A 61,988-nucleotide genomic window follows, 5' to 3' on the forward strand; every position below is an offset into this window, starting at 1 on the left:
AATCTCGAGCTCCAAATCTCTTCCAATCATCTTTTTAAAAGACCCTCATCTTCAACAACCCTAGTTTCCTTGAAACAACGCCTCAAAAACATGATTGAACTTCAGCCAAACGCTTATTTCAATATTTTTAGGGTATATTTGAGAGTGCAATAGATACAAACAATTTAAAAAATTAAATAAAAATTAATTTTTTTTAGAAGTGCAGTTCAACGCATTTACAAATACACTTTTAAATTACATTTATTAACATTGTTTATGTGCTTTAAATTACAGTTAACTTGAAAAAAATATAAAAAATGATGTTTTTTCAAGTTTACTGCATTTTGAAACACGACATAAGCACATAGATAGACATGCATTTAAGAAGATTAATGGAGGTATTTTGTCCTCATCAATGTAAAGTTTTAAACTCTAGTTTCATTTCCAATGAAGACCGAGTAAGTACCATTATTGAATGTTAGTTTTTGGACAAAACGATAAAGGTGGAATTAAATCTTGGCCAAGCCAGAAGAAAAATTCAAGAAGTCATGGCATAACCTTGGTATTTACAAACTGCTTCTGGCCACCAAGTATAACATCAGACCAAACATACCAGAGTTGGGGAGCAGCATTTTTGTCCTGATCGAAGTTTAGCAACGAGTTTGTCTGCATGATTGCTACCAACCTTTTAGATCCAGGGGTAATCTTTAGAGCCAATCCCCATGGTTTAGAGGTGGAAACAGATGATTGATACTGAAAAGGTCGTCTGAAGATTTGAAATCCGGTCAAGCATATAATGCCCATATGAGAGCTGAGATGAAGAATACCTTGAATTTCTAAATGAGAACATGTTGCTGGAGTAATGTTTCCTGGCTTGAGGTCACGTTGAACCAGTGGCTCTGGCTTGGTCTGACGGAGAAAGAGCAAACCAGTGGCTATCTCAGCTGCAATTCGGAACCTTTTATTACATAGAGCACCATCAAGTTTCATAAACAATAGCTAGGAGTCTATCCAGTGTCCAAGTACTCCTAACGGATCAAGTTCCATGAAAAAGCCTCAGAAGTTCTTCTACATACAGTTGATCTACCATTCAAGAACAACCTGCCACGGACATGTAAACACCATCAGCAAGCTCATAGTCTCACAACCACCTTAGTTTCTTAACCAGGAGCCCCATCAGTAACTCCAACCAAGAAGCAAATAAACAATCAAAATCAAATAGGAAAAAGAAAAACTTGGAAAGATAAAAGACCACATAGTGTGCAGATGCGGCTAGGAAAGTGGAAAAAACCTCATCAACATCAACAAAAAAAAAAAAAAGTAAAGACAAATCAACTGTGGTTATGCAAAAGAAGTAAAAAACCCTTCCCTCAGAAACTTCCAAAAGCATAAACAAAGGGACGGAGATACATGGGAAAAAGAGCAGCTTACTAGAAACATAAAAAAGAAGACTAAATTACTTAAAAACTTGATAAAATAGTCAATTATAAAAGATAAAACTATGGTTTATAAAACTACTAAATACTAATTAATTATCATAAATACCTCTAGCTTTTGGGGTTCCATTTCCATATACCTCAACCATGTACTTTGCGATGGTTTCTTGAAGGCGAGCCAAAAATGAGAAATTGAATCGAAGCTGTTGATATAAAATCATGAGAAAAATCCAATGGTGGATAAGAATTCCAAGTCATCTGTCCATGTCAAAATGATTTCCTTCTCATACCAAACCCAACAATTTGGCGCCATTTTACAGCTGTCATAACTGAAATTTTCTTCTTGTCACAGGTTAAGTTTGATTCGAGGGGGAGGAAGGAATTGCACTGGACACAAGGTTGTTTTCAAATCAAATGAAGCTTAGACAATATGACCATTAGGATTTAGTTATAACTATACGCGCATTTTATTAGCGCAGGGTTTGTTAAGAAAAGATGCCACGTGTGGCCGGTAGCGAGAATAAAGGAAGTTATCTTCATATATAAGATCTGTAACAGAATTGGAGAAGGATAGTAATGAACGTAATGAATGAATGTTGAGCTGAATGCGTGGAATTCTGCTTCTATCTCTCTCTTCTTCTATTTGCTCACTAACTTGTAAACACCGTGAATGGAACTTGGCTACCAGCCATTTCCATCACTAAGGCACCTCTAGATGTTATCCAGATTGGTTCCCAGTCAATCAGACACGCACATTTCTCCTTTTATTTTCATTCTTAAAATCTCTTAGCAGTTAGGAGGAGGAGGAGCCAAGTCTACTGATGGTTTTGCTACTACCACTGCTGCTTCACTTGTTCGTGCAAAAGATGACAGTGGTTTTGTTAAATGGTATTTACTTGCGTTCCCTTAATTTGAGTTTGAAGATTTTCAAGAAATGTAGCTATGATTTGTTTGATTTTTTTTTTAAATCTGGGTTTTTCTATTTTTGTGTTCTTGAATTGATTTTGGGGTTTAAAATTATGGGTTCTTTGATTTTTTTGAAGAAATTGAGTAACGCGGTTGATTTTTGAACAAACTCTGTTTCTGGGTGTCTCTAGTTTTGTGTTCTTGACTTGATTATGGGGTTTTCAATCAAGGTTCTTTGAATTTTTTAAGAAAGAGGGAACCTGGTTGCAGAAATTAATTAAGGAATCAATGAAGTAATTCATTTGTTTTTTTTTTTGAATTGATTCATGCAGTGAAGAGTGCAAGAAGGATTTGCCAGTGGCTTTATAAGTTTCCAAGGCCGTAGTCTTGATGATAAAATCAAGATAAATTCTGGTTAGTTCAGTTCCATAATGTAGTCTTGATGCTAAGAGGCATTGATTTTGTTTTTTTATCTGATTAATCAACTGATTGTTTGTCATGATTTGGGGATTGTGAATTAGTGATTTGGTTTGTAGGAAGACAGCAATCTTGACAGAGCCGAAAGCGAAGAAAGAGAAGGGCAATGATCAAAATGCACTGAAACGACCTCCCATTACTTTCTTTCTCCTCATGTGATAATGCCCCTTTGTTGCTTGTTTGTGTGGTGTAATATAATGTGATGATAATGCGTGAATATGGGGAGTGGGGTTTGAATTGATGTGTGTTGTTCTTTAATTAGGGGTGATCTTAGGAAAGAGTATCAACCCACACTCTTAAGAATGTTAAGAAGATAAATGAAACGTAATAGTTTTGTCATTTTCAATTTTATTATGTTGTTCAAGTTGATATACTAATAATTATAAGGGGTGATCTTAGGAAAGTGTATAGTAATGCTAATGCTGCATTTGATGAAATTCAGGTTGCAAGGGAAGGTGGTGAGAGATGGAAATTAATGACTGGTGAAGTGAGTGTTGGTTTATCTCTCTTTTTTCTATAAATCATTGGTGGACATTTATAAGCTATTGAATGATGAGAGTGGTCTGTAACTGTTATGTTTTGATTTCGATTTGTTTCTGGAGAAGAAGCCTTATGTGGATAAGGCTGTTGAGCTTAAGGCAGGGTATGCTGAAAATAAGGATGTGAGTTCAGAATATCTCCTCAATGTATTGATTTAATGAGAATGTTGTTATGAGATTTAGAACCTTCAAGCTTAATCCTTTTATGAGTTTTGGGATTGTGCCTGAAATCTGATACATTTAAAATCTCCAGAAAGTTGTTTGCCCTGTTGTTTAAAATCCTTGAGAGAAACCCACTAGGCTGATTTTATTTGAGCTCCACTGAGGATATTACATCTGGCAATTTGATCTCTAAAATATCAAACTTCAATTGGTTATGTGACAGCTTGAGCTTTTGCAAATTAGACATGTTGGTGAAGAAACCACTAATGCTATCCATTAGAAAGTTATCAGATATGTCTCAAGAGCTCAAAGAATCTGGTCTTGTAAATTTTGGAAGGTTTTCTTTGAGTTTACAGTTAGCTAGATGAACACCTGAAAGTTCTTTATCTTTGATCCAATCAAGAACTGACCCTAAATTGAGGTTGTTGTAAGTCAGGTCTATTGATAATCGATGAGGAAGACCCCTACCTTGAATAACTGGCAAAGGATTTGAGAATTTATTTCTGGATAAGTTAAGGTGCCACAGGTTTTGTAAGTTTGAAATGGATGAAAGAATTTGACCTATAAGACTATTAGAACTCAAAGAAGTGCAAGAGATTCTTGATCTGCAGCTTCTCAGCCCTTCTCCTCTCTCTTTTTCAGTTGAGTTTTCGGCTTGCTTTTGTGAGACATCTCGTTGCTGATGTGGCTTTTTTTCCTCTGATTCGCAGGTTATTCATTCCTGGATCGGTGCACTGTAATGATTGCCCATAAAAAGCGCTTTAATTTGGCAAGTTGTTCAGATTATAATTTGTGTCCGGGGAATTGCTAATTGAGCGTCCTATTCATCTGGGACCGCTTTCCTAGGGCCTGGCCATTCCATCTTCTCTGTGGGTTGGTGGCTAGGTATGGTCTTCATGGAGCCAGGTTTGGTAAAGCCTTATTTTCAGTTTCATTTGATTTACTTTTTTATTTATTTCCCGCACCCCTTTACCACTCCATTTCACTTCGTTTTAGGATGGGCTACCATGTTTGCTTTGGCTATCATAGCTGCCCTGATTAGATTCTTTCCCTTTGTGTCAAGCTGTCTAATTTTTTTATTTAAGAGGGTAACGGATGGTTAGTTGTTTTTTCCCCCCTGAAAAGCGTGGTTGTGTGCTCTCTCGGTTTCTTTCTTGCATTTGTTTTTTGGTTGTTTTCTCTATGCTGTTCTTGGCTTCGGTTCTTTCTTTTCTTTTCTTTTTTTCTCTTGGCAACATCTGTTCATTGTTATTTTTTTATTTCAATTGTGAGGATGGCTGTGAAAATTGGTTTTGCTAATCTTTGTTGAATGTTTTTGGGCGGTGGCTGTATAGGTTATTTTGATCTATTTGCTCTGCATCCATTTTGGCTTTGGGTTATTTTTTTCTCTTGCAATCCCTATTTGGTGTTTTTTCTTTGGGTTTTTTTATTGTTTTGATAGGTTAACCAGAAGATTTGGCATCTTATGCGTTGGGTTTTTTCGGTTTTGGGTTTTATTTGCTACGTGGGGCCTCTTCTCCTGCGTTTCCAGCTTTGTTGGGTGAGTTTATGTAGTTTTATTTTGCTGGTAAGGCCAACCATTGAGGTCCTTTTCAGCTCTCTTTTTTTTCCTTTAAAGATTAGTGCATTCATGAGTTGTTTTGTGTTTTTTTATGATGTTGTTCCTTTGTGGATGTTCTAGACTTCAAGTTTGTTGCTCTTGGTTGTGGCTGGCTGGGTGCTCAACAAATTTCCTTCTTTGGTTGCTTTGTGTTCATAAGTAGCTTCATGTTGCGTGTTGATGCATGTTTAAAGATTCAATTTTTTTTTTACTTTAATTATGGCTACTTGAATGCTAATGAGATTTCCTAGAAAATTTTGGTTATGCTTTAAAGATGATTCACTAGATGTTTCAACACTTCCAAGGCTATATGTTGCATAAAGGATGATGCACAAAGGAGTTAAAAGAATTCATTGGTTTCTAAATGTTTGGGATTTGGTTTTTTGAAACATAATTGTGCTGACTTTTCTTTAGTATAGTGTTGTTTTCTTTTCTTTTGTTCTACTCTTCTTTCCTCTTCCCTTACCTTTGTTTTCTAATTTTTATTGTGGAACATCTATCACTTGCCTTACTGTTTTGCTGTCAACTCTGCTAGGATCACGCCCATTCTCTCCTCAGTCAGCTTCTTGGTCTTCTTTCAAGAATCTGACGGTACATATCACTTTTTTTCTTTCACTTGTATGTGTTCTTAGCTTCTCATAGCTGTTACTTTAAGCACCCCCCTCCTTTACTCAATCCTTAACCATCTTTCTTTTAAGTTTGCTTCTACCCAGTTGTCTTGCTCTCAACACCCGCGGTTTCTCGGGAAGCAGTTCCTTTTTTGTGTTTTTTTTTCTTGCTGCAGTTGTTTTCTCTTATACATTGTGCTCGCACTCTTATAACTTTTTCATAGCTGTTACTTTAAGTACCCCCTTAAATTACTCAATCCTTAACCATCTTTCTTTTAAGTTTGCTTCTACACAGTTGTTATGCTCCCAACCTCCATTTTTACTCTGGAAGCAGTTCCTTTTTTGTGTTTTTTTTTCTTGCTGCAGTTGTTTTCTCTTATACATTGTGCTTGCACTCTTTTACCCTTTTTGTTTTTTGTCCAACATTTCGTTTCATTTTGCTGGCTCAGCACCCTATTCATCACTAGATTTATGACTTTGCAAGGTGCTGTTCATGTTGGTCCTCTGTTAGCAATCTCGGCCCTATAATCAGGTTTTTTAAGAGGCCTTTATTCTTCTTGTTCTCAAGGACTGCGTCAAATATGTCAAATGTATGGAAGGTTAATATTCTAAAATATTTTTTTTAGTTTCTGTTAATCTACTCGACACGTGGATAATTGCCTACTTAGCTACAAAATGAAATAATCTTAATAAGTATCTATAAAGATATATAATGTACAAAAATTGAAGCTAGCTATAGAGAAAAAAGACTTATAGAATTATGTATATGTTGAATGCCACTTAGGATACATGTGGACCGTATTCAAATTCAAAGTTATACTAAAATTACTAAATTATACTCATCTGCAGAAAGATTGTTAAAGGAAAAAAAGATATATGCACAACATGATGGGAAATTAAGAGATTTATTGAATGTGTGTATTTTACTTTTGTTATATAATAATTAATTATTATATTAAAAAAAGATCTATAATGATTTTGTATCAAATAAACGAAAGAAAAAAAGATAAATGCACTGAGACAGTGATAGACAGAGTTTGTTGTAATTGGACAAGCACAAGTTAATTTTCTTTACTTCTACTGTTCTCCTCCTTTTTTAGTTTAAATTCCAAAACCACCAACACAAAAGGAAAGAAACATGAAGGAAGAGATAAAGAAGGGAGACAGAGTACCAGTAATTTCGATTCTTCCATTGATGTTGAGCCCACCAGAGCTTAATTTATACATCATACAATCCCACCAATGTGAAAGAAAGAAGAGAAGATACAGGAAACTTACTGATCACAATATATTCATCAGCTAAAGAACATAATTCCAGAACTTTTAATTATGATCTTTGGCCATTATATATATGAATACAACCTTATTAGCATATATCTGTTAGTGATCTCGTTTTATTTTTTATAGTTTTTGGTACTTCATTTTTATGTTAGCAATTTGTTCTGCAATTGTTCTGCAATTTTCTTGTATCGAAATACTTGTGGTTCTTTTTCAGGTAGTGTAGTTATAAAGCCTTAGTTCTTGAAATTGTGAATTGTGATCTAATCAGTTAGCCATCCCTGTTCCTAAGCAATAACCCCTCTCGTTGGAGTGATCGATATACTCTGTGAAGTGAATTTACAAGATCTGCCAATTCAAGTATCTTTGTGCATTTTGGTGATTTTGCTTGTTTTTTGGAACCATTATTTGCAGCATTTTTTCTTCAAAACTATTTTATGCTTTGAGCTCAACAAGAAGGTTTGAACCAAATTTATATTTTTATGCATGCAACTAACAGAAGTTGAACTGTTAAGATTTTGCATCCCTTTTACATTGGATTCTTGCGTTTAATATTTTATTTAAGATTTTGCATCCCTATTTTATTTTATTTCCTCAAAATCATCCCTTATCTAAGTTAACATTTGGAAAATATCCCTTAAAACCAAGCTAGTAAGGAAAATATCATTATCGAAGAAATTTCTAAAATATATTTTCAATAGTTTAACTACCTTCCAAGAATAATGTTCTTAATCACCACTAAAATTTATATTTTAAATCATTCCTATCACTACTTATCTAAGTTAACATTTGGCTTTCTAAAGAATTTTTTTTTTTACTTGTACTAGTTGGAGTTAGATAATATATTATCATTATATAATTTATTAATTTATATTTTATATAAATTGGAGCCAAGTTTTCCTTTTTTCTTTTTTAAATCTTTTTTAGATAAAGAAAATATCTTTAATAAATGGAAACAATCTTAATAAATATAGGTTAAATTATCTTGTAAGAATGATATTATAATAATGATTGAAAAAATGTAGGATGGCTATTGATTTTCTATTTTGATACATCATATTCCACGTAATCAAATTTAGGTTATAATAGAATGTTTAAAATTTAGGTTAAGATAGAAAAAAAAAAAACAAATCATTTATTTTATGAAATTTTATTACAATAATGAGTAATGGTTACAATAATAAGTATAAATTTTGATAACATAATAAAAGATTATTAATGGTTTTGATTATGATTGATAGTTAATTTTAAAAGAATAAAGTCTAATTATTGCTTTCATTGATTTGAATTCTTTGAATGGTTCTCTCTCCTCTGCATACTACAAAGTAACGGAATAATTAAAACCCCAACTTACCTGTACACGTGTCCATTATCTCTAATAATTGCTTTTGATTAATATGTCTAAAGAATGCTGGGATATGAGAAAATAACCCATTTTTAACAGAATGAAGTCTAATTCTTGCTGCTGCTGCTTTCATTATTTTGAATTCTTTAATTGGTTCTCTCTCCTCCCCGCATACCTACAAGGTAACGGAACAATAAAAATTAAAAACCCCAACCTCCCTGTACAAATCTACGCTCTATCTCGATTGTTGGGATATGAGAGATCTTGGGCCACTCAGAGCCATCCTCCCTTCTGCAATTTCCTGATAGATGCGGACACCTCCCCGAGATATGCAATTCCTTCAATTTGGAGAGGCGTTGAATGGCTGTTGAACTTGGCATATACTTGAGATTCTTGCAATTATAAATATACAGAGATCGAAGAGAAGAAAGGTTGGCCATCCATTCTGGCAATGCTTCCTCAAACTCATCCCCGTTGAAATCCCTTAAAAACAAGCTAGTAAGGGCAGTGAGGTGTTGAAGTTGGTGGGGTACACTCTTCAGTTTATCCCATCCAAATATCCATAGGGATTTGAGGGACCCACTCAAATTGAGGTGTTGGATTGAGTTTAAAACTCCTGCAGGAAAAGCCTCCATCTCCTCTGAGAAACCACCGATGCTCAAATCCTCCAGTTGGGTGAGGCCGCCCAAGCAATCATCCTCTGGGAAATCACTCAAACTGGGACACCCGGTGATTGCTAAAACAACAAGAGAATGCAATTGCCGTAAACCATGCCAATCAATACTGACGAGCTTATCACAACCTCTAATCACTAATGTTTGAAGCGAAGACAATTCTTGCAAATCACTGATATGGATAAGCTCGCTCCAGTCCTCTATCTGCAATCCCTCTAGAGATGCGCAACATTGCAGTCCGCTTGGAAGAGCTACCAATTTACATCCCCAAATAACCAATTCCTTCAAAGAATATTTCAATTCTTGAAAATCACCAGGAATTGACATCAACTCAGGGCAGCCACATATAATCAATTCCACCAGAGCTGTGCAGTGTTGTATGCTTGGAATGGATGCCAGCTTTGGACACCTCAGTATCCTTAAAACTCGAAGAGACGTGAAGCCATGAAACTCACCAGACAAATTTCTCAGTTCATCACATCCGTCAATTTCAAATTCTACAAGAGATGAAAGACGACATATCGGAATGCTTTTCAACTTTCGAAACTCCTCAATGCTCAACTTTTCAAGACGAGGAAATACTTCTGCGCTGTCACCGCTGCTATAGAACTCATTGCCTATACATTTCACATTAGGCATTCCACTCATCTCTAGAATCTTAAGGCGAGGAAGACATCCAAGTGTTGGGAGTTGCCTCAACTCTCTACACGTATCAATGCTCAACTCTTCAAGACAAGGAAATACTGCAACAACTTCTCCACCTGGTACCATCCATTCTTCAAGACCATCCATCCTGGATAGAGCGAGTTTTTTCAGTGCTGGAAACAGTACTGCTGCGTTGTCACCGCTGCTATAGAACTCATTGCCTATACATTTCACATTAGGCATTCCATTCATATATAGAATCTTAAGGCGAGGAAGACATCCAAGTGTTGGGAGTTGCCTCAACTTGCTGCAGCCATTCAATCTCAGCACCATCAGATTATTGAGTTGCAATATCCATGATGAGAAATTTTCACCTCCATAACCCTCAATTGTCAAGCTTCTTATCTCTGGGTGAGGCTGCAGGCCTTCCAGCACATCCTCGCTATTGACACTGCTGTTACCTTCATCATCACTCCATTCAAACACCAATTTGTGCATTCTTTTTTCACGCAGTTTTGCCTTCTCAGCTTCTTCTTTGTCTCTCACTTGCTCAAGCTTGCTTATCTGCAATTCTCCTCTTAGTTCATTCAAACATCCCAGCTCTTCAACCATATGATCTGGACCCACAGCAAATAAAGGCAGAGTTTGAAGGCGTGTTAAGAGTCTCACCTCATCTGGCACTAGCTTTAGATCATCAAAATGAAGATGTCTCAAGCTCACTAAATTCCTCATCTTCTTGGGAAGCTTTTCTAGTGACTTGCAATCAGTGAATCTTAATGTTTCCAAATGGTACAGCTTGGTGATGGGTTCCGGCAATGCTCTGATAGCAGTATCCGAGACATCAAGATATCTCAAATGTCTCAGCTTGCAAATCGAATCTGGTAACTCTGTGATACCAGACCCTTGCAATTTGAGAGTTCTCAAGCTTTTGAATTTCCAAGATCCATTCAATACATCAACCATTGAGAAAACAGTTCGCAATTTTCTAGCATCAACCGCTGTTAATGCTGCCTCATCATCCCCACGAGACATGCGATTTAGATGACGAACATGAGATGCACCATCAACAGCCGAATCCTCCTCCAGATTTAACACTTCTGATTTTGAGACCTGCACTGCAAGATCATGCACAAGATCATGCATCTTGCAGCTTGTTACGATCTCACACGCATTCCTTTCAACATCCTGGAAAAAGGAATTTGCAAGCAAGTCATTGAAACACTTCTCGCCTTCGTCTTCCATCCTCCCATTTGATGGCCTGAGAAAACCTTCAGCCATCCATAGTTGAACCAGCTCTTCCCTTTCAATTTCAAAATCTTTAGGGAAAATGGAACAGTATGCAAAACATTTTTTCAGTGTTGGCGATGACAGGTAATCAAAACTGAGTCTCAATACGCGCAAAGCTTTAACTCCATCCGGAGAATCCCAAATTCTACTGTTTAGAATTGACTTCCATTCCTGTGCCTGCTTTCCGTGAAGAGTTCCTCCCAAAACTTTAGCAAGTAATGGAATCCCTCCACATTTCTTTGCAATCTGTTCTCCAATATACTCCAAGTCTGAAGGTATTGTTTCTCCTCCACCCCTGCTCACCTTTTGCTTGATAATGGACCAACATTCATCATCTGTTAGTTCTCCTGGCTTGTGCTGACTCCGTGGAGAAGTCTTCATCATGCCTGCTACTGTCTCACTGCGGGTTGTAACAACAACGGCATTCCCATTCTTGCTGTTAATTTTTAACAGTTGCTCCTTCAAATCATCCCACTTAGCATGGTCTTCATTCCACACGTCGTCAAGAACAAGAAGAAGTGTTTTCTTTTCCAGCTTTTTCTTAAGGTTTTCCATAATTGCATCTAGATTGCTCAACCCACCAGTAGATTTATCAATCTTTTGCAACATCTCTCCTAATATCCTCCTTTTACTGAAATCATTAGAGACACAAACCCATAGAATCACATCAAAATGGTTTTTCTCCCTTGCTAATTGACAAACATTCTTTGCTATGGTAGTCTTTCCAAGACCTGCCATCCCAAAAATAGGGACAACAGACAGAACTTGTTGACCGATCGAGCCAATCAGCAATTCCATGATTTTAGAGACATCATTGTCTCTTCCTACTACAACTTCTGAGCTTTCAAGCAAGGAATCAGTCTCTCGGTCTATATCCCGGATAACTTCAGGAGCACTCTCTACATGTTGAGATGCAATTCCCAGCCCAAAGCGAGTTGCAAGTTTCTGAATCCCATCCAGTGATCCATTGATCTCCTTAACTTTTCGACCCATATTCAGACGGAATGCAACAGGGTTGTGCAGTGAAAAGCAGTCACGTACCTTTCCCTTCTTTTGGTCTTTACGGAGAATCTCATAAGCAAACTCGTCTAGAACATCTTCAGCATCGTAAGCTACATCTTGTAGCTTCTCCAGCCAAAGCTTCGCAGAATCGTCTGTTACGGGCCTTCTGGCTGCATCTTTTAGCACAGCTTTGATCATGGCCAAGGACTCTTCTAGCTTTTGCAGCTGTCCCTCTAATCCCCAAGCAAGTCTGATCCCTTCAGCAGCTATGGTACTGACCCTTGTCAAAGTCTCCTCCATGGCAAACGTAAGAAAAAGTTCTGCTGCCATATTCTCTTGTTTTCTTTGGGAAATCAAACAAGAAATTAAGATTGAGGAAAAGAGAGAGAAGAATGGTCTGAAAGTTGGGAACGTTTTGGAATGTTGAGATGCGTTCAACTTGAAAGCAGAGGGTCCCTCCCTCACTGTATTAATTGATTGATTGCAGCTGGCAGCATCTTCCACGAAGCACTACTGTCAAATTTAGTCATGCAAAGGCGAAGAACATGACCTTTCCTTCTTATCTTGAGTGTCCAAATCCATCTAAGCCAGACAACTTGAAAGCAGAGGGTCCCTCCCTCTCCCTATATTATTTTTAAAAATTTCGAATTTTTTTATTTAAAATTAAAATTTTTTATATTTTTATATGGTTTTAATATATTAATATTAAAAATAATTTTTAAAAAATAAAAAAATATTTTAAATCATATCCGGTACCGTACCATATTTCCATAATCTGTTATCCGGAAGGTTGTTTTCTAGGATTTAACTTTTTGAATTTCCCCTCTAAAATCTGGAATTTTCTGCTATTTTTTTTTAATTTCCTGTAAATATTGACGATGCAATGGATGCTATTTTTTCTGCTTTGTAATTTTGTTGATCCATTTATTAAAGAAATTATAATTGATTTAATAACTAAAAAGTCCAACCTTTAATAATTTAATGTTACAACTCTATCACCAAATTATGAAAAACAAATCCCCTAATTTCTCTTTTTTGCAATAACTCATCCTCATCTTCTCCCCTCCTAGCCTCCAAGCCATCGTATAAAAAGAAATTTCAGAAAGTCCAGTCAACCCTATGGAACCAAAAACATTCATATCATTTTCATTTTATTTTCACATAAAAAGATAAAATAAATTTGAAATAAATGATAATAAAAATAAATAGGTCTTTATTTACTTCTTTGCCAATAAAAAGTTAAAAAATAAAATGAAATATTTAAAATATTTTATCATAAATATAATATTTTATAAATAAAAATCAATTAATAAAATAATAACATGTTACATTTTTCAAAGATATGAGTACTCCTATAAATCTTTTGAAAAAAAAGAGGGTCTCACTTTAGATACGGAGAGGAATATAATTCTTTTGTGGATAAAATCTTTTCCTTAAAACAAGCTATTTAAGCAATAAATCCCTCTTAAAAGCTTTAAAAGCTCTATTTGAACAAGGCTTAATGTTTAATAAAAAAATTTAATAGCACTTTAAAAAAAATTAAAATATTCCTTAAAGTATTGGCCTCATTTTTTTGCTGGAAAATAATTTATTTTTAAAAAGTAAATTATTTTTTGATATTTGGCAGTGTAATGAAAAATAAATTAGAAAATATTTTTCAGTGTTTAATTATACAATGAAAAATAAGGTGAAAAATAACTCATTAATGTTTTATTTTTTTTCAAGTTTATTAAAATAATGAGAAACAAATCTTACAAATTAAAAAAAGTTGAATGACAATGAAATTAAAAAAATATAATTTCATAAATTATCTCAGATAAAATAAATAATAATAAAAACAATAGATATCAAATCTAAAAAATAAAAAAATTAAAAAAAAAAGAAATTATAATTATAATAATTAACATTTCATAAATTATTTCAAATAAAATTAGTAATAATCAAAAGAATGAGGACCAAATTTGTTAGATAAAAAATTTCAATTAAAAAATAATAAGGGATAAGCAAATAACAATTATAAAAATAAGGACCAAAGTTAATATAAAAAATAAATTATAAGGGATGAAATTAAAAAACAAATATTAAAAACAAAATATATATAGCAATCAAAAGTTTGAAGATCAAATTTAATATAATCAGCAAATAATATGATATTTTTAAATTTTTCACAACTTCCAGAAAGTGTTTTCTGCCTAAAATAAAAGAAAAATACTTTCCTGAAATCAAGTCAAATTTTTATAATTGAAAAGTGTTTTCATTGACCAACTTTTTAAATAACAAACAAATACATAAATTTTTTTAAAATAATTTCTAAAAACAAACGCATCCTAAATCATCAAATTTCACCTGGTAACATGTGTCTAAATTCATATTATTGCAAATCATAAATCTTAGTTTAATTTTATAAATAAATTAAATCATTATAAATCAAAAAAAATTTAAAAATAAGATAATTGTTTTATATTTTATAAAAATTGTATTCTATCATATATTTTAATAAAATCACACTCTCAAATATACCCAATTAAAATTATAAATAATATTGAGGAGCAAGAAGATTAACTTCAAAGATAACTTCCTTCTCCCTTGGGAAAATAAGAATAATGAACAATATATCTTGCTGGAAAGGAATGATAATCAATTACCAAGTGTTTATTAGTCTGTGAGCCAATAGTAAATGACCGATTCAACCCTCACTGGTATATTTGCCATCTCTTCAGGCAGAAGGACCCTCACTGGCATGCGCTCCATCTACACATTTGTTTTGCTATGCTCCAACTGCTCTAATTACTTCAGGATGATTAATATAATTCATAGATATTAATTTGAAAAACAGAAATTTATGGAAAAACAATGTCTTTATTTTTGTATTAAAAATTGTTTTTAAAATCATTTGATTTTAAAAACCACGCACGCTTCTTCTAATAAAAAAAAGATGTATTTTTATCGAAATAAAAAATATATAAATAAAGAATGAAAGTTTTGATTAAAGAGATATATTTTTTTTCTTTTAATTTAAATAATTAAAAATTCTTGAACACTTATTTAAATCATCAAGGTTTTTATTTATTAAAACAACTATGTTGCTAATTAAAAAATATATATGCTTTTGTCAAAATAAATAATAAAAGAGAATTTTGAATTTTTTATGTAAAATTAATTTATCATTTTTTTTACAAATACTTATTTTAATTATCTTAAAATTAAATACCAATAAATTTCTAAAAAGGCATCGTGACGCAGTAACAGAGGAGGAAAAAGACATCGTCAAGCTGTGACTGCGTGGAAAGCTTGAAGATACAGAGGAAGTCGCAGTAAATAACCTGTTCTAATATTGCCTTGCCCTGTACCTGCCAATACATACACACATATACATACACTACTGTGTGGAAAAGCAAAGATTCTTCATTGCTTCCCTTAGTGGATGACATCTTTTCTCTTCCCTTCCGTTCCCTTCTCTTCTTTCTATAAAGCAAAGCAACCGCATTTGCCTCTCCAGAAAGAAAGAAATTTCCTCTAAGCTTCCCACTGTCAAAACCTCCTTCACATACCTTTGTTTTATAGTACCCTTCCTTCCCTTGCACCAAACCAACTTCTTTGTCAAAGAAAAAGAGAAGAACCCAAGAAGAAAAAAGAAAGCTTTTGATCAGAGGGGAGATGAGTTATTACGATCAGCACCAGCCGCCAGTTAGTGTTCCTCCACAGCAAGGTATGTATCATGTATGGCTTTTCTTGGATTAAGGAGTTTTGGAGTTTATGGTTTTTAATTTTGTTTAATGGATTTGTAGGGTATCCAAAGGATGCTTATCCACCACCTGGATACCCTGTTCAGGGATATCCACAAGGGTATCCTCCTCAAGGCTACCCTCCTCAAGGGTATGCTCCACAGTATGCTGCTCCTCCTCCTAGGCAAGAAACTGGTTTCCTTGAAGGATGGTATGTTTATGCCTCTCTTTATCTCTCTCCTAATCTTTTGATTAGGTGACTAGTCAAATCATTTTTCTTCTTCTTTTTCTGTTAATGGAAAGATGTTGTATTGCCTTTTGCTGTTCATCGTACTTGTTAAGTTCAGTTAAGGTTGTTTTATGCCCTGATAGTTTTTATCTGTCTAGAAATTTTTATTCATAGCAGCAGTAATTAAACGTCTTTCCACTTGTTGGCTAGTTGGTGGGTGTATGTGTATTGGAACAAAAGACTACTGCATAATTGACAAAAGACATACTTAATTAAGTTCACAAGGGCTCTTATTTGGTGATGGCAATATCTTCATTGGATCTGATGCCACTGTCATCAAGATTCTAATCTCATTTCAAATTGGGATATTTTTTAAAAAATAATATAAATTATATTTGGTGTTTCATGTAGATTGAATTGATTCATGACTTGATTTCAAAGTTTTAACATCAAATGGTCAAGTAGTGTTGTATAGTAAAAGTTTTAAATTTAAAAGAATTTCATCCGAGAAATTGAGAAGTGTGTTAAAGAATAAATTTTTGGACAGAACTGATCCTTGACAATAGCTCCCATTGTTGCAGACATCAACCGTAGGCTGTCTTCTTTGTCTAATGCCTTGGTATGTTTAGTAGTAGAACAGAACCAGCCCCTGAGTCTACGCAACCTGATTGCTGCTGATGCTTCTTAATAATGAACAATTTCCATTGATTAAAAAAACGTGTATATGTATTTTGTGGTGAGATATTCTAGGCAAGAGAATCGTCGACAATCGAAAAATTAGCAGGCAGCAACTATCTCGCGGTGGACCTTCTTTTGAAATGCTTTGCAGAATTTAAAATGTCAATCAGTGAAGGTTACGATTTTCTTGATTATGCGACGGTTCGGGTCTGATTAACTCATGTTGTTAAATTCATCCGAGTCAGAGGATTGCTTGTATAAGGATTCTCTAGGGAAGGTTATTGACAGATACTACTCCTGGATAATTGAACTGAAATTTGAGAATTTTCTTGAACCGTGTGGTTTTATAATCGAATTGAATTTTGACAAGAAACTTTCTTGTTTCATGTGCAGCTTAGCAGCACTCTGTTGTTGTTGCCTCTTGGATGCTTGCTTCTGATCAGGACTTAAAAGGAGTGTTGTGGTTATTTGTTCATTAATTCCTCTGGTTTAGGTCATGACATTGTCTATCCTTGTCGGTGATTGTTTCAAACTCACTTTGGAGCTGGCTACCGTGACATGTTCTTGGTTGATTTCGTGGAGTAACTATAACGTTGTGATTTGTCTTTTGGTAGAAAAACTTGTTATTTGATCAAATAGAAGACGGATCATCCTTAATTTGTACCCCATCCCACATTTGCTTCTGTCATTTCCATACTCGTCAACGCCGAGCCCAATCTAGCAAAAGATCTGCTGATAAGGATGCGCACTTCCTAAAATATCTCGTATACATAGGCGAGAACAGGGGAACGAGTGAGATTTATCCAGACAGGCGTGAGAGTAACAATACGGTTTATAATGCTACAACGGTGAATATAGCAAGTAAAATCATACAAAAAAAAGAGGTACAAAATAACTATAACAGATGTGCAAAGAGGCGTTAAGTGATTGATAGTCTTTTCCAGAACCAGAAGGTGAATTCATCAAACTCCAACCATTAATAAGAAATCTTAATATGAGTTGATTTAAAGCTTGTTTGATTGTGTTATGTGTTGTTTTTAAAATATTTGTTGTGTTAAAATGTATTAAAATAATATATATATTTTTAATTTTAAAAAAATTATTTTTAAGATAAGCATAAAATGATTTAAAATATAAAAAAATTATCAAAAAAAAATTAAATTAAAAAAAAAAACAAATTAACTTGTATTCCTAAACATTCTCTTAATCAAGAAAACATAAAAATAGTACTTCAACACCCACTATGTGTCCATGGCTTTTTTTTCCTTGTTGGCGTATGTTATTTTGACACAAATCTTTTTGGTTCAGTGGTTCAACCTCGAGTTAGTGGATATTATAGTTATTAAAGCTAATATAGATGTAACTACTAACTCCTTGACTTGGATTCGTAGCTCAGGATAGGTTTTATTTTGAATAATTTAAGAATCAATATATTTAAATATGTCTTGAGTCTTGACCATAGCTATTAAACTTAAACTTTAACTGGTTTTTATTTTAAATAATTTTGCATATCAGCTTGTTTAAACAAGTTCATACGTATCATGTTAATTCACATGGGCTCGTCAACGTAAGTGACTACTCTCTTTCCAGCGTGTTCTCTGAGAAGAAAGGAAAAGCCATGGCAATAATTGAAGCATGCTATAGGGAAAAAGACAGAAAATTGAGCAACTAAGTCAGGGAACTTGCACCAAGTCATAGGAAATAGATGAAAAGATGGAAAACAATTATGAAATATTGTAGGCAGTGGGCCATTATGTGGCAGTGTGCATTATTAATCACACTTTTTATAACCACTCATTCAGGAATTATTTTGAAAGACTTTTTTAAAGTATTTTTATTTAAAAATATTATTTTTTATTTTTTAAAAATCATTTTAAAAATCAATATATTAAAATAATTTAAATAAAAAAATTAATTTTTATAAAAACAATATTTTTGAAATGAAAAATAAATCCCTTACTAAGACAACCATTCATTTTTATAGCTAATGCGTTAACCCAGGGCGGGCCGGCCAGCCAGGCATCTTTGCACTCCCTTCTCTGTGACCGAGACACCTTCCCAGATCATTGTAATCCACACAACTCAGTCACTGCCTGAAACTCAAAAACGATTTTTATATTGGAGATGCTCTTGTTAGCTGTTTAATATAGGTTTTTTTTGTGTGTTTATTTCACTTATATGAACTTTATAATTTAGGATTAAAGTTTAAATTTAACTGGTTTAAATTATGGAGTTTTAAGATAATTGGTTCTAACACTAAATTTAATTATATAATTTTAAATTTATATTATAGAATTACAAGAATATTAATATAATAAAATCTTCTTTACATGAATAGTAATTAAACCAAAGAAATAACAAGATAATTAAAACAACTTATCCTTTTATGTGTGTGTATCAATGAAATATGCAAAACCAAAATTTCCAAACTTTTTAGTAAATATATCAACCTACATTCAACATCAATTTAGTATATTTCTTTCGATCGTTTATAAACTTTTATTTCATCACAGTGTTTATTCAATTATGCCAATCACATGATAATAATTTGTATTTACAATACATTTAATTCATGTTTAAATTTAATATTAAAAACACAATTATTTTATATAATTATATGTGTATGCGTGTCATGATCATATTTAATTTATATCATTATTTCAATTTACAACACGTTCAAATTATATTACTTTTCATTTCATGAATATACTTATATAATTTTTTACTTTCAAAATATTCATATTATTCTAATCAAATACTCATATTCATAAAATTTGTTATTTTAACTTTTTATATAATTATTTTCCTAGTCTAATCTTTTGTAGTCTGTACTTATATAATCACTAGGTTTCATTGTTTCGTTTTCTTTTTATATAACCCATATTATTACCCTTTACACTATTTTTTATTCTTTATCAAGAACATTTAAGGTTTGTACTTTACCTTGACTTATCATCTCCAATGAAAACTTGCATGACTTAGAATTTTGGTAAAGTTTTTTTTTTTAATTCAAAAACTCTATCTAAATATTGTTTTCACAAGATTTTAATATCATTATCATATAAGTAATTTGTGCAACGACCACAACTTTAAAACTCATTTTAGATAATAAATTAGAGATGAATTATTAAGATAATGATAAATTAAATTGTTTTCGGTACTTAAACGGCACATATTATGGAGATATCAATGTCATTTCAATGTGTATTAGCACGAGAAAAAAACAATAAAAACTCTAAACAATTCTCAAATGATAATTAAACTAGAAAAAAAAAATCATTATACCCCTAAAAGACAACAATTTGAGAGTTTTTTGAAGTGTAAAATTATCATTCCATTATTAAAATTCACAGTAAACAAAGACAAACTAACAGTAAAAACGCTACGAGTTTTAGCTTGTTTTTTAATTTCAGCAATGCCCTAGAGGGTACAAATTACACACACAAGTTGATCAGAATCATTCACCAAACTCCGCCAGCACAGTACACCATTAGATGCACACTGTTCATAGGCAATAGGAGACAAAGATGAAGCGGTTGTCAACTGTAGCACGTGAAAAGGAGTGCTTTTTGGTGGTGGGCATGTGAATGTGGTGTGTCAAAATTATAGAATAAGGGCGGCATTACGCGGCTTCTAAAGACACAAAGGACGACGCGGTTTCCTGTACCCGTCTTGTGCTTTAATTTGCCGCCACTTTCTTGACCAAAGGCCACCCATGTAGGCATCATAGACTATCAATCTCTTAATACCAGTAGAACTTTTGATCTCCCTTCGCTGACCATCGGCAAAATTCTCACCTGTTCTCCTTTTCTCATCAACTGTAGCACGTCTAACAGCACTTGTAATAATTGGTGCTTATTACAGCTGAATCACGGTTGAGACATTTATTTAGTAAGTTGGAATTCCCTAATTCATGGGTGGCTTAGCATCGGTGATGATAAAAAGTTTGAGATATATATATATAGCAAGTTTTGAGTTTGAGTTAGATTATGTTTTTTTTATAAGAATTTGAAATAATCAGGATTTTATTTATTTATCTGAACCATAAAATATATTTTGCAGATATAGGATTCCTCAAATAAGTAAAAAAATTATAGGTTGCTATTAAACTAAAGATAAGAAGGCATTATTTTAGAAATGGACTCCAAGGTTTAAAAATTGGTGGATGAAGTTTGGGTTATAAATCTGCAGGGAGTTGCCTTTATTTTGCAACTGCAATGACATTTGTGCAATAAATCTGCAGGAAGTTGTTTAAATTAGTCAGAAACATAAACAGAGAATCACTTGTTCCTGATTTATCACCATTCGGATGTTCTCATAATAAACACACGGCTGAGAAGCCGGGAGGCTGTAAGTTTCTGTCTCCTCAACTCAAACAATTCAACCTGGCTTGGTACATTTCTGTGCAAGGTTTGCATCCTGTTGGTCTTTAAGCTTGCTCTCTGAACTATACAATACAGGCAATCCATTAGAGATGCCCTTTTACATATACCATGCTGTCATTCCTTCAGGTTTAAGCAGGACATCTCCTCATCAATTGTCAGATTCAGATGTCTACCCGTCTACCTTCCATTTCACTCCTGAAAGGAGAAAATTCTCAAAAGATTCATGGGAAAAATTTACCAGAGAGTCCACGCAAAAAGCTGTTAAAAAACTTATTTCTTCCCCTGATTTCAGCAAATGGGCAGCAAGCTGCTTACGCAGAAAGAATAAAGGTACTCCAAATCCACATGCTTTTTTTTTGCTTACAAACACCTTTTCTTTAAAAAAAAACAATATTTGCAGGATAATACTATTAAAAAAAAAGAATCAATATAATAGCATAGCTATTACATGTCACTATTAAAAACACATATTTATAACTTGTTCTTATTTAAACTAGTTACATTCATACAAAATTATTAAACAAGCGGGAGAGAGGATAGGGAAAAAAAAATTCTACAAGACGCACTAAAACTCTAGTTATGATATTATTAGTATTTTAAAAAAAATTTCGATAAAATAAATTTAATAACATTAAAAAATATCATTATCAATTAATCGAGTGTCATACTTGTAGGTGTTGACTTATTTTTATTTAGCAGCAAGTATATCTCACTAGGTCATCATTTGTGACCTTTTATGTTAGGTGATCCAAACATTCAAACACACATAAATTTACGTGGTTCGGCAACTTGCCTACTCCACGGAGCTTTTGGTTTGTATTAATCAAGCTCAAAAGCAATACAAACAACAAAACAAGGAGGAGGAGAAAACTTCTCAACTCAACTCAACTCTCACCCTTAGCTCTCTCTCTGTGTTTCTCTCTATCTCGTGGTCTATCTCAGCTATCAATACATCTTCTATTTATAGCTGAGGAGGGAGATGATTGTTCAACAATGGTGGGCAAGTTAGGCACCTACCATTTGACTATAATTTCAACCATGGCTGCCACCAACCATGGCTGCCACCGTCCATGGCTGCCACCAAACATGGCTGCCACCGTCCATTTGTGTCCACACACATAACAATCTCCCACTTGGACACAAATGGTGTTAGGTCTGTCGTTTAATCTTCAAGACCCACTGAAGCTTTACACAGCTTTAGTTTATCGAGAGTAACTCCTTTGGTTAACATGTCGGCTGGATTCTTGCTTCCACAGATCTTTTCAAGTAACAGTTATTCATCGTCGAGCAATTGTCTGATGAAGTGATATTTGATTTGTATGTGCTTTGTTCTGGAGTGAAATGCTGGATTCTTGGTAAGGAAGATTGCACTCTGACTGTCACTATACAAAGTACCTTTTCCATGCATCTTGCCCAATTCTTGCAGGAAACTTTGTAGCCATACTATCTCTTTTGCAGATTCTGAAACTGCGACATATTCAGCTTCTGTCGTTGAAAGAGCAACTATCTTTTGCAAGGTAGAACTCTAAGAAGCAGCAGTGCCTCCTAGAGTGTATATATAACCTGTAGTACTCTTTCTGCTATCAACATCTCCTGCTAGATCAGCATCTACAAAGCCTTCAAGTTTCAAACCGCCAGCTGTGAAAATAAGACATGTCTCCGATGAGCCTTTTAAGTACCTCATGATCCATTTCACTGCCTCCCAATGCTGCTTTCCAGGATTGCTCATATATCGGCTTACAACTCCCATTGCATGGGCAATATCTGGTCTAGTACAGACCATGACATACATCAAGGAGCCGATAGCTGAGGCGTATGGGATTTGGTCCATGTATCCACGTTCTAGCTCAGTTTTTGGTGACTGGTCTCTACTGAGCTTGAAATGATTCCCCAGAGGTGTACATACTGGCTTATCATTATCCATACTAAACCTGCTGAGAACCTTCTTGACATACTCTGCCTGTGAAAGCTTTAGTATGCCTTTGTCTTTGTCTCTGATGATTCTCATGCCAAGTATTTGTTTAGCAGCTCCCAGATCCTTCATTTCAAACTGTTTTGACAACTGTTGCTTTAGCTTGTCAATCTCTTCCATGCTGGAACCTGCAATTAACATATCATCCACATATAGCAGTAGAATGATATAGGAGTTGTCAAAATGTTTCACATAGCAACAATGATCAGCCTGACATTTTGTGTATCCCGTACTACACATGAAGTTATCAAACTTCTTATACCACTGTCTTGGAGCTTGCTTCAAACCATATAGGCTCTTCTTTAGTTTGCAAACTTGACTCTCCTTTCCTGGTATTGCAAACCCCTCTGGTTGTTGCATGTAAATGTCTTCCTCCAATTCTCCATGAAGAAATGCTGTTTTTACATCTAATTGTTCAAGATGTAAATTTTCTGCAGCTACTATCCCCAGAACAACTCTGATTGTTGTAAGCTTCACAACTGGAGAAAATATCTCAGAATAGTCGATCCCCTTCTTTTGCTGAAACCCTTTTACAACAAGTCTTGCCTTGAACCGTTTGCTTCCATCATGCAAACCCACTTGTTTTGCAAAGCCTTCTTTCCTTCAGGCAGTTTGGTTAACTCCCAAGTCTTGTTCTTCAGCAATGACTCCATCTCATCCTTCATGGCTAACTCCCACTTGCTCGAGTTTCCATCTTGTAAGGATTCTTCATAATTTAATGGTTCACCACCATCGGTTAGCAAGATATAATTCAGTAGAAGTGTGAACAGTTGTGGAGGCTTTATAGTCCTTGAAGACCTGCGAACAGCTGGTTCACTTGGCTCTGCACTATCTTGTGTAGAAGTGGTGGGTACTGAAGTGCTTGAACTGTCTTGTATGGACTCTTGAGTGGTAACATCAGGAAGCCCTTCTAATTGTATGAATTCAGATTTCTGTGAACTCATATCTGAATCAGTTATCTCTAGTTCTGTACTTGATTTGTCTTTGTACAAAACTTTCTCGTTGAAGATCACGTTCCTGCTTCTGATAATCTTCCTGTTCTGATCATCCCAGAACCGAAATCCAAATTCTTCATCTCCATAGCCAATAAAGAAACATTTCTTTGATTTGGCATCCAGCTTGTTGCGCGCATCAGAGTCTACATGCACATAGGAAACACACCCAAAGACTTTTAGGTGAGCAAGCTGTACTTCTTTTCCTCTCCAGACTTCCTCGGGCAGTCTGAACTCCAAAGGTACTGATGGTCCACGGTTGATCAAGTAAACTGCAGTATGAACTGCATCAGCCCAGAATGTTTGAGGTAGCCCAGAATGCAACCTCATGCTTCTAGCTCGTTCATTGATGGTTCGGTTCATCCGTTCAGCAATACCATTCTGTTGTGGTGTGCCTGGAACTGTCTTTTCCATTCTGACACCGTTGACAGCGCAATACTCCTTGAAACCTCCATCAATGTATTCTCCTCCATTATCAGATCGTAAGCATTTCAGCTTCAGACCTGATTCAGTCTCAACCATAGCCTTCCATTTCTTGAATGTGTCAAACACATCAGATTTATTTTTCAGAAAGTAGACCCATACCTTTCTGCTAAAGTCATCAATAAAAGTGACATAGTACCAAGAACCGCCAAGAGATGCTACTGGAGCTGGTCCCCATAAATCTGTGTGCACTAGTTCTAGTTTTCTTGGTCTTAAGGTCCTGCCAACCTTTAAGAAACTGAGCTTCTTCTGTTTTCCGAGAACACAGCTTTCACAAATGTCTAGATCAATATTTTTTAACTCTGGCAGCTTTCCCTTTGACTGAAGTATCTTCATCCCCTTTTGACTCATATGGCCGAGTCTACAATGCCATAGCTGCGCCTGATTTTCTGCTTCAGTAGAGGCAATTATATCTGCTGATCTTGTGGTCATATACAGAGTGCCAGTTTTCTTTCCACGAGCCAAAACCATTGCTCCCTTTGATACCTTCCACGTTCCTCCAGAGAAAAGGATTGAATGGCCACTATCATCAAGTTGTCCGACCGAGATCAACTTTTTCTTTAGTTCAGGAACATGCCTTACATTTTGCAAGTTCCATATAGATCCATTCATTGTCTTGATTTGCACATCTCCTATACCCACAATATCCAATGGTTGTCCATCGGCCAGATAGACTACCCCATAATTTCCAGCAGTATAGTTTTGCATCATTTCATGGTGTGGTGCACAGTGAAATGAAGCTCCAGAATCAAGAACCCAATCATCAATAGGACTATGTACTGCAAGGATCAAAGCATCTTGTACCTCGTCTGTAGTGGCATTTACAGAATCAGCTTCAGGTTTCTTTGGTTTTGTGCAACTCCTCATAAAATGACCAGGTTTGCCACAATTCCAACATTCAACCTGCTTCCTGAGTCCAAACTTGCTTTTGCTTCTGTACCTGGATTTTGATCTTCCTCTGGATAAGCCTCTATCTTGTCTCCTTCCTTGAGTGTTGATGTTGAAAGCTGCACCTGAACTTGAGCTTTCGCCTGAGTCTTTTCTTCGTACTTCTTCAGCTAAAATCAGGTCTCGGATATCATCATACTTTAATTTGGATTTTCCAGCTGAGTTGCTTACGGCTGTTCTCATACCTTCCCAACTGCTTGGAAGTGAAGCTAGCAAAATAAGTGCTCGGATCTCATCATCAAACTCAATTTCAACAGATGACAATTGATTTGTGATGGTATTGAAATTATTAAGATGCTGTGTAACAGAGGTGCTTTCCGTCATCTTCAGGTTGAACAACTTCTTCATCAAGTGCACTTTGTTATTTGAGTTTGGATCAAACACCCTCTTTTTCAAGAACTTTCAAGAACAAGCTCTGATACCAGTTGTTAGGTGATCCAAACATTCAAACACACACAAATTTACGGGTTCGGCAACTTGCCTACTCCACGGAGCTTCTGGTTTGTATTAATCAAGCTCAAAAGCAATACAAACAACAAAACAAGGAGGAGGAGAAAACTTCTCAACTCAACTCAACTCTCACCCTTAGCTCTCTCTCTGTGTTTCTCTCTATCTCGTGGTCTATCTCGGCTATCAATACATCTTCTATTTATAGCTGAGGAGGGAGATGATTGTTCAACAATGGTGGGCAAGTTAGGCACCTACCATTTGACTATAATTTCAACCATGGCTGCCACCAACCATGGCTGCCACCAACCATGGTTGCCACCTACCATGGCTGCCACCGTCCATTTGTGTCCACACACATAACATTTTATGGTGTTAGATTTGCATTCTTGAGCTATTTTAATATGTTTTTTGAGTGTTTTTTTGTATTTTTTTCTTTTCAGCTTATTTAATAATTTTTTATGGATGTTGTTATTTTAAATAGTCACAAACTATAAATATTGTGTTTTTCATTTGTTATATGTACAAATTATGTTATTTTGTTATTTTTTTAGGTTTATTATTCCTCTAATATTTTTAATTTAATGTGTTAGTTTTTTTTTAATAAATAAATAAAACCCACCAGTACTTCACGGCAGCAGCAGCGCAAGTGGCTCCTTTGGTTCTGATGCTACAGAATTTGGATAAGAAAACCAACAATGATCTTCAAAATGTTGATATCCCCAAATATGGGAGGTGCTAGCTCCAATTTTATACAAACCTCGTAGGGTAGGGTAGGGTAGTCATTGGAATGTAGAAGCTGCCTCACTTGCTGCATCGCAGGCCTTTGTTTTTCCTGATGCAGTTACTACTTACTGGCTCGTCCAAGGAGTGCGTACCCCTGCCATTTAGAACACTTTGCCAGGTAACTTGTGATGGCGTGATTCATGCAGGGAACAACAAGTTATCAAGGATCGATGATACTTTTCTCATTCTACACTTACACTGCACGTTGTCCCTTTCACCTTTGCTGTTCCACAAAATTTCAAATTTGATTATTTAGTGTGATTCATTTCTTTGCAGGAAAGTTGTTTTTTTTTGAAAATAAATTCTAGAAGAAGTGAATTCCAAGAAAAATAAATTTCTTAAAAGTAAAGTATTTTTCGATGTTTGGCAGTGTTATAGAAAATGAACTGAAAAACACTTTCCAGTATTTGGTTATGTTATGGAAAATAAATTGGAAAATAATTTATTAATATTTTATTTTTTTCAAGTTTATTAAAATAATAAGGAATAAATCTTACAAATTAAAAAGTTGAATAATAATAAAATTAAAAAAAATAATTTCATAAATTATCTCAAATAAAATAAATAATAATCAAAACAATAAAGATCAAATCTTAAAAAAAAAGATGAAGAAATTAAAATAACAATAATTAACATTTCATAAAGTATTTCAAATAAAATAAATAATAATCAAAAGAATAAGGACCAAATTTGATAGAAAAAAATTTCAATAAAAAAATAATAGGAGAAAAGTAAATAACAATAATAAAAATAAGAACTAAAGTAAATATAAAAATTAAATTTTAAGAAATGAAATTGAAAAATAAATATTTAAAACAAAATATATATAGCAATCAAAAGTTTGAGGATCAAATTTGATATAATCAGCAAATAATGACATTTCTAAACTTTTCACAACTTTCGGAAAGTGTTTTCCTCCCAAATTTTTCAAGAAAATATTTTCCTGAAAATCAATCCAAATTTTCCTTTGATTGGAAAGTGTTTTCCGTTTACCAACTTTCCTAACAGCAAACAAACACAAGAAAGTTTGGAAAGTAATTTCCCAAAAACCACTTTCTGAAAAACAAACACAAGAAAGTTTGGAAAATGTTTTTCCGGAAATCACTTTCCGGAAAACAAACACAGTTAAAAGGAAAACACTTTCATGAAAATTAAGCCAAATTTTTTTTAACTAAAAAATATTTTCGTTGACCAGAAAGTGTTTTCCGTTGACAGAAAAGTATTTTTCATTGACTGGAAAGTGTTTTCCATTGACTGGAAAATGTTTTTTGTTGACCAAAAAGTATTTTCCGTTGACCAACTTTCCTAATGATAAACAAATATAGGAAAGTTTAGAAAGTAGTTTTCTGAAAACTATTTTTCAGAAAACAAATATAGCCTTAATTTCACCGGGAATGCTCCTCATTCTTCTCCTAGTTTTTTTCCCGTTCTCCCTATGCAGGAGATTGCTTGCCATTCTTTTCAAATCCATCCCATGCCTTTTCCACTCCTCTTTCCCACAATCTTCCTACTGATTCTTCTCAATGAGCTCACAGTAATCTTCAAGATTCTTCCCTGGCTACATCATTCCTTCTATCCTCCACTCAAAATCAACGACTATCTTCTATCCTTCAATGACTCAAGTTCCTATACAGCTTACTCAAACATCTCTTCCTATACATACTCCCAAACCATGTTCCCTGTAACCAAATGGGTCTACCTTGAACTTTATAATTCAATTTCTTACGAATTTAAATATTAAATTATATAAAAATTATCTTCGTATCACTTAATTGACTTAAATAATTTAAAAAAAATCTAGACAAACATTAAAAAGTATGGTTTGATTTTTTTTAATAAAAAATATAATATTGAGACGATGATATATTAGATTAATTTGAATTTCATAACTTAACAATCAAATCTATGATTTGATTAATATAATTTTTTTAAAAATATTTTTTTACTTAATTATATGATAATAAAACATCAAGCACAAATCAAATATCAAGATATTTGTTTGAAATTCTAATAATTTTATAAAAAATAAATCAAAATAATTTATGATGAAAAATTTAAAACTAAACAAATATTAAATAATAAAATTAAAAATAAAATGATGAGAAAAAAAGAGGAATAAAAAAAAAACCCACCTCCTTTGCTATTTTTACGTGCACCCCAAAATTCTTAGAGTTGTAAGGTAATGATCATGATTCATGGGTTCAAGTTGTGCTTGCAACTTAGTTCCTTGTCTTCCTTTCCTTTTATTTTTTCTCTAAGTTTTTACTCAATCGAAATCTTGACCATAACTATTAAATTCAAGTTGATTTTTATTTTCAGTAATTTTTAACATGAACTTGATTAAATTTGAGTAATCTAACGAGTTGATTCGTAATTTAATTTATTTTAAGAATATTAACCTAGCTATGTTGATAACAAGAATTTCTTAACGATAAATCCATTCAAATTAATCCTCCAGTTTTTGGATTTCCATATTAATCTTTCAATGTGAATCAAGTTTGACAATCATGTTCATTTGATTTCCTTCTTTTCATTAATTTTGAGAAAATTAAGATCCAAACCAAATACAGAGAATCACTTGTGTTCATCCGTTTTCAATGGTCTGTGCCCTTCTTGTCATATACTTTCCCTCGAATAAGGCATTATGCACTGAATTGTACATCTTGTATATCTTTGTTGCAGATATTATGTTTGGTTTGCTAATGTTAAATTTCTTTCTATTTAATTATAAAAATTTCATGATATGTATCTCGGGCTTGATGGGTTAACCTCATTTGATGGTTTAACTCAGTTAACCCATCAATTTGTTTTTTTATTTAGTTATCAAACTTTCATGACGCGAATTTTAGATTTGACAAGTTAACCTGGTTTGAAGGGTTAACCCTATTTAATTCAGATTTTTCAGTCGCATTCACATCCAAGGCTATTAAGTTTAGTGTTGCAACCAAACTCACTTAAACTTAGATCACACAAGTTTAATATTATTATTAATATTATTTTTAGATCAGGTATTGCAATTAAACTCAAGACTCTTAGATATAGTCTTACTTAAATATTTAATACTTTTAGATCTTAGTTTTTTTGTTTTGTTTTTTTATATAAAAAATTAATCCGCAACATCATATGGTTCATATAACTAGTATATAGCTAATTGGCGTGGAGATTTCACTGTAACTTCAGATACAGATTATTGTGGATTGCAATAATAAAATTTATAAGGCCATGTCATGTAATTAAAGGATTATGACGGTGTTTTAGTATATTCACATTGTAATTTTTATTTTTAATCGAAAAGCTGTTGATACGTGTTACACACGCCTCAATAAGTGAGTGGCACTCGTGCTATTAAAAAGGAGCATGAGATACTTCTTGGTGGCAAAATCTGGTTATCCATCGTATAACTAAATATATAGACATGCCTTCTTTCATATGGTGTAGTGCGTGTAGATATATCATGGTTAGATTACTATTGATGGTCGATTGTTTGTTTTTTTTTTTTTCTCTTAACAACTAAAATTCACAATTATACTCTGTTTACTTATTATTTGCTTGGATCTGACATGAATTATTAGACTCAAGCATCTTAGGTTTTGCAAACATGTTAGATCTAAGCTACTTGGATTTAACAATAATGAAAAATCCTAGAACTATGAGCTTGACAACAATACCTAAGAAAATTGAGCATAACATGATTTTTAGACTAAGTCAATTGAACATGACATGTTTTTCATATCTAAATTGCTTTAGTCTATTGCATGCTAGACCTATAAGCAATATACTAGTACTAGATACCATGTCCGCGCGATGCTGTAGGCTTGTGATATGCTTGTGTGTTAATGTGAGTTTGTTGAAAAATTATATAAAAAAATTATATGGAGAAAAACTGTTACAATCCACAATGTTTTTAAGAAAAAAACTACAAAACTAAATTTTTAACTAGCTTAATATTTTTAAAAATAAAATGAACAAAGAAAATTTTGGAAAAAATCATAAAAAAAACATATGGAAAAATATTATAGCAATCCATAGTGTTTTAAAGAAAAAAAACTATGAAGTTAAATTCTCAACCAACTCAATATAAAAAAATAAAATTAACAAAAATAAAAGAAAAAAACCATGAAGGGAAATACTGTAGTAATCTGTAGTGTTTCACGGGGAAATTTACAGTTGTAATTCTCAACCAGCTCAATATTAAAAATAATAAAATTGATAAAAATAATTTTAAAAAAAATCATAACAAAAAAAATCATGTGAAGAAACACTGTAGCAATCCATAATATTTTAAAGAAAAAAAACTATAAAAATGAATTCTCAATCAGTTCAAAATGAAAAAAATAAAATTGACAAAGACAACTCTGAAAAAATAAAAAACTTATAAAAAAGGAAAAAAAGCCATGTAAGAAAACATTGTAGTAATCCATAGTGTTTTCACGAAAAAAAACTACAAACTAAATTTTTAACCACCTCCATATTAAAAAATAAAATCAACAAAAACAATTATGAAAAAAACACAAAAAAATAAAAGAAGAAGAAGAAGAAGACAATTTTGATAAAAAGAAGCAAAAAAATTGAAAAAAAACATGTGGAAAAAATTAAAATTGAATTCTCAATCAGCTCAATATTAAAAAAATAAAATTAAAAAAGATAATTTGAAAAAAAAACATGTAGGAAAACATTGTAGCTAAACAAAAATCATATAGGAAAATATTGTAACAATTCATAATATTTTAAAGAAAAAAACTACAAAGCAAACTTTCCAATCAGCTCGATATGAAAAAAATAAAATTAACAAAGACTATTTTGCAAAGAAAAAAAAATCATGTAGGAAAATAATATAGTAATTTATAATGTTTTAAAGAAAAAATTACAAAACTAAATTTTCAACCAGTTTAATATTAAAAAAATTAGTAAAAATAATTTTAAAAAATATAAAAACAAAAAAGAATAAAGAAGAAGAAGAAAAACAAGAGAATCTTGAAAAAAAACCCAAAACAAATATGGGAAAAAAAAGAAAAAAAAGAACAACAACAAAAAAAAAGAACAAACAGAAGTAAAACAAAAAGAAAAAAGAAAAAACATGTGGCGTGGGAAAACTACAGTATTTTTCCCACGCCATTTAGAATATTAGTTAATAATAGTTAATATATAAGATGAAGGCACCATATTATCACCGGTTCTGAATCCTAAGTCCTCCAGTTAGAATAACAATCAATAATTGGGATCTTCTCGGATGATCACTGGGTCTCCTCTGAGCTGAAGTTGTTGGAAATAAAAACTTGTTCCGATAGGCCAGAAGTCATCGACTGGAAACCATACAAATACACACATGAACTATGGAGTTTTTTTATCAATACCCCATTATTTTTTTTCCCCAGGCCTTTAAACTTTGAGGCATGGAGTGTTTTAATCGACACCCTAATCTGTTAAATCCTGCTAATTTTAGCTGTCAAATATCAAATACAAGTCACGTATTTTTCTACAAAAATCTCCATAAAGTCATTAATAAAAATATCAAAGACAGATCTCTTATTTTTATCCAAGACATCAAATTACTGTTAATGTCATCATGAATGAAGGTTACCTAACTAATCAAGATCTCATAGTAGAGGGACCAAATAAAATGTCATCAACTCCCTTACATCAGGCCACACGTAAAGTATGGTAGAAGAAATTTTGGTCACTCAAAGGAAGCGGCGGTTGCGAGCTGGGGCACCGTCACATGTATCTGCTTTCGTTCAATTTCAGCCTGCCATGGTGGCCTCTCCTCCGTCCTCTCCTCTCTTGAACCCACCAATTTTTATTGTCCGCGTCTCAGTCTGTAGCTCCCATCTTCAAACATCAACGAAGAAATAAAAGGCAACGAAGATGGTAACTCCTTATTCAAGCCACTGCTTTTCTCTACAAAATCACCACTTGCTTCCATTTTTATCCGCAAAGCCGGTCTTTTTTTCCAGCAAGAATCTCCATGTAAAAAACCCACCAAGAAGGTTTTCTCCATTTTTAAGTAGTAGTAGTAATGAGGGAGGTTGGAGTAGCAAGTTAGCAAGTCGGCGAGAGGTGTTTGGGGAGACAGGGAGTGGGATTATCGAAGAGGGTTCTAATTCGGTGGAAGACAAGCAATTTGTCAAGTGGTTTCGTGAGGCCTGGCCTTACTTGTGGGCTCATAGAGGAAGTACTTTTGTTGTTATTATTTCTGGTGAAACTGTTTCTAGTCCTTTCTTGGATTCCATTTTGAAGGCAAGTACTTTTTTAACTATAATTTTGTTTATGGAGTATTTGTTTTGTGGAAATTTTCAAGTGGTTAGTGAAAGAAATTTGTAAATTGGATAATTGTAGGATATAGCATTTCTGCATCACCTGGGGATTAAGTTTGTGTTAGTCCCAGGAACTCATGTCCAAATTGACAGTCTTTTGTCTGAGAGAGGTAACTCTTTTCATGTTTTTTCGTAGGTAGTGTTTTTTCATCCCTTAGAAATTTGCTTAGGTTGCAGTTAGTTAATGGGGTGCATTTTTGCTTTTAAATTTGTAGGGCATGAGCCTAAGTATGTTGGTCAATACAGAATTACTGATTCTGAAGCTTTGGCTGCCTCAATGGAGGCTGCGGGGAAGATTCGTATCATGATAGAGACCAAACTTTCTCCTGGACCTTCCATATGCAATATTCGTCGACATGGTGACAGTAGTCGTTGGCATGATGTTGGTGTCAGTGTTGCTAGTGGTAATTTTCTTGCAGCCAAGGTAGGGTTTGAGTTATCGTATAAGATTTTCAGTTGCTCTTAAAATGTTTGTGTAATCTGAATTTGACAATCAATCTGTTATATTGATTCTTTGCAGAGACGAGGAGTTGTTGAAGGAGTTGATTTTGGAGCAACTGGTGAAGTCAAGAAAGTAGATGTTACTCGAATGCGTGAAAGGCTTGATGGTGGTTGTATAGTGGTGTTAAGCAACTTGGGATATTCAAGCTCTGGAGAAGTCTTAAATTGCAAGTATGCTGAAAATCTCCGTCTCTTTCTTATCATGTGAATGGACAACCGATTGAATGAAAATATGCGTCAAATTGTTCCATGGACACTTTGGATCTCTTTCTTTAATGAAACCTAACTCCTCTTCAGTCTATTAATACTAGAAATGCTCTGGTTGTAAATGGCAAAATTACAATTCAAGGGTATCCTTTTTCCTTAATCATTATAGTGATTTTAGTTGGATGTGCGGATATATGGGTATGAAACATATAACCAAGATTTCTTTTGTTTCCTTTTGGCTACAACTATTGTCTTTGCTGAAAGTCTGATTTATGATGGTTTATGGTTATATAAATCTCAGCACATACGAAGTTGCTACAGCTTGTGCCTTGGCTATTGGGGCAGATAAGCTTATTTGCATCATAGATGGTCCAATTCTGGATGAGAGCGGACACCTTATTCGCTTCTTGACTCTGGAAGAAGCAGACATGTTGATTCGTAAGCGGGCTAAGCAAAGTGAGATAGCTGCTCATTATGTCAAAGCTGTTGGTGAAGAAGATTGTGCTTTTCTCGAACACTATGATTCTGTTGGAATTGATGCATCCTCACAGAATGGGAAGTCTCTCAGTGGAAGGCATAACGCAACCTTTCACAATGGTGTTGGGTTTGACAATGGAAATGGACTATGGTCTGGGGAACAAGGTTTTGCTATTGGAGGTGAAGAGCGACAAAGTCGATTAAATGGTTATCTTTCAGAATTGGCTGCTGCAGCTTTTGTTTGCAAAGTAAGTTCATGCTTACTTTGTTTTAAATCAATGATGCCTGCCCCTTCTCATTTCTTTTTTTTTTATCACATTTGAATTCTTTATCAATTAGAAATCCAAAATGCAAGCTCTCTGCAAGCTTATTTTATGGTGCAGCCTTCTCTCCCTGCAAGCTCCCTTTTCTCCCTAAATTGCACTTGAGCTGATTTATGCACAGACATGTTGCCTGCAGTTTGGTTAGGGTAGCATGTTGCTGTCTTAGAAAAGGGTGGATCTCTTGTGATCCTTTTGTGTGAGATGTATAATGGACCAAAGAATTACAATATATGTGGTGGGATTCTCCCCTCCCCCCTCAATTTCAACATGTAAAAATAACAAACAAATAAGAGATTATGACATGTTTTCAGTTGCATTATCTGATGTAGAAGATTCTCTAAATGTTCCTACTTTTCAAGAAAAAAACATATATTCCTAGTATTGTCATTACTGATGGCAATGGTGTTACAAATGCTAAAGCTAAGCAGTTGCAATAATTCTGGTTACCATGGTTATGAGCAGGTGCAGTATCTTGCATGCTTGGTTATGAGTAAGTGCCATATCTTGCGTGCTCATTACATGTTAATTGTTATCATATGGTAACATGCGGGAATGGTTTAAATTCTATCTTACTAGAAGGCTATATTAATACCATCATTATGTTGGCGTACCTCAGTACGAGTCTGAAGTTTCTGTATGTAATGGTTCTCAGTTCCCAGAAAATGGCTCACAGTAGTAGTAGTTGTTGTTTTCTTCCCACTTCAATTGTTTATATTAAAAAATTATATGCTGCCAATTATGATTCATACTTAATTTGCAGGGTGGCGTTCAAAGAGTACATCTTTTAGATGGCACAATTGGTGGAGTTCTGCTGTTAGAACTGTTTAAAAGAGATGGAATGGGGACAATGGTGGCTAGGTGAGTGATTGTTTGCAATACTTTCTGAAGAATTTTATCTTCATCAGTTATATTCTATGTCTAGCGCTAATTTGTTTATTGGTCATGCTATATTACTCCAAGCATGCTCGTAACTGGTAGATGTTTTCTCAATGCACTTGCATGTTTAAAACTTGACGTTTCATTTTTACACTGTTTCTCTGAAGCATTTTGATGCCTTATATGCATGTCATTCTCTTTTGATGTTGCATCTTTGTAATTAAGAGCTGTCAATACTATTCTGCCATATTACCAAAAATGTTACATTAAGCACTGGTGGTGTCTTTGCAGTGCTTAGATTTTTGGACTGTGTGATTGAGTCTTACGACTATTTATTTTGTTGACATTGAATAACTAATCATAAAAACACCCTTGACTTTGGCATTTTGAAAACAATCCCTTATCTTCAAAATCCTTGACTTCACCCTCTCAACTTCTTTTTCGGAATAAAATCATCTGTTGGAGTTGATTCCGAAGAGAACAAAAAAGTAAAAAAGAAGAAAATAAGTTGAGGGAAAATTCAATATTTTGAAGGTACCATTTTAAATGGTTGAAGTTCAAGAAGATATTTCACATTTTACCGTATTTGAATCTTGATAAAATTTCAATGAAATGACCACTAAAAAGCTAATTGGGATAAAGAGAAAATCTCCAATTATGATTAGCAATATTGAGTATTTTGTTGCCTTTGGTTGGTTTATATTCACCCTTCGGCCTGAAACCCTTGTGGTTGCCATTATCCTCATCTACCTGTCCTATGTGAATCTGTTTTCTTTTTTCTCAATGGAGATGATGAACTGCCATTATCCAAGCATAAAAGTGCTGATAAAATATGTTGTTGTCTATCTGGTTCTGGAATAATAACTTCATTTATTATATACATAGTATATCAAATAAATTGCCGTGTTCATCAACTGAAGCTACTTAACACATGAATCAATTATGGAATTATATTGTATGGGACAAGCTGAACCTGGAATTGTCAGGGTGTCGCCATTATCTAGCACAGTTGCCAAAAATAATTCCATATATAGGAATTCATAACTGGTTTTAGGTTAAGGCTTGAATGCACTTTAAAATAGGTTTATATAAGCCAAAAAGTCTCCTGGTTTCAACATTGGAATGAATGTTCTTTGGAAGTTCTTATTTCAGTAACAAGGAATTTGAAACCAAATTCATGTAGCTAAAATTGATATGATGACATGCTAATTTGTTCACTGATGCTTAATTGAACTTTCTGTCATTCCTTCCATTGACTAATTTTTTTCTTTTCTGCTCTTAGTGATCTTTACGAAGGAACTAGGATGGCCAGAGCGACAGATCTTGCAGGAATAAGACAAATTATACAGCCGTTAGAAGAATCTGGCACATTGGTTCAGAGAACTGATGAAGAGGTTGTCTCTTGCTCCTTTAGATTCACATCCATAACACCGTCCATGATGATGCGCTTATTAACGCCGGATAGAAATAGGAAAAGGGAGCTGATTCCGCTGTTTGGTGTTATAATGTATAACGTTGGATAAAAACTAAATGTTTTTCTCTTGTCTTGTGTTCATAGCTGCTTAAAGCTTTGGATTTCTTTGTTGTTGTGGAAAGAGAAGGTCAAATTATCGCTTGTGCTGCTCTATTTCCTTTCTTTGAAGAGAAGTGTGGAGAAGTTGCTGCCATTGCAGTTTCTCCTGAATGCCGAGGACAAGGGCAGGGAGATAAATTACTTGGTATGCTATTTCTTGTGCTCAAGGTTATCAAAATTGCAATCCTATGTAAGATACAGGATGGGATTGTAATCATATGACCCTACAGAAAATGGATTTAATTATTTAACTTGTATATGAATACAATTATACAAATATCAAAACATATCACAATACACAAGTTATAACTTGAATGACAGGTAATAAATGTACAAAAAATTCTCTCTCTAGCATGATGTGCATTTAAGAGTTGAATAAGTTCTTTCTAACCAAATACTGCTATAATTTCAATTGATAATAAAACAACCTGTATTTGTGCAAGAAGCAAATGTGAATCTCTATATGGACTTCAAATAAATCACTTTATTGATTGAAGTGATAACAGTTACTGTTCATATACATAATATGAACACAGTATGCTCAAAATTAAATCAGTCTGTCAAAATTACCTTCTAGAGGTTAAAATAACATGCAACACATGAATCGTAAAAAAGAAAAAAATATGAGATAAAGCTGTTGAGAGCATGATTTTAGAGCATGGATGGTCAAGGAGTCTTTTCATGCAAGTCTCTTCTTTCTTATTGTTATTGATCCCCAAACCACTCTACTGTAAAAACCGAATCTTACAAGGAAAGCCCTGGTGCTGTTTAGTGTTTTGGCTTTTATCTGGATAGTGTTAATAGTAAAATTGACACTGTTACTCATTACATATTAAGAAGCATCATAAGCCTTTGTTAAAATCCATTTTCTGTGCCATGAAAGTGAAGAGCTGCATAGCCTTTTGTTTTTTCATTGCCCAGTTGTGTGGGCTTGATAGAGCAGCATATTTTCTATTGAGAATGAGTTTTTGGTGATTCTAGTTAGGATATTGAATTTGTTGCTGATATGCTTTGTTGTTTTTAGGAGGAAAAATTGCAGTTTATGGCTTTGTGCTGTCTCTGCAGTCATTTAGTGTTTGAGTGGACTGGAGTTTTGAAGTTCTTAAGTACCACTTCCTGTCAAGACAATTATTATGTGTTAGGATATTGTTCCTTGCATCCTTGTGGTGTGCCGCTTCAAGGTTTTTCTGGAATACTTCCTTTGGTGACGATGTTCAGCACAACTGGAATGTTCTTTTATTTTGAGTTCTGGCTGATGTATTTCTTTCCTGATTTTGAAATTGTCCTATTCCAACCTTTTCATGCATGTTCTATTTCCCATCATGCATTCTTCTTTTTGTCTGAAAACAATTGTGGGGAGACATGATTAACACTTCACTTCTATTTTTACCAAGCCATATGGCCTTTGGCACTCGTGTTAAATTACTGATTGTGTTCAAACATTTGCAGATTTCATTGAGAGGAGAGCCTCTTCCCTTGGACTGGAAACACTTTTCCTGCTTACAACTCGCACTGCAGATTGGTATTGTGTCACATTCCACCCTCTAATGTTTTGCATGAGTGCTAGTTGTGTGTTGGTCTCAAAAAGAAAAAAGAAAAAAAATTACTTTAAGCTTGTAGTAATTTTGTGTTAACATTACGAGACGAGTCTTGATGTATTCTAGTTCAGATTTTTGTGCTGGACCTATGCCTTGTTGCCTATTTAAAGTTCAACCAATTTCAAAGCTATGAATACTAAGTCATTTTGCATCATTATTGGTTTAAATCTATTATTTTTTTCTTAAAAAAAATATGTCTTGTTTTAGAACACCTGTTATGAAATAATTGACTTGTTGTATATAGTACGGATTACTGTGTTAGAGGGAAACAGAGAAGACAATGCAAATGCTTTGTGTATAAGGTTGTCTAAATTTAAGATTCAGTAGTCGTCACTATTCCATCTACTTCAGGTTTTGGCAGGAGTGTCATTGTCTCAGAAAATAATTCCTGGCATTTTGTTTTACAGGTTCACAAGGCGAGGCTTCTCAGAGTGTTCCATTCAATTGATACCAGAGGAAAGAAGGAAGAAGATTAATCTATCCCGTAATTCCAAGTATTATACAAAGAAGTTGCTACCTGATACTAGTGGAATTAGTGTTGATAGAGCATTCAGTTAAAGTTTTATTGCAGCTTGATGGAATACGGCCTCATAGACCGGTTATTTCCACTCTGTGAAGCCGCTTCCTAATTTATCTGTTCTTGTATATATAAATATATTAGCCCTTCATGTTTGAAGTTCTGGGCAGTGTTATAAAACCTGGCTTGGCTGGGCAAAGAGCCTAGGCCAAGCTCCCAATTGGGGGAAGGGGGGGGTTACTAGGTTGACTTGCCAGGTATTATATTTGTGAGTACAAGAGTGATGGCTGTGAATGAAGTTATTCAAGCTAACGTATTCAAATACCATTAAGAATACCAGTCCAAACTCTCATTGATTCAATTATCTCTCTAAGTTGTGGTTCCCTTTTATCACCCTTCTACCAGCACCTCAACCGTCACTGCAGCATAATGATTCAGCGATAAGGCAGCGGCACAGCCAGAATCACATCATCCTTTAACTAAATGAAATTTCAACCTTCATAGCATAACGAGCATTATCAGAGGGGTGTAAGTAACGCCCTGCTCTGGCAAAGGTTTTCAAGAATCACGTGCTTCGGGGAACAACACTTGGACATGTGTTGCTATTAGCATGGAATGACCCTGCTCTTGTTTGTTCCTTCTTTTAACTGAGAGATAAGAGATATTTGCCCTGATCTTTTGATTTCACATGAAGGGGGTTTCCTGTCAGTAGTCGTCTTCACCAGGGTGCTAGTGAAGACTTCTTTACAGACGTGATTTTATGCCATGTCTAGCAGAAGAAACTACAGAGAAGCCAAACTACCAAAACCTGATGACTCCGAAGACAGGTTCTGGCTCTGGAAAGGACAAGTGGGAATTCCCACGTCTGCAGTATACTTACTAGCAAGTTGGCTAACAACATCAAAACAAGCAAAAATATACAAATAGGATAAAGATTCAAGTCTATCCATCTTGGCCATGTATTCGGTCCTTCCTGATAAGCAACCATCGTAATCATACTTAGGAAGACAGTCTGTTTCTCCATGTAGTAGTCCCACCTGAAATTTGTTTAAATCAGGATCATGAAGCTGCTGAAAAAACTAATCTGATGCAATAATAATACTTGAGGCAGTATCGGACTTAATTTGAATTTAATTTAATGGGGCTCGGATCGTTGATGATTACTTGGATTCAAGAAAAACATGGGGGAGGGATTTGAACTGTCAAAAATCCAATCCCAACCTTATAAAAATCTAGGTAAAATACCTGTTTATTTTTCATTTTATTTTTAAAAATAATTTATTTTAATTTACTTTTAAAAAATTAGATTAACTCAAACCCTTTCAAGACCTTATACCAAGTCAATTTGGGTTAGATTTTAGAATTATATGTTGATAAATTGTGATATTTTTTTTTGAAAATCAAATTTAAATTTCTTAAATTCAAATTTTAGAATAATATTTTTTAAATATAATAAGTTGATGCTAGAGATACAGTAAAACAACAAAAATAAATAAATTCATTCTTTTTTCACTTTCTCTAACTCCTGTTATGTGTGTGTGTGTGAGAAAAAAACATTACAAGTTTTGTAATGAAAATCAAGGGATTTTAAAGATTAAAACAAACAATGGTAAGATCAAGACACGTTGATGGTGTAGAGTTAAGCACACTCCCGTCCGTTAACTATATTTTATGTATTATTTTTCTTTTATCAAAGTTAAGTAACTCCTTAAATATGCCTGCCTGTCGCAAATTTTAATAACACAATGTTAACTTTGTAGAGTTAATCAAATATAATATATATAATATTCAAACTTTAGAAATATAGTGAGAGAGGTATATTCTAAAAAAATAAATATAATGCATCAACGGTAAAAAAATTTATTTGAAGTATCTGGCTAATTTCATGGACTTAGAACTACCATTTGCAACTCATATTTATGATTAAAATTGTGTTTTAAGAATATATTTTACTTGGAAAAATATTAAATTAATATTTTTTAGTTTTCTTTTTAGTTTAAATATAATAAATTAAAAATATCTGATTTTTTTTAAATATATTTTTAATTGGCCTAAATTGATTTAAATAAATTTAAAATAGAGTTATTTCATTTTTTTTAAATAATAGTTAAAAAATTGTCATTTTAAAATTTAAAACAAAAGGTTAAATAAAATTTTGATACATCTGATATGATTGAATTAATTTAAAATCCAACCAAAAATAATTTTAAATTGATTAAATACTAGGTTAATCTATCAATATCGAGTTTTATAACTCTGACTTATTATTATCAAAATTAAAAGTTGAATTGTAAAATTATTCAATTGTTTGAGTCATCTTGTATCAAATCAAATAAAAAATTAAAAATTAGAATTGATACGTGCAAAATCAATGAAATTAGACTGAGTTTTCAAGTTTATAAAAAACATAAATGGCATGTAACTGATCGACCGATTCTAGGTTTCCAAAAAAAACCAATTGATTGCTTACCTATATGCATTCTTATCTGAACTTATTATGAACCGGAGACGTGTGTATATTTTTTCAACACAAGACAAGGAAGAAATGAAACAACGGTTTAGTTCAAGTGCCAATAGCAAATTATTACTGAAAAATTAATTGCAGGAGGTTAAAGAATTATGATTTTAAAAATTAATTTTAGCAGTTCGAGGGCCGAAAACAAAATAAAATAAAATTGAACAAATAACCACTAGAGACAAAAGGTCAAGAAAATATATGCAAAAAGGCCCTACCTCAAGCGTAGGGGCTATCGCGCAGGACTAAGAAGAAATGAAACTATGATTTAGTCAAAGTGCAAAAAACAAATTATTACTGAAAAATTAATTTCAAAGATTTAAAGGGCCAAAAATTAAATAAAAAATTACAGATTATCACCATAGAATGTCTAGAAGATATAGGTGTTACTAAAGATCCTACCTCACGTGCAAGGCGATAATTAATTTTTTTTCTCTTACTTTACCTAATCTTAGAAGCATGAATCAGTTTTTTTTATTAATTATTACTTCATATTAAATTTTGCTATACAAATATTAGAACAACATCTTATTTTTTTTCAATATAAAATTAAAAATTTATTCATACATATACTTTATATTTATAAAAAAAATAATATTTTTATAACGGGTAATAATTTTTTTTGATTTAAATATGTTAATTTAAAATGAGAAAATTTTTAATATATAATAATTTTTTAAAAAATAAACTTTAAATTTTATTATTATTTTTTAATATGAAATAAGAACTTTTCTATTATTTATTTTATTTTTATCTTTATTTTGTTATACTATTAGATATTACTTAACTGAATATATAATTAATTCAAAAAATTATTTATGATTTTATAATTTTACATTTTTTTCTTATAACTTTGCTCTGACGCGCACACATAAATGTAATATATATATATATATATGTATATATATATATATATATATATAAAGTGATTATAGTTATTAATTTGGAGACATATTAAGTCCACAATATATATATTCCACTCTCATCTTCGTCTCCATCACCATCATCTTCTTCTTCTTCGGCTTCCTCTGCTAAAACAAATTCAAGAAATAGTTGGAAAAATGGAAATGATAGCCTCCTAGGTTTTTCATTTTCTCTCGCACATTCTCTGTCTCCTGCTCTTCCTTGCTTCCTCTTATCAGGTAACATAAATCAATCAATAAATAAACTCATTTTTTAAAAATATTATTCAAAATAAGCGATGATCAGATTGTTCGTGTCGATTTCAATTTCTCATTCCCGAGCTGATTTAATGCTTTTTTTTCTTGTGATCCGTGCTTAATTTTCTTCGATTTTAATTGTTTCGAATTTTATTGAAATTAGAAGACTTAATATTGAATTTACAATATATTTTAATTTTAATTTTTTGATTTTGATTTTGATGCTCTAGTTGATGCTTATATTCTCTTGATAATATTTAAAAAATAAAATTAGTTATGTTTATTTGGTGTTTGATAATATTTAAGGTTGGAAAAAGGGTTGAAGATTTTATAGCTACTGTTGATGGGTGCTCCCAAGCAGAAGTGGACAGCTGAAGAAGAGGCAGCCCTTAAAGCTGGAGTACTTAAGCATGGGACTGGCAAATGGCGTACAATACTCATGGATCCTGACTTTAGTGCCGTCTTGCGTTTGCGTTCCAATGTTGATCTCAAGGTATCCACATTTTCAATTTATTATATGAAAGGAGCACGCTAAGCGGTGCCAGGCATGGTGCTTGTTGTTGTTGCAGACCTAGGGTTTGATTTGTTTGACAGATGTGTTATTATGTGTTGATGATGTGAGTTTTGATCGGGGGCAGGATAAATGGAGAAATATCAATGTGACTGCTATATGGGGGTCCAGGCAGAAAGCAAAGCTTGCGCTTAAAAGGAGTCCACTGACACCAAAACGTGAGGAGAATGGGAAGGCTCTTAGTGTCGTGGTTCAGAGTAATGAAGAGGTTGTTGATGCTAAGCCTCTTGCAATGGCTAGTGGGACACCAAGGAATGGTGGCCCGAAAGACCTGCTTGCGAGGTTAGATGGTTCTACTCAAATGATGTTTGCAGTTTGTAGTTCCTAGTTTTGCTGAGCTTGGATTAGCTTTTGATTTTTGATGGTATGTAATTGGAGTTGGAGCATGGAAAACTTTTGATTTTTGATGGTATGTAATTGGAGTTGGAGCATGGAAAAATGACAAGTTAACCAGTTTTTTCTGATAAAAAAAAACATCAAGGATTAGCTGTAGGGTTAATATTGTTATAGGAAAACAGGAACGTTCACAATATTCAAGTTCATCAATGGGCATGAACCCGGATGATGAGGTCCTGACTTGGTGATGATTATGGTGCTGTAAAGATATATGATAGAATTGAACTATCTCCTACCACTATTTTTGTTCTCAAAAAGAAATTTGGAAAAACAGTTTGCATATTATTATTGGGGTAATGCTTGTGTGCTCTAGAGACTATTTGATCATCATTCCAGTTTTCAGTTAAGTTGCATATCCATTCTGACAAGTATGACCACATCATAATAGCAGATCTTACATGGGAAAAAGCATTCACTCTTTTTGCATACAAGCTTTACTGTATTGTCTGGAGCTCTAATAGAAAGACTGGCTGAGTTAATTAGCCAGCTCTCAACCTGTGAAGCAAGATGCATTGGTTAGGTGGCTGACAATCCATATACAGGTCTTTGTTAATGAAGAAAAATACCAGTATTGGGCCTAATATTCAATCAAAATGTGTTAATAGATGGAGGTAAATGGCATAATAGAAGTCAAGTAAAATAGTTCGAATGAGAGGCTGCTCCCTGCTGTATTCACATTTATTCTTTTGAGATCTTCAAGTTCAATTCTGGTCTTTTCTTACAGTGGCATTGTAAAATGTCATGGTCCTTCATGGCTTTATCTTAGATTTTAATGCTCACTGATTTATTTTTTGTCATTCTCGATGCCATTTTTAATATATATGCATTTCGTTCTTTGTTACTTTCTGCAGAGCTTTAGACATTCTTCTTTGGTATATGAAACAGTTTTGCTTAACAATAAGTTATCTTCTGCTTGTGTGTCAGTGTTTCTTTTTCTGCTGTTTTCTGGCCCCTCCAACCAGTTTAAGCCTCCATGGGTTACTAGCTAACCTGTCCTTGTTCCATTTAAGTTGATGGTTGCGGTCTACAGATTCCATAATTTGAATTTTCAAAATGTTTCGATCTCTATCGTGGGGAAATCATATGTGCACATAAATCTAATTGAAGAGTGTAAAGGGTGAAATATTATTTTATGACAACATTGCAAATTGAATTCTAATGATGATTAATGGCAGCATATTACAACTCAAAACCTATAGTTATGCTCTACAAATGCTTTGAGAATTTATAAAATGAGGCTATATTTGTATGTACTTGCTTATAAAGATGAGGTGGAAAATCTTTGTCGCTCAAGGCTAACAAATCTCTGTACCTGAAACCATGTTGTCCTGCTGTTTTGTGTAATTAATAACGAACTCTGTTGTAACCTACTTTTATGGCTGTAGGTTGGATAATCTAATATTAGAGGCTATTACCACTTTGAAGGAGCCAAGTGGTTCTGATAGGGCTTCAATTGCTTTGTACATACAGGTACATGACCTCACATGTCTCTCAGTTGTAAAGCGGCAATTGTTGAGTATCAAACTGAAAAGAAGTCTTAACTGCTGGACATTGTTAGTGTCTGTCTCCAGATCTCTGTTTTTTTTTTTTTCCAACTATCATAACTATGTCAAGCTAAGCATATCCAAAAGTTGTGTGTCCAACACATGCAAACTGATATAAATAGATTACTCATTTGTGATCAAAATGATTCTGATGTTGATGTCTTGTAACTTGTAGGAGAAATACTGGGCGCCCATGAACCTCAGAAAGCTATTGGGAGGAAAACTAAAGCATTTGACTGCAAATGGAAAATTGATTAAGGTGATGATCACTCTGAGGTGGTGCACGAGCATGCATGGGAATTAATTAGATCTTGAAGTGACTTGAATTAACATCCTCTGCCTGCAGAGTCAAATTAATTCCTTGTGTTTTGTGTTTCAAGGACATCTTAGAATTCAATGATGCAGAACACTGAAATTTGGTGATAATGCTCTGGTAAAAATGGTCTTAACAGATTATGGACTTTGAAAATTAATAAAGCTTTGTATAAAGAGAAAATAATATGAACAGTAATGTGAAGATAAAGAAGAAAGGATTTATGATGGGCATGCATGCGTTTGAGGCTTTGAGCTTATAAAGGTAGTGAATATTTTAAAAGAAGATTTCATAGTATTATCATTCTTTGTGTTTGTATTTATAGGTCAAGCACAAGTACATGATTGCATCTAGTTCAACAGTTTCTGAAGGGAGAAGAAACCATCCCCTCCCTGAGGGGAAGCAGAAGGAAATGTTAAAATTGGAGAAGAGTAAGAACAAAATCCTGACTAAAGCTCAGGTTGATCAAGACCTATTAAAGATAAGGGGCATGACTGCCTTGGAGGCTGCTGCAGCCGCTGCAGCTGCTGTTGCAGAGGCAGAAACTGCAATTGCAGAGGCTGAAGCAGCAGCAAGGGAAGCTGAGAAAGCAGAGGCTGAGGCAGAAGCAGCACAAGTTTTTGCCAAAGCAGCAATTAAGGCATTTAAGCACCGAGCATGTCATCCGTGGTAAACTCATCTCTCTGCTGTCATAAGATGATAAAATCTCATCCACTAGCCGAGGTGCACTGTGAACTGGACAATTTTATTTCACTTCTAATTTCTATCTGTTAAATCCAACTTTTTGTTTCATGCCTGAGAGTGAAATCACGAGAACGCTTAGTTCTAAGAAGAATGATATATATTTGTTTTGCCTTGCCAGTATCATAACAATCTTCCTGTCTACGTATGTTTTCTTCCCTTTCCTCTTTTTTTTTTCCCTTTGTTTTCCAGTGGGCAAGCTGGAAATAGCTTAATAAATTCTGATCTTCCTCTAATCTTCTTGATGTCCTCTTAAACCTGTGCAGATGACATGTTTTGCAGATGGAAGTCTACATCGTTGGGCATGAAAAATGCATTGGACTTGACATCATGTTGATGCAGCTGTATCAACTGCCATTTTGTCTATATAACTGTAAATGTGGTTAGCTTGTATATGGGGAGATGCAAATCTTATTCCATGAAATCATATTCCCCTTACAGAGGGATCATTTCGTCAGTAGAGTATAGGTTTTTGACATCGAAGTTTACAATGTGGTAAAAGAGTAGACACTGGTGAAAGAATCAGGAATAGGAAGGTGGATTGCTAAGCAAGATGAAACATCTTCATATCCTTTTGATGGTTAATTAATCCAATGAAAGAGTGAATGTATGTTGCTGAGTTTGAATTTTCAGTGTTCCATATGTACCTGCCGCCTCAAATGTATTACCCGTGTCTGTTCTTTTTTCTTGAATAATAGAAATTGTGTTCTTTTAAACCCTAATCATGAAACCCTAACATCCATGAAACTAGTTCAGCTTCATGATCTGAAGCCATTCCTCCACGACAAAGAGATTATAGGAGGGGTAGGGCATCAATTCTCATCGTTATGCTAAATGGAAGCTCCTCCTCAAATATGGTTGGTGGAAGCTAAATGTCGACGGAAGTTCCCCTGGCGGTGCAGGATGTGGTTGTGTAATCAGTGATTATTTAGGAAGTTGGTGCTATGGCGTTTCTTCTTGCATTGGTTCTGCAACAAATTGGTTGCTGAGCTGTGGGGGATTGATATGGGAAGGAATCTCTCTTGCGAAAGATAATGGATGTCCCTCTTCAAGTTGAAGCGGATTCCATAGAAGCTGTTCGGTGCTTACCTTGTACTCCGACTAATTATCATCCTCTCTACAATATTATACCAATGTTATATTGTAGCTTCGAGATTATTCGAGAGGGCAGTCAATGTGCGGGTTTCACGACTCGATGAGGTTCATCTCGAGATGATCGTATGCTAAGATGGGAGTCTCCTCATGTTATTAGGGATTTGTTAGATGCTGATAAAATTGTAGTTTTCGTGCATATCTATTCTTTCTGTTTTTTTTTTTTGAACCGTTTTAGATATTAATTTGATCAAGTTAGATGATTTGATACGGCAGTCTACTAATTGGTTAACTTAGATAGGGCTTGCTAAAACTTATTGAGTTAACTTCAAATATTTTTTTTTTCTAAATTTTTATTCAAAATAATCTCGTTTTATTTTTAAAATGTTTTTTACACAATCTACCAATAACTTTAAAGTTGACTCATAAGATTAAACAGGATTGATCAAATAAGTTATTTGAAGTTGACTCAACAACACGGACTCGTGACCAAATCAAACCCCCGAAGCAAGCCTGAAAATTACGATAATGAGCTTGGGGTTGCCATTCAGCAACAAAACAAAAGTTAGCGAAAGCTATTAGCTCTTTTAGTGAAGAAAGGATGATAGAAGGCGACATGTGTGCTCAGGCATAATCTACTCGTGATGTAATTTCGCTATTTGCAAGCACGTAAAGCATCGATAGATTTATCTTTGTTGAACAAAAATGTCTAAATTCAACTTCCATTTTTCAGTACAGGAATCGGAGTTGCTTCTGCTCAACATCAAAGGGGAAGAACACACCATCCTTTTCCTGCTTACCTTCCAAAAATCTTGTATGTCCTGAGCTGAGGGCAATTCAAATGTACACAAATCATCAGCCTCCATCGTTCTTATTTCAAGTTCTACATATTAGGCATCTTTTGCAGGCTCTTCTAATAGGATATTTGAGAGCTTCTTCTCTAAACAAGCAGTAGAAGATCCAGATTCCACATTATCAGCAATAACGTCCCTCTTCACTAACGAGTTAGTTGCTACATCTATAGGCCATTAACAGAGTTTCCAGTGCTAGAACCATGTCCGGATCATCACCTCCTCTGTTGGTACTGCTGTTATTAACAAGGGACATATCTGGAGTGATAATAGTTTTATTGACAAAAGGATCCTCATCCAGCTCAAGATTTCTGTCCACCATACTTGCATTAGGCATGAGCATATGCAAGCTCTTATTGCCTGCAATTTCCCCACTGTTAGTAATGGAAGAGGTTCCGATCAATCAGATGCGGGTTTGTTGCAACTGAAGCATATAGATAGCCTAGTAAATACATTTATGATGTCAGATGACTAGCCCAAAAGAAAACACTATCACTTTTGAGAAGTGCTGGATGTGCTCAAATTTAACTAGGAGATTCTATAAACCTCTGACTATAACTAACCAAGACTAGGAAGGTCTAGAATTAAGCTTGGAAGGTGTTTTATCAATTTTCATTATATTTCTGTTTATTTTTAGAATTTAAGCTTAATTTTATATTTTAGATTTTCTTTAATGTTTGATTTAGGATTATGATTTTCCCTTGAGTACGGTTTAGACCCATGTAAAAAGGTTGTATTCCTTTAAGAGGAACAAGCTATAATAGAAAATAAATTCAGTAAGAAAATACAATTAAAGCTTTGGTTGTTGAGAAACTTTTTTTAAAATTCTGTCTTCTTTGTGCTTTGCATCCCTTTTGCTTAGGATCGGTTGCGTCAGTTAGCATTGAAATGAGAACCATCAGTGTCCTCAATGCAAGAAATGGTGTGGGGTAAATCTCCTGATGCGCCAGACTTACATAGAGACTGCAATAATCTCGACAAGATAGAGACTGTAACCTCTGATGCCATACCACAACGGCCAGCTTCATCCAACAGCTTCTCTAGTCCATCCTGACTGATTTTTTCACTATTTTTCTCAAAAGATCTGTCCACTGCCTTTCACTAATTTGAAATGAGGCAAGAGCCATGGTGCTAAAAGAGTGACAGCCTTCTCATAATTCTATTGAGCTGTGGCTTGAAATCCCATTTCAGTAAAGATACTGGATGAGGGATTTCTCCAGCTTCCAAAATCTTATCGAATGCATGCTCCAGAAGATGACTCTGTATGAAGAAAACAAAAGGTCAAGAGACTCAAATTCTACTCATTGAGCTCATCTGCAAGTCATCTGGTATAGTGGTAGTGGCACTACGATCAAATCCTTTGATGATCCCAATGTTTGGGACACAATGGGCTTTCGTGTGTTCAAAGATAGGTATGCAATCATCAATATGCCTACCATTAGTAGAGGGACATGTCTCAGGACAGAAAAGACTGTAACAGTGAAAATAGAGATGATATGTCTCCTCCTTATTTTGAAAGTACAAAATTCTCTCCTAAACTATCACGGGGACAGATTTATTTTATCTCTCTCTTTATTTCTTCAATAAAATACATTGCTATCTCTTTGTATTTGTTCTTTTTATCCCGAAACAGTAACCAAATGCAAGACATGATCATTCCAGTGAGAAACCTCCAAAGGCTTCTTATGACAGAGTCTTTCCATTTTCTCAACTTGGCATGTTATGAACATATGTTTTGTGGCCTATAGATATTAAATAAAATGCAGACATTGAAGCTACTGAAGAAAAGAAACCAAAGAGCACATGGTTCAACAACGCCATAACCAAGCAAACTTAAGAGTCCAGAGCAAAGCAATCAGTCTCTAGGAGTGAAGATCCTAACCTCTAGCATAGCATCCTGTCACCTCCCATTGTAGCAAAGGCAGCAAGCTCGCGCATAGTATACACTGGTCGCTCCAACTACTCCTCTTTGTTCCATGTCCCCATCACCGTTTCCACAGCTTCATTGACTCTACCTTCCTCCCAAAATGTTCTCACAAGAACTGAAAGTCAAACTATACAAAATGCATGAGCTACAAAATATTGTAACATTTCCCATATTAGGCAGCGACTACATACCTTCGTCTGTAAGGGCTTTTAGAGATTCCCCGCTTCTGTTCGCTTTCCTGTAAGTATTCGTGGACTGATTCGTACTTCCCGGAATGCAGCATTATCTTACGACAAGCATATTCTGTTACTAGCCGAGGTTGGAAAGGCCTCCAAGTTAGGCTTAAAAGTTCCACTTCATGAATAGCCATGATACCCCCATATATTGGAAGTGGCTGAACAAGGTGTCCACGATGACATATTCTGATGAAGTTCTTTTGATGAACCAATACCAGACATCAGATCCTTATGGAATAATCCCTTCTGGACAAATTGTCAACGGCACCACCATCTTAGAATCGCTCAATATTAATACCACTCCCATATATTGGAGGTGGGAGAAGGTGCTTGTGATGTTGGGTTGGGCTTTTCTATACGGGATTTTTTTCTACATAGCTCTTCGATTCTTTTCAAAGAACCAGAGGTCATAGAAAATCATACAGGGGAAGTAGAAGTTCCTTCATTGGAATTGCAAATGAGATCCTGCATATCCGTTTATTTGTTCTTACATTTTGAGATCATATGCACTGATACCTCTGGAGAAGCAATAAACTAGCAGCTCTTGACTTGTGCTTTTGTGCTCTAATCAACTTAGACAGGTTAGCTTTTGAATGGTTCTCTCCACTAAGGATTTTCAACCTTGATCTTCAGCTCTATTGGATCCGTTAGCAGCTGAGAAAACTCCAGCAACCTAATGTTAGAAACTAATCTCAAAAGTTTATGAATGTTGCAAGGTTCTATGTAGAAGCCCCTGAAATAAATTTCTGCCCAGTGCATAGTTTTCTGGCATGCTTTCTTATTTAGACAAGTAGAAAAAATTCAGAAGGCTATTAAGCTTGGGGTAAAACTTGGTGAGACATGAAAAATTATTTTAAACCAGAAACTAACTTTCTGTCAGCGTGTCTTTTACGAGGTGGAAAACTGAAAAGCATATTAGCTAAAAACAAATCTTTCAAACATTGATGAAGCGTTTAACCAGGATCTTCAGGGTCTTTCACATGTCAATAAAGAGAAAATCCAATGATAGTCTGATTATTCTTACCAAGGTTCTACCATTCAAGAACCTAATAAAATCAATCAATGACGAATAGGGAACTTTTTTGGATGTGTATGATTATCTTGTTTCAGTAATCCTTCGATATTAACTATGCGAACAGTCAACTTTTATCTTTTAAGTTTGCATCGTCATGGATAACGATACATTTCAAAGCTTGAACTGAGGCTCTTAGGGGATTTAGAGTATCTACAGGGAAAAGCTTCTGGTGTTTTGACATTGGTTTAACGGAGTTGACACAGGAAACACTGGAAATAGCATCGGTTATGCTGCCTATACCATCTTTATGCTGACCACCTATGCTGGGAAGAAAGTACATGTACATGTTTTCTTAGTTGCGAACATATAGGCAACCTTTTCTCTTCTCTTAATATGCACAAGGAAATATATCCGGTGTAAGATGTACTGGTAAAATGGCAGGAAGTGGCAATGAAGGTCCTGCCATCTACTTCAACTCAAGCAACTGTGGAATTCGTGAATGAGAAAGACATTGCACTCGCAATCTTCTATTATCCATACAGAAACTCAGCATTTCTCATAGAAATATCAAAAGTATTATCTTCTTACTCTCTTTTCACCAAATTTTAATGCTACTGATTTTGCCAAATAACATCTCTTCAATATTCCCTGGTCTCATCATATCTAAATAGAAGGTTCATGTATTGACACAATCCAGTGAAGTCTGCAACTATGGCTCTTGTTTCAATTTAATGTCTACTCCACAACTGGTATTCATTGTCGATGTCTTTTGGGCATGAGAACCTGTTGCCTATTCTTGGTTAATGTTGTGAAAGTGATCAACAAATTCTCGTTTATCCATTTTTGTCCAATGGCTCTCGACAAGTTCTCCTCTATGGTACTTTAAACCAGAAGAAAAAACTGTTTTGACCTGGATCTCTTCTTAACAACTACTGGTCCCTTGACAGGAGAAGCAGCGAGGAGAAAAACTCTTGCCTGGCCAACCAGACCCTCTATTGCTCTCGGTGCTACTCGAGGCAAGTTATATTGGGGTATTCAGCCTTTTTCACTAAAGTACCTCGTAACTTATCATACCGAAAACAGAAGCTACGTAGAAAAACTTTTAATATACTGTATTTCATACTGGCAAAAGGTTGCAAAAATATATTCACACATTTGCTTGGGGTTGCATTATACATAGAGATGTCAAATCAAGCAGCATCCTCAGATCATAGCATGAATGCCAAGGTGACAGACTTCGGCTTCTCAAAGAATGCTCCTCAAGAAGGAGACAGTGGTGTTTCTCCGGAGGTAGGGGGGATAAGGTGAATGAATGCATAAAAAATCTGAAATTAATCGGCATGTTTTGGAAACAATCGGAAATAACTCGGCAATATAGATGATCGGGCAATAAATCGGAATATAAAAGGATCTGTGCGGCGACTAATTTCGAATCATCGCCAAAAGATCGGAAAACAATCGTCATCTGAGATGTTACTCCGCATTTGATCGGGAATATATTCGGGAATTAATCGGTAAAGGATCGCCATCTAGATAGTCTTCTTAATTCCTCGCGAATTAATCGGGAATGAAGATTAATTCAAGAAGAATAAGCAATTAATCGGTAGCTGAGTGAAAAGATCGGTGGATTGATCGGCAACGAGTCCAGTGAAAAAATAGGCAGCAAGCGGATGCCTGATTTTTGGGCCTTGAAGAGAGAGAGATGGCTAAGAACCTTAATCTTATTCTGCCTTTTTTTTTTATTATTATTTTTGAGTTTTGTTTTTGACACGATATGAAGGGCATTTTGGTTAATTAAGTGGGGATTGAATAAGGCATAAAATCTTGTTAAGAATGGAACTATCAAAGGACCTGTTGAAACAGATATCTTAGATTGTTCAACATTTATTACAAGTTTTTGTAGCTTATGCGGACTATTGAGAAAATTAACCGCATTATTTAAAATATTTGTAAAAAATTGATATGAAATTAACCAAACTGTTTTTTTTTATTATAAGATTTAAAATAAAGATTAAATTCAATTTTGATTTTAGAAACTAAAATCAAAACAACCCAACCAAAATAAATTGAAAAAAACCCACTAAAAATTAAAAGTCTATTATAAAAATAGCACAACTAAAGAACCCATGAATTATATTGGACTTATCGGGTTTTAAAAAATGCAAATCTTAACTGAACTAATGATGCATTAGGATTTTGTTTTTGAAAAAGTTGTTGGTTTTCTTAGTTGTTTTTCTATTTAGTTTAGAAAATTAAATAGCATGCTTAATGATTTTATTTTTTCTAATTTGTTTTGGAATTTTAATGTTTTTTTTTCCTTTATTCTCAAGTTTTGTAGTTTGTTTAGGTTAATTTTTGAGTTTATTTAAGGAGTTGTAGGCTTTTTAATGAGGTATACTATTTGAAGAGAAATATTTAGCAATAAAATTATAAATTGTGATTTTATGTGACAACCTATTCGACTTCAATTCTATCTATCTAGTTTGCTCTCTTTTTATTTGAATTTCTATCTATGTAAGTTGATATCGGAACTCAAAAATCCTAATAGTTATTTATTTATTCTGTTGAAATAACAATATGACTTAAAGAAGATAGTAAAACAAGGTATGCTTGTGTAGAAGATGATGAGAAGATTCCTCTTGATAAAGGGATAAAAGATACGTAGATACAAGTTGCAAAATTAACTTGTCAGTTGGATAATGATGAAAAAAATAATTACATATATATGATTAATTTTGAGAACCTGTTTTAAAAGCACGAGTAAATAAAATAATTTCTTAATTAAGATAAATATAATATTAAAATTGAAAGATGATTCTATTTTATTTATGAATTGGAATCAGGATGATGTTGAAAAAAAAAATTTTAATGTATTTTTTTTTTGTAATGTCTATAAAAAAACAAATTTAAAAGTGATTCTTGAGGCAATTTTTAATGAAATATATTGCGAACAACATGCCTTACTGGTGCTTAAAGAGAATTTTGAAATTGATAGGATCAAAATTGATATTCTCTTATTTCAAATAAAATTTGTGAAGTAGATTTTTAAATCTTCTACTCACTATAGATTGGTTTCGTTGGTAGAAAAACTAAAAATATTGTTGACAGATAGAATGTTTTGTTTTTCTAGTTTGTTATATTCTTGTTTGTATCAACTAATTAGTTTGATTCAATTTAAACTTTTTTTTTTTTAAATCGATTTGTTGTATCATACGTAAGCCGAAGACCATCTTTGGCTGAATCCTAGTTTATAACTCCATCATTCAGGTATTACTCAACACAACATGTTTTGCAAAAAGTGAAGTCTTTTGCTTTGGGGTGGCTTTGCTTGAAATCCCACGTGGCCAAGAGACTCACAACGTGCACAGGCCACGAAATGAGTATAGCCTAGTCGAATAAGAGTCCGTTTATCTTTTTTTTTTTTAAATACTTTTAAAACCAAAAACAAACTGTACCTAAGTATGTCTTTTAGGTCGAGCTTAACTTCTCGGTTTCAAAACTTCGATGGCTGTGGTGCCTCTCTTGTCTATATCAATCTTGTATCACTAGCATATCTGCCTGAATTTCCATGTAAACCAAAGAAATCACTTTCCTGCAGGCGAAGCCTTGCATGAAGGAGCCAAGGACTGATGAAATTGTGGATCATGGCATGAAGAGTGCGTAACATGCTGAGGCAACGTGGAGAGTGGTGGAGGTGGCAGTAGCATTCTTGTCAACCTAAACAGCCCAAGCATAATGAAAACAGTACTTGTCATAACTCAATTTTGGTCATTGGACTTTTAATTTAATTTTTACAGGGTTTAAAATGAAAAATTAAAAGATCAGAGATTTATTTCGAAGAAAAGTATGATTTGTCAACTTCTGTAAAAATTAAGGATTACAATGTCCCTTTGTCATTATAGCCTTATCCTCAAAATAATCCTTATCTTCTTCAAGATAATCCTTACCTTTTTCAAGATAATCCTTACCTTGTTCAAGATAATTCTCAAGATAATGATAGTTGTCTGCTTTTGAATTTGATTTTAATTCGAACTTCAAAAAAGAAAATGAGTTTGATTAAAACTTGATTTTTCACACATAAAGAGACACTGACACTATAAATACCGATGTCAAAAATAAAGAAAAAAGGGGAGAAAGAAAGACGAAAACAGAGAAGAAAATAAAAGGGGCATAAAAAAGAAAGCAAATAGGAGAGAGAAAAAAAACAACGAGGAGACCCCAGCTTCACCTTCATCGTTAGAGTTAAAAAAGGGCAGAACTGAGAGGGAGAAACACAAGCACAAGAACATCGAATAAAGAAGAAACCCAGGCAGTGAGAACCATAGAAAACTGAGAGGTAGAGCGCGAACCGAAACAAGGGAGGCCAGGAAAGAAGAGAAAAACCAGAGAATAAGGACCCGAAAACCAAAGAATAAAAACAAAAGCATTGACCAGAGGACGCCTTCGCCATCGTCTTCTTCATCAAGCTTCAGCACCAAAGAAACAGAGGAGGCCACGAGTGGAGAACCAAGAGAGAGAGAGAGAGAGAGAGAGAGAGAGAGAGAAGAGGATTGGAAACAGAAGACGAAGGGAACAAAATCGGAGGAAGGAAGCACGACCCGAAGTCCTCCAACGCCGCGTCTCTGCTTCCCTGCGCCTAGGTAAGCTATTCTTGCTCCTTTCGTTTTCTTTAATTCACTAAAATGAGGAGCAGTGCACTGGCGAAGGTAATTAATTACCTTCGCCCAGTGCATGCACGCGTGGACACTCCACGCGTGCCTCCTGCTGGCTGAAGCCCAGCCAGGCCACTGGCTTGGGCCAGTGGCCGGGGCAGGCTAGCTGGGCTAAGCCCAGCCATATGGGCTAAGCTGGGCCCAGCCAAAAAATAAGATACATGCTGGGCTGGGCCCAACCCAGCCCGAAAATAGAAAAAATAAAAAAAATAAAAAAGTAAAAAATAAAATATTTCAAAGTGCAAAAATAAAATAAAAAATATAGGCATGAATAAAAAATAATGTAAATTTATTGGTTTATTCATTGACGCCAGAGTCAGGAATAAAAATACCGGTTTAAATTTATATTATTTTTTATTCGTTATTTTATTTTATTTAGCTAGAAAAAAATAAAAAAAATATGTACATGCATAAGTTTTTTTTTTTTCATTTGTTCACTGACGTCTGAGTCGAGAATAAAAATAACTGATTTAAATTTATTTTATTTTTTATGTGATGCGTAAAAATAAATTTATTTGATTTGTTTATTCACTGATGCCAGAGTCAGGAATAAAAAAATAACTGATTTAAATTTATTTTATTTTTTTTGTGATGTGTAAAAAATAAATTTATTTGATTTGTTTATTCACTGACGCTAAAGTCAGGAATAAAAAAAAAAATATGATTTAAATTTATTTTATTTTTTGTGTGATGCATAAAAATAAATTTATTTGATTTGTTTATTCACTGACGCCAGAGTCAGGAATAAAAAAATAACTGATTTAAATTTATTTTGTTTTTATAGCTACATGATATTTACCAACGCCAGAGTTGGAAATATCTGTAGTTAAATATTCACTGACGCTAAAGTCAGGAATATTACACGCAAAACCACCATAGCATAAACCAACAAAACATTAGCAATTATTAACAAAGTCAGCAATGCAGTCTGCCTTAGGTAGGACGCTAAAAGGGGTGATAATATCTTCTCTTTTGCGTAATCAGTCTCGAACCATAGAATCTTTGTTGACCAGTTAGGGTTCCTAGTAACCATAATACTAGGTGGCGACTCCTTAAACAAAGATCATTCACCATCAAAGAATAGGATGCCAGAAATCTATTCTTTCCATTCCATTAGAATTTTTAAGGCCGCCGCGATGTCGGGTGCGACAGAATGGCGACTCCACTGGGGACTTTAGGACTAAGCTTTGCTATTTGTCTTTTTTATTGCTAAACAGTTTTTGTTATACTGTTTTTTGTGCTTCTTATTGTTTTAATATGCATAGTTATTTATGTTTATCATGCATATATATTGGATATGGATCTAAGGTCTTCACACATCACTTATCTCATTTTTTACGTGTGGTATCAACTTTAGGATAAGTGGAGGAGTAACGGCACCCCAATGGCTTTAGCCTGGGTAAGGCTCGTGAAACTATCCAACTCTTGCATGATTGTTTGCTCGATAGTGGTTGATATGCCGAACTGATATTACTCAGGGCCTCTATCTTCACACTGCTTGTAAACCTCATATCAACCTTTTGAGGACGATCACTGAGCATGCGAAAGACCTTTGAGACTAGATAGCAAAATTAACCTAAAACATTTAATGATTAGAACTTATCCTTTAGGTTGATCCTGCATAACTTTACTGAGATAAAGCTTAAACGTGTAAGCATCATTATTACAAGGCTTTTGGGTGACATAATGACTGTTATTCCTAAGACGACAATTATTGAGCATGGACTCAAGTTTGAGTTCTTACAAATGACCGAGGGAGACTGCTTTAGACTGGATGTCGGTGAGATACCGTTACTCAAAGATATTAGATGTTTAGTGAAAGACACCAAGAATGTGGCTGAAAGCTCAGATGACCAAAAGCTAAACAGATCTCCTCTCGACATTGCAATGAATATCGAATTCAAATCTGACCATACATTTAAAAAATAGCGATCATTATGTCACCCCCTAAAAGGCAAATCCATATCCAATATGTTGTATTCATCTTCATGCATGTTTGAACATACAATTATGACCTGTCATAATATTGCACTCCAGGTGAAATATAGGTCCCCCATCGAAACACGCTTATAACACTTGATTGCGAAAAAAAAAATGGAAAACGAAGAAAAAGCCTAGTTGGAAGCCCAACACCGAAAAGAGACGGAAAGTCTTAGAGAAGAAGTCACAAAGCTTACTAGCCTACTTGAATAGGCCTGAAGATCTAAACCAGAAGAAGCAAAATCTACAGCTCAGCTTAAACCTATGCTCGAAAATCCACAGAATCTGGGGGCAAATGAGGTGTCTCAATAGGCTATGTATTTCCAATTTGCTCAACCAGTATATCCTATAAGAATGTCATCTATCATTGACCTTACAATAAAGCAATCTCAAAAAAACAAGGTAGTGAAAGAAGATGAACTAAACAAATTCATTGCCTTAGAACAAAGAAGGAGGGCATTTGAGGGAATTCACCTATATTATCCTATAAAGGCTGCTGAGATGTGTTTGGTGCCTAACGTTGTCATTCCTAAAAAGTTTAGAGTGCCAGAATTTATCAAATATATGGGAACTCAATGCTCTATAACTCATCTCAAAGCATACTGCAACAAAATGGTTGAAGTAGTTGATGATGAGAAACTGTTGATTCATTTCTTTCAAGACAGCTTGAGTGACATTTCCCTCACTTGGTATATGCGATTGGACAATACCAAGGTTAAAAAATGAAAGGATTTAGTGGATGCCTTTATGAGGCAATATAAGTTCAATATAGACGTGGGCCCTGATCGATTAAGCTTGCAAGCTATGGAGAAGGACAACAAGGATTTCATAAGGGAATACGCCCGGATATGGAGTGACGTAGCTGCACAAGTTAATCCTTCCATGTTGGAAAAAGAGATGATCGCTTTATTTTCCAACACCTTTAAAGCTTCGTACTTTGAATACTTGGCTAGAGGCTCTGCGCAACATTTCTCTGACCTGGTTGTTATAGCTGAGGGAATTGAACAAGCCTTTGGATTAGGTAAAATTGCTTATCCAACTGAAAAAGAACGGTTTCACTGAAAAAGAAAAAGACATTAAAGGGGGTTGCCGAGGCACTTACTGTTCTTACATATGGCCTCAACTAATTGTTGAAAAGATGCCCTTGTCGAGAAGAATAAATGATTGAAAGATTCTAGAAATTCCAATCAATGATCGCTAAATGTTTAGCCCCTTTATATGTTATCATGCTAGTGTTCATAGCCCAAGATGTTGACATAAGTTCTTTGTTGTTAAACTTCTTTTCCAAAGTTTCAATGAAATAATGAGTTTGTCATTCAATCATGTTTATGACTAAGCATTATTCATTTTCTTGAGAGAGTTTTCTTGTAAAGACTCACAAACACATCTTTGAAGCCTTGCACAATCTCATAGATTCAATTCATTATTCTTACCAAAATCAATTTCCCTATTAGAGTTTTGAAAAATTGATCTAGCATTTTGATTTCGAAAAGTAATTTGATGTTTATTCAAAAATGATATTTTTGACATTCTGCTTGTAGAATGACAAGTGAATGAAGCAACTCCATCATTGAGGTGACTAAATTATAAACAAAAAAAAAAGAAATGAATAAACACCTTTACCCCATTACTCTTGAATCATGTGTTTTTTAAAAATGTATGAATAATGGTATGTAGTGAACTTGTTGCTCATAACTCATGAAATATATCTTTGCAAAGAATAAACCATCATACTATACGAGGTCAAAGTTTATTGATTATAGCTGCTTGCACTTGAAATGAGGAAAGGCCATCTTTGTTATTTCCTTTCACGTTCTAAAATAAATACATCCCTTGCAAACCTTTTTTGAGCCTGAACAATTTTTTCTTTCATAAAAAAAATCTCGACTAGGATCACACCCCACACTGGGGGCAAGTGAAATTTCAATTATCAAGAAAGAGGATAATGCTGTGAGAAAGCCGAAAGTCAAAAAAAAAAAAGCTCAAGAAACTCAAATGCTAGGGGGTATGCCCAAATCACAAGAAAATGTGATAACCAAGATAAAGTGAGTATGCTCTATAAGCAAAGCAATAAAAAAAAGCAGCAAATCAAAGAAGAGCGGCAAAACAAAATATGAATGACATCAATAGTCAAACTGTTAATAGTGATTCTCGGTCTTTGAAGCCTTGAAACACTCTTTGAGCCTTATGAATCCTTTTCTTTTATAGCAAAAAACCACAGCCTACGTTACGTGCCTATAGAAGTCCTTTCTAATCAAGCAAGCAAGCAACCTAGAACAATAAACAATGCTCTCAAAATGCAAAGAATACTTTTTCATAAGATTCATGACATCAAGAATAAACTATTCATTATTATTCATGCTGATAAAAATAAATGTGCAAAAAGAGACAAATTCTTCTCATACAAAACCTTAAGCTTTTTCTCGAGCCCTCCACTCTGAAAACCTATAAAAGCTAAAGGTCATAATATCATGATATATTTTCATCGAAGACCTCATTGCCAAACACAAGAACAAATAATCTCTTTTCCAAGAAAGAAAAATAACCAAGGAGTTGCAAGATTTCAAAAGCAAATTGTTTTAGACTCACATCGAAATAATTTTTTTATTTTCAAAATGCAAGATCAAGATTTCAAGATTCATTCTAGACCCATATTCCTTCACCAAACAGAAAAAGGATAGATATGAGAGAGTGACCTCTTAAAACCATTATTTGTCCAAATCACTGAGAGAGCACACTTAGAGGCAATAACCAATATAAGGGGGCAACATTGTGTTTAAAAGGAAAAATTCTAGAAAAGGAGATGGTAATTTCCTTTAACCAGACAAAGGGGCATTTTGGTTTACAAAAGACAACTCGATCCTTTCAGCAAGTGACACCGAATGTTTCTAGCAGTGAAACGAGGAGTAATGAGTGATCCTCTTAAATTATTTGACGAATCAGAAAATCTTTAGCAAGCAAGTGGGTCACGATGGGCACCACAAATGCTGAGTTATGCAAATAAATTTGGAAATAGACTTATATGGGCCAACTCGAGTGGGCTAGAAAGCTAAATGATAAAGATGACTCAAATCAAATAACAAGATCTCACCAACCAAGCAACGAGAAGATTAAGAAGAAATGGGGGCCTATATTTCAAATCTGGTAAAGATGCATGTATATCATTGAAACTTTGAGACATTGGACAATGAGTTTTGCAAATTTTTATTAGAGAAAATTCTAACGGAATCCATTAAGCGGAAGGCCAACTTGAAATGACGAACATTGAAATTACTTTTGAAAAATTTTCAACCTGGGCAGGCTACCCATGAGAATTAGGTCACTTGAAAAATCTCTCTATTTCTCCACTACCTTTCAGTTTCCACTCTTGAGGTAGTGCAGTTCCTATCCTACCTCCTTTTGAGTTTTTTTTTAGCGCGCCTTCGAGCCCTCGACCATTATAGGTAGTGAATTTCCTATCCTACCTCCATTTGAGCGCGCCTTTGAGCCCTCGACCATCAAAGGAAGTGCATTTCCTATCCTACCTCCATTCGAGCGCGCCTTTGAGCTCTCGTCTTATCTCCCTTCAAGCGCGCCTTCGAGCCCTTGTCTTATCTCTATTCGAGCGCTCCTTCGAGCCCTCGACCATCAAAGGTAGTGCATTTCCTATCCTACCTCCATTTGAGCATGCCTTCGAGCCCTCGTCTTATATCCATTCGAGCGTGCCTTCGAGCCCTCGTCTTATCTCTATTCGAGCGCACCTTCGAGCCCTCAACCATCAAAGGTAGTGCATTTCCTATCCTACCTTCTTTTGAGTGTGCATTCGAGCCCTCATTCCCTTTGAGCTTCCATCTATTGAATAGTGTGCCTTCGAGCCCTATCATGTCTTATAAAAAAAAATCCTCATATTCTTCCACTGGGTAGGTAACCCATTACAATATACCATCTGGGTAGGTAACCCATTACAATATACCAACTGGGCAGGTG

The 61,988-nt window shown here is 34.3% G+C and overlaps 4 protein-coding genes and 2 long non-coding RNA genes across 17 annotated transcripts; 5 read left to right on the forward strand and 1 right to left on the reverse strand.

Moving 5' to 3' along the window:
- Positions 1-2,004: 2,004 nt before the first annotated feature.
- On the forward strand, positions 2,005-3,414 carry LOC105113394 (uncharacterized). 2 transcript variants are annotated; one of them, XR_839961.1, is made up of 4 exons: positions 2,005-2,303; positions 2,654-2,735; positions 2,843-2,953; positions 3,241-3,414. It is a non-coding gene; the product is annotated as an uncharacterized LOC105113394 (long non-coding RNA). The 2 variants fall into 2 exon arrangements; XR_839962.1 differs by having other exon boundaries at positions 2,858-2,953.
- Positions 3,415-8,241: 4,827 nt separating this feature from the next.
- Positions 8,242-12,463, reverse strand: LOC105113395 (putative disease resistance protein RGA3). Of its 5 annotated transcripts, none has more exons than XM_011009551.1 (2): positions 8,574-12,462; positions 8,242-8,351 (listed from the first exon to the last, which is right to left on the reverse strand). In XM_011009551.1, the coding sequence occupies exons 1-2, from the start codon at positions 12,266-12,268 to the stop codon at positions 8,336-8,338; spliced, it is 3,711 nt and encodes a 1,236-aa protein (XP_011007853.1). In that variant the 5' UTR covers positions 12,269-12,462; the 3' UTR covers positions 8,242-8,335. The 5 variants fall into 5 exon arrangements, with proteins under 5 accessions (XP_011007853.1, XP_011007855.1, XP_011007856.1 ...); XM_011009553.1 differs by lacking the exon at positions 8,242-8,351 and having other exon boundaries at positions 8,358-9,586; positions 9,749-12,463; XM_011009554.1 differs by lacking the exon at positions 8,242-8,351 and having other exon boundaries at positions 8,358-9,698; positions 9,948-12,462.
- A 2,803-nt stretch (positions 12,464-15,266) lies between these two features.
- Positions 15,267-17,245, forward strand: LOC105113396 (cysteine-rich and transmembrane domain-containing protein A-like). Its single transcript, XM_011009556.1, has 3 exons — positions 15,267-15,647; positions 15,727-15,874; positions 16,964-17,245. The coding sequence occupies exons 1-3, from the start codon at positions 15,596-15,598 to the stop codon at positions 17,007-17,009; spliced, it is 246 nt and encodes an 81-aa protein (XP_011007858.1). The 5' UTR covers positions 15,267-15,595; the 3' UTR covers positions 17,010-17,245.
- Positions 17,246-32,179: 14,934 nt separating this feature from the next.
- On the forward strand, positions 32,180-39,330 carry LOC105113397 (probable amino-acid acetyltransferase NAGS2, chloroplastic). Of its 2 annotated transcripts, XM_011009557.1 has the most exons (10): positions 32,182-32,820; positions 32,920-33,007; positions 33,113-33,321; positions 33,418-33,569; positions 33,907-34,330; positions 35,166-35,263; positions 36,564-36,675; positions 36,840-36,999; positions 38,304-38,376; positions 38,860-39,330. In XM_011009557.1, exons 1-10 carry the CDS (start codon positions 32,449-32,451, stop codon positions 39,008-39,010), a joined length of 1,839 nt encoding a protein of 612 aa, XP_011007859.1. In that variant the 5' UTR covers positions 32,182-32,448; the 3' UTR covers positions 39,011-39,330. The 2 variants fall into 2 exon arrangements, with proteins under 2 accessions (XP_011007860.1, XP_011007859.1); XM_011009558.1 differs by lacking the exons at positions 38,304-38,376; positions 38,860-39,330 and adding an exon at positions 37,879-38,288 and having other exon boundaries at positions 32,180-32,820.
- Positions 39,331-42,459: 3,129 nt separating this feature from the next.
- Positions 42,460-46,925, forward strand: LOC105113398 (telomere repeat-binding factor 2-like). 6 transcript variants are annotated; one of them, XM_011009561.1, is made up of 8 exons: positions 42,460-42,626; positions 42,951-43,137; positions 43,283-43,497; positions 44,997-45,081; positions 45,331-45,414; positions 45,794-46,137; positions 46,331-46,354; positions 46,492-46,925. In XM_011009561.1, the coding sequence occupies exons 2-8, from the start codon at positions 42,988-42,990 to the stop codon at positions 46,544-46,546; spliced, it is 957 nt and encodes a 318-aa protein (XP_011007863.1). In that variant the 5' UTR covers positions 42,460-42,626; positions 42,951-42,987; the 3' UTR covers positions 46,547-46,925. The 6 variants fall into 6 exon arrangements, with proteins under 6 accessions (XP_011007863.1, XP_011007864.1, XP_011007862.1 ...); XM_011009562.1 differs by having other exon boundaries at positions 46,476-46,585; XM_011009560.1 differs by having other exon boundaries at positions 42,460-42,630; positions 42,956-43,137; positions 46,331-46,925.
- An 812-nt stretch (positions 46,926-47,737) lies between these two features.
- LOC105113400 (uncharacterized) lies at positions 47,738-49,693 on the forward strand. Its single transcript, XR_839963.1, has 2 exons — positions 47,738-48,305; positions 49,015-49,693. It is a non-coding gene; the product is annotated as an uncharacterized LOC105113400 (long non-coding RNA).
- The last annotated feature ends 12,295 nt before the right edge of the window (positions 49,694-61,988 follow it).

This window comes from Populus euphratica, unplaced genomic scaffold (assembly GCF_000495115.2).
Source record: "Populus euphratica unplaced genomic scaffold, PopEup_1.0 scaffold416.1, whole genome shotgun sequence".
NCBI classification, from domain to species: domain Eukaryota; kingdom Viridiplantae; phylum Streptophyta; class Magnoliopsida; order Malpighiales; family Salicaceae; genus Populus; species Populus euphratica.

What these genes read in the sequence shown, in the direction of transcription:
- LOC105113395 (XM_011009550.1), bottom strand. Translation starts at nt 12,268, where the DNA reads ATGGCAGCAGAACTTTTTCTTACGTTTGCCATGGAGGAGACTTTGACA.
- LOC105113398 (XM_011009560.1), top strand. Translation starts at nt 42,988, where the DNA reads ATGGGTGCTCCCAAGCAGAAGTGGACAGCTGAAGAAGAGGCAGCCCTT. An exon ending in CAATTGCTTTGTACATACAG is followed by an intron (nt 45,082 to 45,330) that starts GTACATGACCTC and finishes TGTAACTTGTAG; the next exon opens with GAGAAATACTGGGCGCCCAT. An exon ending in CAAATGGAAAATTGATTAAG is followed by an intron (nt 45,415 to 45,793) that starts GTGATGATCACT and finishes TTGTATTTATAG; the next exon opens with GTCAAGCACAAGTACATGAT.
- LOC105113397 (XM_011009557.1), top strand. Translation starts at nt 32,449, where the DNA reads ATGGTAACTCCTTATTCAAGCCACTGCTTTTCTCTACAAAATCACCAC. An exon ending in GTAATTTTCTTGCAGCCAAG is followed by an intron (nt 33,322 to 33,417) that starts GTAGGGTTTGAG and finishes GATTCTTTGCAG; the next exon opens with AGACGAGGAGTTGTTGAAGG. An exon ending in CTGCAGCTTTTGTTTGCAAA is followed by an intron (nt 34,331 to 35,165) that starts GTAAGTTCATGC and finishes CTTAATTTGCAG; the next exon opens with GGTGGCGTTCAAAGAGTACA.
- LOC105113396 (XM_011009556.1), top strand. Translation starts at nt 15,596, where the DNA reads ATGAGTTATTACGATCAGCACCAGCCGCCAGTTAGTGTTCCTCCACAG. An exon ending in TAGTGTTCCTCCACAGCAAG is followed by an intron (nt 15,648 to 15,726) that starts GTATGTATCATG and finishes ATGGATTTGTAG; the next exon opens with GGTATCCAAAGGATGCTTAT. An exon ending in ACTGGTTTCCTTGAAGGATG is followed by an intron (nt 15,875 to 16,963) that starts GTATGTTTATGC and finishes TTTCATGTGCAG; the next exon opens with CTTAGCAGCACTCTGTTGTT.